The sequence below is a fragment of the Gadus chalcogrammus genome, unplaced genomic scaffold (assembly GCF_026213295.1).
Source record: "Gadus chalcogrammus isolate NIFS_2021 unplaced genomic scaffold, NIFS_Gcha_1.0 GACHA070, whole genome shotgun sequence".
In the NCBI taxonomy this organism is placed as follows: domain Eukaryota; kingdom Metazoa; phylum Chordata; class Actinopteri; order Gadiformes; family Gadidae; genus Gadus; species Gadus chalcogrammus.
Window position 1 is genome coordinate 69,071 of NW_026613505.1, and position 72,089 is coordinate 141,159.

Consider the following 72,089-nt stretch of genomic DNA (forward strand, 5'->3'; position numbering starts at 1 on the left):
AAAAAAACAACATTAGTCATAATCATTGACACATATTGTATATTAGACTAACAGAAGTCTAAATAGAGAACTGGTTTCTACCATTGATGGTAATCAAGATGACTGGTTTCCCAGCTTCCACTGTGAAGCTAGGGACCTGGCAGGTGCAGTGCTGTGCTGGCATTGTGGGTAAAATGCGATCTGTCGAAAAGAAAAGTGAACATTCTGTGTATGGCAGCAGACTGAATAAACAAGATAAGGATCAGGAAGTCTAGAAAGGTAGATTTGTCAGACCTTACCTTGCTCATGTGTGGCATATATTCCAGTCTCTCCTCTTGAGATACATGTGGATGGGGGAATGGCTTTAAAGAAGCCATCCACCATGCTGTCCCTGTTGTGGAGTGGCCGTTTGCTGTGGTTATGCATGTCGCAGGCCCCACAAAACCACTGCTCCGGAAGGCACTCTCTGCACCTAAGCAGACAAAACACTCAAGTCAAGTCACTCAATTTATATGATATACTTTTTTAGTGTACATAGATACATTCTATTATTTGATTGATAAACATCCAACCTTATAACAGCCGGCTTGTGGCAGAAGCAACACAATGGCTTGCCAACAGCCTCAGATTCCAAAAGACATCTGAGGTGGTACGGCCGTGCTTCCTCCCAACGGTCAGAGGCTTTCTGCTGCCTAACAGACCACGATGATGCTGCGCTTCTCTCAGGCTCAGCAGGACAGGGGCTTGAATCCAGTAGGGCAGAAAGCCTCTCCATGTTTTGTTCTGCAAATAAAATATAACCAAATGATCTACATTCTATATACAGTATTTGGATTTCAGAATTAAACACTGTATATTTACCAAACATCTCTTGAGGATTTTGCTGTGCTCTGGGTAAGGGCAAGGAATCCTCTGAAGGAAGTGCCAACACCTCAGTGTCCATGCCTGTTAAACAGTACATGACAGATTAATATATCTCTACGGCAGACACTCAAGTGCTTGCACTGCTGCAAGAAACTCATTTGACAGTAAGTACGTCAATCAAACGGTCGTACTGCACTCCCTCTCCCCCGCTCCCATGTACTTGTACTTGGAATGGGTAGAGTCAGCGTTGAAGGAGAGGGGGTAGGACCATTTGAGTTGTGTATTTTCAAAATCTGCTGGCGTTTCGCAAATCCCATACCCAACCTTTAACGGTCCAAATGTTACAAATCGACTTTGACCCACGGGAACGAAAAATCGAATAATAGAAAATTCTGACCCATCCCTAATTGCCATGGGTAATTGTTTGTCACCAATTAAACTAATCTGAATTTGCACATAAACAAACCTGTAGTTAGGCCACTCCATCGGTCTGCACGGCCTGTATGGCCCGCACGGCCTCCACGGCCTCCACGTCTCCCTCTGGCCTTGCCGCGTCCGCTCCGTTTGGTTGAGCTCCGTGGTGAATCCCCTCCAGATCTTGCCCGATTGACATTCTCCGCAGCCTCCTGTGTGTTTAAGTCCAACATCTTGTTAGACGGAGTTTCTGAAGTACTGAAACATTCATTTCATGTACAAGTTCAAGTTCAGTTAATGTACAAAAGGTTGTTACCATGGCTTCTGCAAGGAATTGGTCATGCATCAACCCAACGGCAAGGTGTCTTCCTTCTGTGCGGGGGTCACGGAGATCCAGGTCAAACAACTTGTCCATAGCAACACGAGAGAAAAGTTACAGCGATAGAATGAATAGAACTACTGCCGACAATCGATCTTGAGAATGCTTGTAAGATTAGCAGTCCTAGCTATATGTCGCTCGAGAGCAGCGTCATAGAGCTCGTAAGTTCGCCCCTTCCGGTAGGCCCCTCATGGGACCTCTGAGATCGAAAAATATGAATGGGTTTCAATGGAGAGAAAGTAATTATTTTCTGGTCCCCGTCTTTATATGTGCTGGATTACACATATGTATACGTAGCGGAAGAGTCGGAGCCAGGCTGAGCCAAAGTCGGCGCATTTTCCACATAGCCTGCATTAATAGAGTCATTTTTTAGTTTTTATAGTTTTTTATAGTTGCTAGGCGTAAAGAGTTCACCTTTCAAAGCGGGATGTTTATTGCGGGGGAGGAGCCACGGCGGCAGTCGTGATCGTAATTTCCGGTTAGTGCACCACGGAGTACTCGATTTGGAACAGCACTCACATCTGAAAAATTAACGTAGTAGATAGTACGGATAGTATACTTCCTTTAAGTATACTCATGGAAGTACAGGTATTGGAACACGGCAGCCTTAACAGCATAGCCTATTTGCATAATAAGGGAAATAATTACTTTTCCAAAGCCAAAACTTACTTTATTTTTCAAGTTTTACAAAGAAGAAATCTAAAAATCATTGTACAAGATACTGTGTGTGTGTGTGCGTGTGTGCGTGTGTGCGTGTGTGTGTGTGTGTGTGTGTGTGTGTGTGTGCGTGCGTGCGTGTGTGTGTGTATAACACGCTATTTTATGTTGAAATGCGACGTAATCCAGTGTTCACGAAAAGTACACTGTCAACGTATGCTTTTGGCGACTGGGTTGGCTCTCAGATATACGTGTTTCTAACAAGATGATATCATTAAAAGTTACATAAAGTAACAGTTTAATAACACAAACGCAGGAAGCACGTGAGCTGCTAGTTTAGCGAAAGCAACCTGACGTCGTTGAAACATGCGAGCGAGCCGATCAAATCCTAATAACTATAAAACTAAAGATCAGACACAATCACTGACTGAAGATTATGCAAGTAAAAAGTATATTTCTCGCTAGAAATGTTATTAGAAACACGTTTAACGGTGAATCGGTCCTAAAATATTGCATTTCCCATTCAGATAATAAAGATTAATAAAGATCATACACATTCACTGACTGAAGATTATGTAAGGAAAATGTACATTTCTCGCTAGAAAAGTCATTAGAAACGCGTTTAATGGTGTATCTGTCCTAAAATATTGCATTTCCCATTCAGATAATAAAGATTAATAAAGATCATACACATTCACTGACTGAAGATTATGTAAGGAAAATGTACATTTCTCGCTAGAAATGTCATTAGAAACGCGTTTAATGGTGTATCTGTCCTAAAATATTGCATTTCCCATTCAGATAATAAAGATTAATATAAGCTAGCCGTGTTCCGGAGCCGCGGGGGATTCTGGGAATTGGGGTTCTCAGTTGACAAATGGGGCTTTTGTTAACTTGTTTTGTTGTTAGGATTAAGTGGGGTTAATGGGTTCGGGATGCTATGTGGTTGTGTGTTGTTCTATTAACATTGTTCGTGTGTTCATTATTGTCGACACCGTCACCGAGAGTGACGTGACCATCGTTTCGTGCAGCTGTTCCGTGTTGAAGTCTCGTTCAATAAAAACCAACTCTCGTTGTCGAGCGTTCAATAAAAACCAACTCTCGTTGTCGAGCGTGCCCCCCCCCCTACAAACGTGTCTCCCCCCCTCAACAAACGTGTCCCCCCCCCCCCCCTTCAACTAACGTGTGTCCCCCCCCCCCCTACAATCGTGTGTCCCCCCCCCCCCTCAACAAACGTTTCTCCCCCCCCCCCCCCCACCCCCCTCCCCGGTCAACAACAGTCTCCCCCCCCCCCCCTAAACAATCGTGTCCCAAACCCCGAAACCCGCCTCCACAGCGGCACACGTGGATACTGTAGGTATAACACGCTATTTTTTACGTTGAAATGCTACGTATCCAGTGTTCATGGAAACGTACACCGTCAACGTTTTTTCTTGGCGACTGGGTTGCTGGGTTGGTGACACAAACCAGCACCGCAAACGTTCTCTCCCGCTTGAGATGACGTGTTTCTTTATAGTGTAACGACCTCGCCGGTGACATAATCATGTCGAGTCATTAGTTGAAGGTAGTTTTAATGGACCAAAAACCAGGTCACTGAAACCCGTAACATTGTAACAACATTGAAACCAACAGCTGAAAACCGGACCCAAACAAACCCCGGTTACCCCGGCAACACGGTCTCACTCGCGTGCAGGCCCCCACCCTCCTGTTCTTCCAAGGCCCTCCCCCAGCTGACCTAATGATTCGCCCCACACGCTGTTTGACAAGAATAACATTACAATACATGCACATAGAACAACTGGCATAACGGACAACGAAATATAATGTAACACATAACACACAAACTATTTAACTGTCCCAGGGTCGCTACAATAGATTCATGGGTCTGATTCGCCGATTTCCCATGCTGATATCCCCGAAGATTCTCGGGCATCTTCGACAATTTGGCTATAGATTGTCTCATTACACGCTAAATAATATAATTATAGCCTAATTATATATATAGGTTTTGGCATAAACATAACTAGGGTGCACTGTACTATCTGCGCACACCCTTTCTGAAGCCTCTCTCTCGCTCTCTCTCTCTCTCTCTCTGTCCCTCCCGCTCTCTCTTTCTCTCTCTCTCGTAGCGTTTTGTGGAGCACGTTAATTGTCTTAGAACACTCCCATTCAGAATGCATTGGTTTACATTTCGTTTTGTGTAACACGCAAAAAGTCGGACTATCGTGCTCGGGAACACGCTTCAATAGATTAACGTTCGTGCGCAGGAGCACGCAATGGCGTGATACCGGGTTGCGTGTTTCTCATATGTATGTGTAAGTGTTTCAGAAGAGTATGTATGTATGTGTGAGTGTTTCAGTAGTGAGTGTGTGAGCGTTTCAGTAGTGAGTGTAAGAGTGTTTCATAGGTATGTGTGTGAGAGTGTCTCAATTAGTTATGTCCTAAACGGCCACTCATACTGTTGTGGTGGTGGAGAAGACATGTCGATAACTGTTGTGCACCAGGTTGCACAAATAAACGAGGCAAAAATAGATGTACGTCGTTCTACCGCGTTCCTAAAGATGCGGAGAGGCGAGCTAAGTGGATCAGCGCCATTAAAAGAGCCAGGAGCAAGCAAAAAAAGGCTGAAAAATGGGACCCCCGGATTCCGCTTGTGCAGCGATCACTTCATATCAGGTGAGTTACAGAATACAAAGCTTAGCAGCTTAGCTTCATTATTTAATAGGCTATAATTGTGGTTTCGGATCAGTTTAATACTACATAGCTAGTTGAATTATAGCATGCAATTCGTGGGGCTAACAATGTCCTGTTTTGTAGCTGCTAAGCTAGCAAGTGCTAACGTAGTAGTAAACAAACCCAAGTTCGACACTGAAATGTTTCTATTTATTTTGTAGGGAGAAAGAGTGATAATCCCTTGAGTCCGGACTTTGTTCCATCTCTTTTCAACTACGTTCCATCTCCAGAGAAGAGGAAAAGAAAAATGAGACTGGAGGTTTTCAACAGAAAGCAAAGCTACAGAAGATAGAGCAGACAAAGCTATCTGCGAAAGCCATCCCTCCCAGGTGAATATTTAAGTTCCTTAACCTGGTCAACCCCACTTCCATGGACTTGGTAAAATTATAAACCAATTTTTTTTTGTACAATTCATTGTAGGTTTAATAACACCCAATGAGCTAAAAACCATAACATCTGTGACTGGTTTGAAATCATCACACACACCTACCGACTTGCATTTGGCAGCCAATGACTATGCATGTGATTGTCACTGTCATTGTCAATATCCCTGTCATTGTCTTTCTATTCATTTATTTTATTATATTGTTTATTTATCATATACTGACTAGGGCTGGGCGATATGGACCAAAACTCATATCTCGATATCTTCAAGCAGAATATCGATATAAGATAAATATCGATGTTTGTCGAAGGGGGTGGGGGGGGGGGGGCGGGCGCCGTGCTCCGTGCGCAGATTTGATATTACTATTTCTACCGTTCGGAATTGAATACAGTTTGATGGTTGAATAAACCGGGGACTAGACACTGCCTCCGCCTCGTATTAGAGAACATTATAATATATAACATCACGGCCAAAAGCTTTGTGCGCCTCCGAAATATTATGAACCGTAACGACTGCGTGGGGGGGGCAGACATGACATGCTATTTTATGTATTCTTTAATATAGGTATTAGTGGGCAACTAACACAGTATTCAAAGACGTTCCCGAAATTCTGCCGTGCAGCCACGGTACCATGCGCTCTGTTTACAGTGGATGTATCGCAATGGCGAGGCGCACATAGCCTTTAGCCGTGTTCTGTAAATATTCTAGAACCCACGGGACCCACATAGCAGGAGACTCCTAGGCGGATCCGCCTTCAATCCGCCAAACCCGCGTAAGCTGCCTCATCCGTTTGGGCGCCGCCCAGAGGATCAGCTCCGCCTCCGAAAGTTCTACTGTCATACAGCGGATCCTGAGCAGACCCATGTCGGATCCCTGTACGCGGATGCGCCTTTCACAGAGGATGGCTCCGCCCACTGTCAAACAGTGGATCCTGAGCGGACCGCAGACGCTTAAAGAACCGGAGAAGGTCAAGTCATCATCGGAGATTTTCTGTGCTTTTTTGACTTTGGGCTGAATCCTCTTGACTGAGTAAGTGCATTTATTAATTGAGATATTGTGACATTCACAGTAAACATTGGCCTTTCTGTTTTCATCGTGTAGGGGCTATTGTGGTAGAAATTAACCTTACATTTTATGTTAAACTATGATTATTATTAGGCCTACATATCATATAGATACTTTAATAGTGGAAAACAGCTGATCACCTTTTAGCCTAGATGTTATGTGCCGTGTGGCACCAGTGAGTGAGTCCAGTCCATTCCCATCTAATGTGTCACACCAGTAAGAGAGTCCAGTCTACTCCCATTTTGATGTACTCTCTGAAGACAATGCTTACATTCACACGTGTGCATCATCTCTGTTTGTATAAGGATAATATATGTTCTAAGGTCACATTGGGATCCGGAAGACATGAGAATATGCTGACATCCACACAGTATGACCCAGAAAAACATTCTATGCACATCAATATTTGATGAAAGTCCAACTTTGTATTGTGTAAAGGATTGGGGATATAAGGAGCTGTCCGGGATTCATTTGGCAGTGTGTATTCGCGAATACCATTCGGCTTTGTTGTCTCTCGTTTGCGGGCGGCAATAAACTCTCCATCTATACTTGACCTGGACTCTCCGATTCCTCTTTGCTTATAGCTAGTTGAAGTGAATTAGATAAGTTGTTATTATTAGTGCCACAACACTATATGCTATAATTGTATTGTAATGACTTTGCTTGATATTGAACTAGCAGTAGAACCGAGAAGTGATTGATCATGTGAGTGTATTTGATGTAAAATGCAATAGCAATTTCGGCAGACTATGTTATGTAAGGGACAATGTATAGAACGCCGGTCATTATGGGGAAAATGAGCCCTGTGTCGGTCTGGTCTGTTTTAAGGCCCATATCCATTATCTACTCCTAGCCTATCTGCCTGGCAACGGACGATCACGTCGAATGACGTGAACATTCGCGAACCTTCTATCTAGCGATCCGTTATCTGTATTGTGCTATTTCGTCCTTGACCTGCTTTAAACACTCAGTTTACTTGCTCAATTTGATTAAACAATTAAATACAATACAAATATAAAGTAAAAACAAGTGTTATCAAGCGATCCGTTAACTGTATTATGTTATTTCGTCTTAAGCAACATGAGCGCGAATGTTTTTTGAAACCTGCCCGGCAACGGACGACGTGATCATCTGCTGACAGGCAGGTTTGGAATGGATTACGTATGGATGATGCGCCCGGTAAAAATTTGGCAGCCGGTACAAATTTAGTGTGACAGTGCCCGCGTTGCCCGGGCTGCTGTCACGGGCCCGCAGTTCCAGGGCCATTCATTCATTCACGGGGCACGCGGGAGACGCGGGAGTGCCGTGGCCGCATTGCCCACGGTTCCCGGGCCATTCATTCATTCGTTCGCGGGGCACGGCGGGAGTCGGGGGAGACGCGGGAACGCCGTGGCCACGGTGTTCCAGCAGAGTTTGGTCTCATAGTGTCTATTGCCCCTTTTCCATCCTCTTTGTAATGAAAATTAAGCTTAAACATTTTTCACAGTCGTTTAGACAACGCCTGTTTGTGATTTATTATGGTAGCATTATGGAACTTGGTCCTCATCATCTTCTATTTTGTGTTCTGCAGCTTCAACTTTTCTGCCATTGCCTCCTCTGCTGGGTTTGATTGATCAAGTAAGTCAACATTTCTGTTAATGGACACCTCGTCAGGCATTATCCCTTGCATCTTGCTCATGTTACGTTTATGATACAATTGCCTTTGGAGCACAGAAGATTTCATTGCAACCTCATTACATTCCCTCCATATTGGTTTCTGCTTCCCACTTTACTCACGCAGTCACAACACATCAATGGAACTAAAGCGCCCTGATGTGGCATGAATGGTCTGCTAACAATAATGAGAATAATAATGCCTCACACATACATTTTCCAGAAGGCCATTTCATGTAGCCGAATCAAGTAGAGCAACACAAATGTTTTTTTTTGTCTAGTTTGTAGCAATGAAACAGACAACACCACTAAAGTATATTCAGCAATGTATTTATTTAAAAAACAACATTAGGAGCAATGATTAGGAACATTACATTAGGAACAATGATCAATTGATTGCAACCTGTCTTTCTCAAATGTCTCTTTTAGAACAAAAATGAATAGAAAGACTCTGCCTGTCTCCTCAAACGCCTTAAGACGAAGGGCACGTGTTGACGTCCAAAAAAGGCTTCTTGACATTAGGACAGACATGACTGACATGGACATGACGGCAATGACGGCAGATTACAGAGTTCTCTCTGAGGACACTGCTCCTACCTCTTCAGCTGCAGATGCAGATGCATTTGATTCACTTGAAGATTTAAGTGAAGAGGACATGGATTTTGATGATGGGGATGGGACAACATGTTCAGATTCTGAACCTGATGTCCCATCAGATTCTGAACCTGATGTCCCATCCCCATCCCTTTCCGATAACATTGCCAACTGGGCAGTGAGATTTGGCATTTCAATGGTTGCCCTGACTGCGCTGTTGAGCATACTCAACATAACCCATCCCAATCTGCCCAAGGATGGTAAGACCCTTCTCAAAACAAAAGTCCACTATGATATTCAAGAGAAGGCTGGGGGTAACTACCATCACTTTGGGATCCTTTCCTCCTTAAGGAACACTTTAAATAAACACGTCAAAGGTGTAATAAAGGTCTGCCTTTATTTAAAAGTTCCACTTTACAGCTGTGGCCGATCCTTGGATTGCTAGTTACCGTCCCTATGAAGGAACCAGTGGTGATTGGGGCGTACTGTGGACCTAAAAAACCAAGTTCGGCCACAGAGTTCTTATCAGATTTTGTGACTGAATTAAAGGAGCTCGAGGCTGGGTTTTGCTTTGGTGATAAGAACCTCACAATTGAGCTTCACACAGTAGTGTGTGACACCCCTGCACGGGCCTTTGTGAAAAAAACAAAGGCCCATAATGCTTACCATGGGTGCGATAAGTGCCAACACCCGGGGAAGTACCAGAATCACCGCATGTCGTTCCCTGGACCAGAGCACCCCCTTAGAACGGACATGTCATTCAACTTAAAGCTCGATGAAATTCACCACCATGAGGGACCTCATCCATTTCAGGGTATCAAGATAGGCATGGTAACACAGTTTCCATTAGATTACATGCATTTAGTCTGTTTGGGCGTTGTTAAAAAAATGCTCCAGTTCTGGCTCCGGGGTCCTTTAACTGTGAGAATGCCTGCACTGATAGTTGACAGGATTTCACATGAACTCCAGTCTGTCAGGCCGAATGTTCCAGTTGAGTTTGCCAGGAGACCACGGTCACTTAGAGAGTTAGACCGGTGGAAGGCAACCGAATTCCGGCAGTTTTTACTGTACACTGGCCCTGTGGTGCTGGCGGGATTCTTGGACCAGAATATGTATTCTAATTTCATGCTCCTGTCAACTGCCATATCGATCTTGGTAAGCCCTCAACATCACAGCCTTGTAGACTATGCTGGCCAATTGCTGAAGTCTTTTGTTGCTCATTTTGGTGAGCTGTATGGGACAGACCAAATTGTTTACAATGTTCACTGTTTGGTCCACCTAGCAGACGAGGTGAATCGACATGGCTGTTTGGATACTTTTTCAGCGTTCCCGTATGAGAACTACCTCGGGAAAATAAAAAAACTCGTAAGAAAACCGGAGTTCCCACTAGCCCAGCTTGTCCGGCGCCTTTCAGAGGTTCAAGCTAGGAAATTGGATGTTGATGCAGACATCACTCTAAAAAGGGAGCATTTTGTGGGGCCAATTGTTGTTGGGATGGGAGTGCAGGGCCAATATGGGGAAATGAGATGTGAACGATGGACAGTAAAATGATCAACAGGGGACAATATATTTCTGGTGGGGGAGAAAGTCTGCCTTGTCAAAAACATCATCCAAAATGATAATGGTGTGTTCATTGTATACACTGAATTTTCCCAGCAGTCGCCATTTTATACCTACCCCTTCAACTCCGACAGAATTAACATATTCGTTGTCAAACATGCATCTGATGAGCTGAAGTCGGTTGAGGTGTCATACATAATGAATAAAAAAAACAATCAGTTCAATCAATCAATCAATCAGTTTAAACAATCAGTTCAAGTTAAAAACTCTAATTATATAGTTGCCTACTGACTATGAATCAGTTCATTCAATCAATCAATCAGTTTAAACAATCAGTTCAAGTTAAAAACGAATTATATAGTTGACTACTGCCTATGAATCAGTTCAATAAATCAATCAGTTTAAACAATCAGTTCAAGTTAAAAACTCTTAATAATATGGTTGACTACTGACTTCTGACTATGACTTCCATTACTTCATTACTCTTGCTGTAAGTATTCCAGAAAAGGTGGTATTTTTCCAGGTATACACTACGTGTCTTGTTTTTTTTATTTTTTTATTTTATTTATGTTTATTTTTTTATTTAATTTTATTTTTTCCACAATGTCTTGTTTTTTAAACGATTTATGATGACTATATGCTCTGTAAGGTGACCTTGGGTGTCTTGAAAGGCGCCTCTAAATTAAATGTATAAAACACACACACACACACACACACACACACACACACACACACACACACACACACACACACACACACACACACACACACACACACACTTCTTTTTTTTGCATGACAAATAATTTTTCTTTCTTTCTACATTAAGGATGAGTTTTCATCTCATTAAGTTTGCCAACGGGGACATTGCTGTGGTCCCGGAAAATTGGTGTGATGACGGGATGGTGTACTGGCCAAAATATAAAAACACAGAACGTGCCAAAAGGGCAGCGGCCAACAGTGAGACACCAGAGTCAAACTGGCCAAAATATGACATCATGGTCATCAGAACTTGTGGTATGCCAATTCATAAAACTGTAGTTTAAAGAAAATGTGATGGTTTCTTCTCCTTCTGCTTGGAATAACATATTCTGTCTATGTTGTGAAAATTGTCTTGCATTGTTTAAAATGTTCCTTTAATTTGTGGTATGAGCAGCAGTGCTGAGTATGTAGGTTGCGCTCAAGAATAATGTACCAAACAGCAGTCTGCCATTGACTCTCTGACTCTGACTCTGACTCTCAGCGCTCTGCCATTGTCCCTGATTGGCATCGCCTGGGAATACCAAAAGCTCAAACTAAGAGTCAATGGCAGAATGCTGTTTGGCACATTTTTCTTGGGCGCAACCTACCCACTCAGCTCTGCTGCTCTTACCACAAATGCATGTTCCTTACAAATGTGGCATCATTTAAAAGGGGAGGTTTCAGGCTTTCCAACGATGTAAGTTTTCTTGCTAAAAAGCATTGTTATAGCAATGAAAATATCAACCAAACACAAGTTTGCTTACTTTGTGTGCCTAGTTTACGTATCTTTAGTAATAATATTGCAGCTAATTTCAACCTTATGATCATTTTAACATATTCAATTTTAGACAACTACAAAGATGCCTGTAGGCTAATGGAGAAGTACCAGACGGGCTGCAACACCACTGATCTTCAGTCTGAGGCAGAGGAGGAGTGTGGGCCGCCAGATAAACGACAAAGGAAGGCAGTGTAAGTGTGTTCTGTCTTGTTTATGTTTTTGTATTGATAGGAAGGATATTTCCCGTAGCATTCAAAAATAGACCAGAGATGTTTGTGCTATACTGTATGTATATTTGGCAATTTTGGGATTACAGTTACCCCAATAATAATATAATATGGTTATTTAACAGGCATCACTTTGGGGACTCTGATGAGAGTGAAGATGGTGGCCAATTGCACTGGCAGAGTAAGGGATAATCTCCTGCCATCAGAAATAACATAATCATAACTTTAATATTAAGATATGGTTAACATTCTTAGTGCTAAAGATAATCACCTCACCTTGTATCCATTCCTCCAGCTCCAACATCTCGCCGAGGGCCAGGCAGCAGCAGCAGAGTCTCTCCTCGACTTGAGGAAAACTGTCTAGGTAAAGACTGATCTCCGAAATAATATTGAATACAGTGGCCCCATCTATATTAACACAGCAATGGTCACTCTGTTTCAAATCAACAGATTGCAACTGCATTACCATCTTAGATTTTCTGCATACTCCACTGAAATTGTAATTTTTTTTTTTGTAAAAATATCTAAATGTCAGCCACATATTTTGTCAATTAAAAACATCTGCATTCATGCAATATTTATCATTCATCAATACCAAATTGTATTGAAATACATCGTCAATCCATTCATGGGATTTAAATAGGTAGTGCATTCCAAAATGTTGCAACATACAAATTAATGCACAACCAGAGCATGGCCAGAGATTTTTCGTTTGCAATTGTTTGGTCCTCTAGCTGACAGTCTACCATGGTTAACAAATCACAATAATTTAATAACAATTTCCTTCCCTTAGCACCTCACCATGGGGCAGGACCGCAACAACCGTTGCCAAAACAACTCTGGAGAGTTACTCAAGGTAAGGACTGATCTCTGAAATATTAGTGAATAGAACGGTCCCATGTGTATTATCAGTCATGATTAACAGATGACTGATTTAATACAATTCTTTCCCCCTCTGGGCCAGGAACGGCAGTCCCTCCTCTTCTCCCTCCACCCCCTCCACCCCCGACATCAACCCTGAGCCTGCGGCCAACAGAGGAGCCTTCTTCAATCCCCGCCATCGGACCAACATGGCGAGGGGGAAGAATGAATGAGTCCATTCCCTGCTCTGGTAAGCAATAACTGGCAAATACTGGAGGGTCATTCTATGCTACAGATTTTGGAAGAAATTATGACAACTCTCACATATTTTCTTCAAACTTTATCAATAACTAATGTCAGTATTGTGAGTAATGAGGATAAGCACTGAAACGTGATGTATTTCACACACTACATTTGAGCTATATTTCATGTTTGTCATCAGTGGCTGAAGTCCACATCCTCAACCTGCTGGAGACGATTAAACAGCAGCAAGACCAGCTTGTGGCAAAGGTCAACTACCTCTGCAGCAGGATGAACAGCACCCCGGGGCCAGAAGTTGAGATGCCTGATAATATTAATCTCCCGTTGGAACACCTGGAGGCAGTGGAGGCATTTGAGGTGTTTTTAAAAGAACCCTCAAACCACCCAGCTCGACATAGAATAGTGAGTCTTCTTAATATGAATGGTCCATGCTATAATGCTATTAGGTATATTGATTGTCCATGATTATTGCAAGTATTCTATTGAAGCAGCACTGAACAGGCCTGTCCTGAACCCCCCTTTCCCAGATTGTGTCAGTGAGCGACAGTCTACCTGGTATGACATTGTGTGTAAGGTGGCACATGTCCATGAGAGTGTGAGCCAAGTACATGTTTAGAAAAAGAAAAATTCAAGGGAACAGGATTTTTTTCTCGAGAGCAACTAGTACAAATATAGACGTTTTTGTTTTTCTACATTTCGGGATGCATAAGCTTAGAATTGTTTACCTTGCTGATATTTAAAAAAATATATATATATTTGCCTTTTAGATTGCTTCTTTGGCCACAATTGGAGGCCAGGATTTGAAGAGGGTGACTTGGAACATTCTTGGCCGGCTTTACACAGACGACGTGTCCCACCAGATCAACTGGAAAGGTGTGAACACCAAAAAGGCCTTCAGCCAGATGTCGGCAAAGAGCTTGCTTTTCAGTAAGTATATAATTCAAAGTAATATTGATTGTCTGTGGCGTTGTGTAGCATTATGTAGACAGTGGCGTGAAGTGTAGCAAGGCGGTGTCACGTTAAAATTGTACCGGGGGCGAAAATTTTCAGTTGTTTACATCTTGACAACCTGCCTGGCAACAGACGACGCGATCGTCTATTGCCGGGCAGGTTGCAAAAAACATTCGGCTCATGTTTCCAAAAGACGAAGTAACATAATATAGATAACGGATCGCTAGATAAAACTTGTTTTTACTTTATATTTGTATTGTATTTAATTGTTTCATCGAATAGCGGAAACGGGCGAACGCGTCAAATGACGTAGGAAGGTTCTCGTACATTCCTACGTCATTTGACGCGATCGCCTCGATTAAACAATTAAATACAATACAAATATAAAGTAAAAACAAGTGTTATCTAGCGATCCGTTATCTGTATTATGTTATTTCGTCTTTTGGAAACATGAGCCGAATGTTGTCGGCAGGTTGTCAAGATGTAAACAACTGATATATATAGCCTACACAGTTATCTATATCATATAATATATATTATCACGGCCAAAAGCTGTGTGAGCCGATATTATGAATCTCAAACGACCGCGTTGGGTTCTCCGACGTTCCTGGTTCTTCAACGTCCACATCAATGTGAATACACACACTGTAACGCAAGTGTTTCTTGTTGGTTCTTTGACTTGTCTTGTATTTCCACAACGAGACTGTCGTGGGGGTTATCTGAGCCATGGTTGAGAAGGAATTGTGATGGCGCATAACACGAATGAATGAATTGGGGGGAAGGAACTTTGGCTTTGACTCCCTCAAGAACATGAACCACGACATGGAGGAGAAAGGGATTGTTGGCGGCGTATGTCTCCCGCTTGAGCCCCGCTGAGGGACCACCGCCGGAGGCGAAGGTGCATAAGCGCTGCCCGGCAAAGATCCCTTTCTCCTCCTTGTCGTGGTTCATGTTCTTGAGGGAGTCAAAGCCAAAGTTCCTTCCCCCCAATTCATTCTCAACCTTGGCTGAGATAACCCCCAATACGAGTCTCGTTGTAGAAATACCAGAGACGAGAGTCCGACGTGATGCGCCATCACACCAACAGCAGAACGGTTATCCAAATAACAAGGAAGTGTACAACACTTGCGTTACAGTCCTGGAGCTCTATATCTAAATAATATCATATAATACATAGATATCTATATCATATAACATATTGTGTGCGCCTCCAGACGATATTATGAATCACAAACGACTTTGTCGGGTTCTGCGACGTCTCTGGTTCTTCCACTTTCACATCAACCTGAAGTCGACTGAACCGCGCGCTGCCTGCTGCCGGCTGCCCGCTGCCGGGTGATGGTGCCTCGCGGCAACCGGCGGCATGTCGCAGTTCATGTACTTCAGCGAGTCAAACCAAAGTTCCTTTCCCCCAATTCCTTCTCAACCATGGCTCAGATAACCCCCACGACAGTCTCGTTGTGGAAATACAAGACACGTCAAAGAACCGACAAGAAACACTTGCGTTACAGTGTGTGTATTCACACACACACATGTGGCGCTCTCACGGTCGAGTCTCATTGGCGGGCCAACGTCTCTGGGCGGGCCAGGCAGAGTAAGGGGAGGAGCTGAGATTCCTCATGACGTCATGAGCACAGATTTCCAAATCAGCGCGCTTGAGCCTCCATTTTTTCAAAGGCGAGCAGAACAGCTAGTGCTCGTTTTACACCAAACGCAAGTTTTAGCCACTGGGGGACCATAGGCAGGCTAGGGGAACTCATATTTATGTTAGAAAACCTCATAAACTGAGATTTTCATGTCATGGGACCTTTAACACTATTCATTTAATTTAAGAAATAGAATAATAATAAAAAAGAAACACATTTTTTAAACTGGGGAGTCGGGACCCATTGAATTTCTCAGGGACCCACCCAACTCGCCACCTGTGGGTCCCGGGGACTCACTACATTGAAAACCTATCAACATCACCATATATGTGCTCTGATCAGGGAAACATTTAATACAACTGATATTGTTTGAACATTTTGGATGTCCTTTTAATCATGGCACACCTTGCCCTGATCACAAATTCTTAATTTACCCAAATTCTCAAATTCTTAGTTTACCCACCTCTTATTTTGATCCCCACAACCTTCATAACTTTGCAAGTCAGGTTTTTTTGCACCTCGTAATTTTTTTAATTATTATTATTTAATCTCCTTACCTATTGTGTTGTGTTAGCCTACTTGGCTTTGAATGCTACATACCATAAACATAAACATATTTGTCTGATTTCAGGTGCTGTGAGGAAAAACTCCCTCACAAAGTCCGTCACCGATGCGGAGGTCACAAAGCACACCATCAGGTGGTTTAACCTGGCCATGGATCGGGCGACAAAGAGACGAGGAGGTGTCCGTCCCCCGACATGTCCCTCACAGCCGTAGTGAAGCCGTAATGAAGCAGTTGAGAACATAATGAATAAAAAAATTACTCAAATTATTGAACGTTTGATTCTTGTTGTTAACCAGTTTTTAATTTTCTGATATTTTAGCTGTGCATTGCACAACATTTCATTGAATTTCATTGAAGATGTAGCCTAATATATAAAATGTATGCACTATAGGCCGGTAAAGCACTAAATGAGTTTCTGACCACAAAATGAGTGTAGCCACATTCATTTAACAGGTTAGCAAAAACAGAATAGGCTATAACCGGTATCTTTCCATAAATGTCCATTTTCCATTGAGAAGTTATTACTTTTGTACAGTAAACCGATGTTTTGAATTGAACCTTTTCTGTTAGGCCTATTGTATTGTAAGGTTGAAAATATGCAATGCAGATTTAAGCTTTAGGGCTATATTGCTGTAGTAGGCCTAGTTCTAGCGATAGTTTTTAGTTTTATCAAATAGTTTAGTTTATCCTATTTTATCCTACACGAGAACAGAAGGGATTTGGAAGGACAAACGGATCCGGGCCGGATGAGCCACGATTTGTATGAGTCCGTTGTGGGTCCGTTGTGGGTCCGCGACGGATGTATGTATCAATTTACGGGTCCCGAACGTACCCGTCGCGGAGGTAAGGTTTTAGTCGTGGATGCGGAGCGGAGGCAGCGCGGAGCCACGGCGGGTCCGCGATCCACCTCCGTGGCGGATCCAACGTGGCGTGCAAGTGGACCCCGATACGGGTCCGTTTCGCGGGCCCGTTCCGGAAGCCGCGATACCTCTGCGGCGGATCCGGTGCGGAGTACTTTTGCTATGTGGGGAGCTTCTGTCATTCAAATAACTAGGACATGTTGTTTAAAACCTATAGCACCCAATTTATTAAAATATCCGGATTTAATCGGGCTCTCTCCCATAAGTACAGTTTTAGGACGGGAAGAGACAGGCTCTGTTAGCCCCGGTTAGCGCGATGCTAAAGAGCAGCTCTACCGGAGCATGCCACCTCAACAGGTGCAAGTTAGCCTCCGGTTTGATATTCGCCGGATATTCGGGTTACCACCCAATCGGATTCATCAACATAAGTGCAATACATTACGGGCTTAGTATGTTGAGGACGGTTTAGGACACCGTATCGCGAAAAAATCACAAACACATGTTGGCGCCATCGATGTCTGTGCAACAACGTCATTTACGTTCTGGCTGCTACTTGTTTTAGGGACCGTCAGCAAGTTACACTCACCGACTGGTGGCAGAGGCGTTACCATGGAATTGTTTCAGGAAATTAATCACACAAATATATTGCAATATAGTTAATCATAATGCAGTTAATAGTTTAATATTAGACAAAAATCGACTAAACTATATTTGAAATTATTAATTGCATCCCGTTTAACAATAATGCAATATATTAGCAAAGTTACCTGCAGTAAGTAGCAGCCCAGCATTGGCAACTACTACTACAATCAGGTGACAAAATGTATTTTTTAGTGATTTTTATGTTATTTTATATGATTTATTTCCAGAAACAATTCCATGGTAACGTCTCTGACACCAGTCGGTGAGTGTAACTTGTTGACGGTCCCTAAAACAGGTAGCAGCCAGAACGTAAATGACGTTGTTGCACAGACATCGATGGCGACAACATGTGTTTGTGATTTTCGCGATACGCCGTCCTAAACCGTCCTCAACATACTAAGCCCGTAATGTATTGCACTTATGTTTTTTTAACGGTCTGAAACGCAAGTGGGAAGCGCAAATCGCAAGTAGCTTTGTGGGCGGTTCTACGGCGCTATCGCTATTTTACAGGCGGATAAATGACACTTGCGTCGCGGCGCAAGTGTCAAAAGGGTTGGTCTGAAGCAGCCTAATTACCCGTAGGTGTGGTTTGGGCGTAACGTCCAACAAACCAATGAGAGTGCCAGCTCCCATCCCCTTTAAGAGCCATGAGCGCATTTGAATCGGACGAGTTGATATTTTGACAGCGCGTCTGCAGTCTCCGATGAGACAGATGCACATGAATTTCAACCTGCAAATGGCTCAGTTTAATGCCAAATAATATGGCCTAATTCACACATGGAATAAGGGGTTTTCTTCCACAACTTCAGAAATACTGAGTCTTCAAATCAATTTCGCCAAAGAAAACGTATATGATATAACATATGATATGCGGTAACTGTGGTTCTATTTAATGATATACGCAATACATTATAAACATTGTTTCTTATCAGTATTGTATGCTATCCTAATATGCATGTGTCCCCGCGGTAATAGACATTGCCATTGATTGTATTATGCGTTACGTGTTTAGTTTGTGTGTGTTTAAACCGAGCACACATGCGCGCCCGCATTCATTCATTCTTTTTAACACTCACTCGCGGTAAAACAATGTTTTTCACGATCAAATACTCATCAATCCTAAAAGTTATGGGCATGTAGGCCTACACGATGTCTGTGTCAAGAAAATATGTTTTTGCTGCACGGTGTTTGCAGATGCATTGATTTAAAAGTACAACTTATTACCGCTGCATCAGCTGTTCTTTCCCAAATAATTTACCAAGAATGTGCGGCTAGGTAGATGAGAGAAGCAAAGTGTATGCGCGAGGTGCACTAGCAATCCGTATGCATCGCATGCGCATGTATGCATCCGCCCTTAAAATAGCATCTGAACAACGCGCCACTGACTTTAAACCAGGTATTTCGATGTCAGTAGCGCAATGGTATTCAGCAACGGCAAAATAGCGTTTGCGCCAGAACACGCCTCCTCCTTCCGCCGAACCGCCCCTTGGGGCGCATGATCAATCCCTAATTTACCGGCGAGTGGCGCTGGTGGGAAAAGAACGCTCTGCGCCAGTTGTAAACTAGCAACGACACATGCGCCAGTGACTAAGTCACTTGCGCCGGATGCAAGATAGGGCCCCAAATCTCGGATATGTCGTTCTCGGGGCCCCGGGAAATGTGTGTAAACATTTTAGCATCCCTAGCTATCTCGAAAAGGCCGGAAAAGGGGCGTGACCTCCAACAGTACAGTAAATGTACGTAAGCATGCCGAGGTTAGTTTCTACTCCCCATTTTTTGTGGGATGGAGGTGTACATTTGTGGCTTAAGGTGTGTAGACACAGCTGGCCTCTGGCCACGTTTTTGAAGTCTGGGGTCAAAAGGTCAAAAGGAGCCGGCACCACGCCGCTTATGAGATAACAAAAAGTTAATCTGTATTTCTCTCATAACTTTTTGTCATTATTAAAGAGAGGACTGATTCTCAGATATGCATGTTGGATGGCTAGGGTGTAGGTCTGGGAAGAACCTCAGGCCAAAATCTTGCAAGCGAGCCGCTGGGTGCAGGTGCAACGAGATGGAGCACTTGCTGAGTCATTTTCTGTAGGACTGGAGCCACAGGTTGAAGCGTATGCGTCCTTTGAGACCCCCTTTGATATATAAGAGACCCCAAGGGACAGCTTACTTAAATTTTCTCGACTCAGTCACCTATTGCATCACTTCCTTTAGGGCTTCAGCCTCCTAATTGATCATTGTAGTATAATTGAATGCCCTCTTTCATATGATGCCTCCACCACTGGGACGTGGCAACAATTCTCTAAATCCATATGGGGAGGGGGGGGGGGGATGCTTGTGGACAGTAGGGGTGTATACTAGACATAAATAGGAAGCAAACTCAGTAGAAGGAATGACCTCTCACAAATATTTATTTAATAAATTGTTTCAAATAACCCTGCCTCGTTAAATCAATGAGCTTGCTGTTTTGCTTTAAAAAATAGGTTATAGAAGAAGTCTAAACAGCAGAAAATAAAAACATCCAAGCTGCCTTTTAAGGATACATTGGAATATCTGTCTATTTTTTTAACCATCGGACCCTAGTTTACGACAAAAACAACACAATTTACGGCAGCTTTTTTGCCGCGTGGTTTTTAGAGCCGTTTTTCTTGCTCCAAGCCATTTTTGGAGCAAGGATATTTTTATTTATTTATTTATTTTCAGTTTTTGAGGAGGTGCTTCAAAGATGCTAATTTTTCTGCAATAATCCAAAATCCAATCGAAAAACCCGTTGGCTTTTTGTCAAGGGAACCCAGGGCGACACTTCCGGGTTGGCCAACATACGTCATCCCTCCACCACGCTATACGTGTGTGCGTGCGTGTGTGTGCGTGTGCGTGCGTGTGTGTGTGTGTGTATAACACGCTATTTTATGTTGAAATGCGACGTAATCCAGTGTTCACGAAACGTACACTGTCAACGTATGCTTTTGGCGACTGGGTTGGCTCTCAGATATACGTGTTTCTAACAAGATGATATCATTAAAAGTTGCATAAAGTAACGGTTTAATAACACAAACGCAGGAAACACGTGAGCTGCTAGTTTAGCGAAAGCAGCGTCCCTAACAACCTGACGTCGTTGAAACATGCGAGCGAGCCGATCAAATCCTAATAACTATAAAACTAAAGATCAGACACAATCACTGACTGAAGATTATGCAAGTAAAAAGTATATTTCTCGCTAGAAATGTTATTAGAATAGAATAGAATAGAAAGCTTTATTGTCATTGTACAAGTACAACGAAATGCAATGAGCAGCTCCATACATGCATACATGTAAATCAAATATAAATATATAATAATTACAAAAGCAATGTATAATATAAATAAATAAATAAATAAAATAAATAAATACAAATTTAAAATACACAGTAAAGACTACCAACAGACTACTCTGCAGTAGACTACCACCAGACTCCTCACTCGACCAATCATCGTGTTTCCGTCCCCAGCTCACCATTCCCTCCTCCCCCTCCCGCAAACCATAGGAGGAGGAGGGAGGAGAGCGCGCGCCTTCCTCACGATGTGCGCGGGGGGCACCACGGGCATCTACTGCAGAACTGAGTTCAGTAAGGTGACAGCTTTAGGAAAGAAGCTGTCCCTGAGTCTATTTGTTCTGGCATATATGGACCTGAAGCGCCTGCCAGAGGGCAACAGGTTGAAAAGATGGTAGCCGGGGTGGGTGGTGTCCTTCAGGATGCCTCTGGCCCTGCTGAGACACCGGGAGCCGTAGATGGTGCTTAAGGAAGGCAGAGGGCAGCCAATGCTTTTTTGAGCAACGTTTGCCACCCTCTGCAGTCTCTTCCTGTCGGCCTCCGTGCAGCTGGAGTGCCACACTGACACAGCGTAGGTCAGCAGGCTCTCGATGGTGGAACGGTAGAAGGTCACCAGCAGCTGTGCCTTTAGATGCTCTCTCCTGAGCACCCTCAGAAAGTGTAGCCGCTGCTGGGCCTTCTTGACCAGCGCTGAAGTTTTGACCGACCAGGAGAGATCAGCAGAGATGAGGACTCCGAGGAATTTGAATGACTGCACTCGCTCCACACCTTCACCGTTGATGTACAGGGGGGCAGGGGCGGCTCTGTTCCATCGGAAGTCCAGGATGAGTTCCTTGGTCTTGGTGATGTTCAGTGCCAGGTTGTTAGAAACACACCACTCACCAAGTTTCAGGACCTCATCTCTGTAGGCTGCCTCGTTTCCCCCTGTTATAAGGCCCACCACCGTTGTGTCATCAGCAAATTTAACAAAGATGTTCTCTGGGTGGGTGGGACTGCAGTCGGATGTGTAGAGAGAGTAGAGTAGTGGGCTCAGCACACAGCCCTGGGGAGAGCCAGTGCTGAGAGTGCGGGAGGAGGAGAGGTGAGGACCCAGTTTCACCTGCTGGGGTCGGTTGACCAGAAAGTCTTTAATCCAGGAGCAGGTGGATGGTGGGAGCCCCAGGTTGATTAACTTGGGGATCAGAATGTCTGGCATTATGGTGTTAAAAGCTGAGCTGAAATCAATGAAGAGCCTCCTGACGTAGCTTCCCTCTTTCTCCAGGTGACTCAGCGCTGAGTGGAGAGCGATGGCTATTGCGTAAATAGACCAAAACCATGCGTTCCTATTAAAACAGTGGGTCAAATCAATGTACTGTCGAGGTTTGAAGAGTACATTGAAGCACTTTTAAGGAATGATGTGGTAACGTGATCGCTTGAATAAATAAGAATGGCAGGGAAGGGGGGGGCACAGGACATCAATAGAATAATTGCACAGGGTGCATTTGGAAACCATATTAAAAGTAATATTGTTTGTAAATAGGAATGTATGAAAAATAAAAAATAGGGGAACGAAGGGGGGCTGGGGCAGGGGGGCAGAATAAACACAAACACATGGTAAGAAAAATAAGAAAGGGGGATCCTTTGTGGGGGGCCGGGGGCTGGGGTGGAGGTCATGTAAGGGGGCCTTTGGGGGGTAGGGAAGGGAGAGGTTGGGGTTAGGGTCAGGGGTGGGAGAGGTTAGGTTTAGGGCCAGGGGGCGGGGTCAGGGTAAGGGCTAGGTAAGGGAGGGGGTTGGGGTTAGGGTAAGGGGTGGGAAGGGTTAGGTTTAGGACCGGGAGAGGGTCGGGGTTAGGGTTAGGGTCAGGTGAGGGAGAGGGTTAGGGTTAGGACAGTCAGCAATTAACGACGCCACGGTGGCGTCGCTGGCACGGGCCATCATCAGGCGCCTCCCCAGGGGTCCCCGACCCACCCCAACGTTCAAACCAAGGGGTTGCATGGTCCCCAGCCTGTCAATCCAAATCCTCTCCGACCTGCGCCGTTGGGCGGCAGACCAGAAGGGGTTGGCTTCTAGCACCGACGCGGATATAAAAATACGAGAGTCTAGTGACTCTGGGCTCCGACAAGGGGCGCAGTTTGGCCCTCACCAGGAGGTCTCTAATATTTTTGTTTCTCCAGTAGGCGGCGATGATGCCATAACCCGGAAGGTAAGTGGTCGTGTCGAGGAGATGTTGGAAGTTCGACCTGACCAGTCGGGTCAGGCGAGCGGACGAGGTGGAGGAGGTTGTGATAAAGGGGATGCGTTGCCCCTCGAGAGGAGGACGTGTGAGTTTAAAGGTTTTAAGGGAGAGACGGCGGGCCGATCGTGAATATCCCCTAAGGGCGAGGGCGTCGAACAGAATTTTAACTGCTTCCCAGAAGTCTGCAGTTCTGGAGCATATGCGCTCAAAGCGCAGGAGTTGCGGTTTAAGGAGCCCCGCGAACGTGTGCCTAGGGTGGAAGCTGTGTAAGAGCGCGTGTGTGTCTGTGGGCTTAAAGAAAACGTTCACGTCTAACATGAGGGACGTCATGAACTGTGGGCCTTTGAACGTGGTGGTATCGAGAAAATCAACGGAGGAAAAATGTTTGCATGATTTGAGAGTAATGGACGGATCGTGCGTGTTTAGGATGTTTAGAAATTGATCGAATTCCGATTCAGAGTGTTGCCAAACGCCCCATATGTCATCTAGATAACGCATGTATGATAGAGGTTGCAGAGGGCAGACGGCGAGCGCAGAGGCTTCCCACTGCGCCATAAAGAGGTTTGCATACGAGGGGGCGAACTTCTTCCCCATAGCCGTGCCTTAGATTTGGAGAAAGAACTGATTGTCAAAGAGGAAATCATTTCTCGTGAGGTTTATCTCCAGCAAGCAAAGAAGTTCGTCGTCAGGGCGCGTGACGTCAGGACGCAGGTTAAAAGCATCACGCACGGCGCGCATGCCCCCAGCAATGTCTATATTAGTGTACAGACTGCCAACGTCCATAGTGAATAAGAAAGCGTGCGCAGGGATCCGAAGAGCACGGACCTTGGTGACAAAATCATAAGTGTCTTTTACGTAGCTCGCGTGTGAGATAGAAAGAGGGTAAAGATAGTGATCCAGGTACTCAGCCGTATGCTAGGTTTCACTGCTACAGTCCGAAACTATCGGGCGCCCCAGGGGGATCTTAAAGGGCTCACTCCAGGCCACAGGCTCTTTATGTATTTTTGGTAACATGTAGAAGAGCCTGGGCCTGGGTTGCGCGTCACCCAAGAGGTAGTCACGCTGCCCATAGGTGATGTACTTTTTTCTCCACAGGGTGTAAATCAAATCAACAATCATCGGGACGGTCTCAGTATATATGGGAGCCTCCAGTTTGGAGTAGTAGCGCGTGTCGTGCAGCTGCCTGTGGCCCTCCCATATATACTGAGACCTGTCCATGATGACAACAGCGCTGCCTTTATCGGCGGGCTTGATTACTATATTTTTGTTTTGAATTAGTTTGCGGAGAGCCTCCGACTCCTCAGGGAGGAGGTTAGCAGGGGCCCGGTTGATCCTCAAGGATTCATGATAATAACGGAGGTCAGCATTGACCAAGCGCGCGACTTCTAACGGGATGTCATCCTCGGGTGGAACCCAGGAGGATTTGTATGTGAAGGGTAGTTTCTCAGACGGGGGGTGATCCCGGAAATAGACGGCTAGTTTAACCCTGCGGTGGTACTGTTGCATGTCCGAGCGGACCTGTTGGTACAACTCGCACGGGTCTATGTCGGTGGAGGGAATGAACGTGAGTCCTTTATCCAAAACTGAGAATTGCGCCGCCGTAAGTAGGAAAGACGTAGAAAGGTTAATAACCGAGCGGTTCCCTCGAGGCGTGTCTCGGGACGCGGGAGCGCTCAGTTTAAATACCCGACCCATTGGTTAAAGAGGAGCGCTGCCGTGTCCCGAGACCAGTGGATGTTAGCACGTTCGGTGACGAACGCCTGTCTGGGCAGCGTTGGGATCGACTCGTATCGAATGGCGCTGAAAGCATTTAACTTGGAGAGAAGCTCCAGCTCTCTGAACGGGAGCGCACGGGAATAGTTGACTTCAGGAATCTCCAGCGGTTTGGAGATTACGCACAAACGATTTCTCTAACTTGTTATTCCTTTCGTTTAAGCCGAAAGCCAGGACCAGTTTGCGGACCTTGGGGTTGATGGTGGTCTTGGCCATCACCGCGGAGGCATGACGGAACGACGCGCCAGGATAACCATCGATCTGGAGACCAGGTATGCTAAATTCAGCGAAGCGTGTGACGTTCGAGTCACCGAGAATGAGAAGCGGCTCCCTAGACTGTATGTGCCACTCTTGGCATTTCTTACCCGTGCTTGGGTGTCGGGTTGGTCGAGCGAGAGTCACAGTCGGGGTGGAGAAGGAAGAGGCGGGGCTGGCGGGGTCCCGTGCGTCAGCCGGTGCGTCGTTTCTCTCCGGGTCGGCCCGGGCTAACCCATGCGGGGGTGTCGAGCCGGAGGAGGGGGAGGAAGAGGAGAAGTCGGCTCGTCGGCGGAGGCGGCTGGACGCGAGCCTGGTCCTTTGAGCCAACGGTGTGGTGCTCTGGAGAAGACCCGGGGGTGCAGGCCGTGGAGGAGAGGGGGTAAGGGGAACGGGAGAGGAAGAGGAGGCGGGGGGGATGGGGGGGCACAGGGGCAGAGAAGAAGGAGAGGAGGAGAAGGCCAGCGAAAAGGTAGGCGACGGCAGCCTGGCCGGGGAGCGCCGTTCAGCAGGTCCTACCCCCACGTCAAGGGCCTCCGGACCGGGTCCAGGGGACCGGAGGCCGGGGGCAGGAGGCGGTGGTCCAGCAGGTAGGGTGAAGCGTGGCAGCACGGCTCCAGGGGCGGGTTGCGGGAACAGCTGGACCAGAGGGACCGGAACGTCCAGAACCTCTCTGAGGCGAGAGCGCAGCGCGCTCACCGTCTCCGGGCGCAGGCGTTGGCCGAAGTGGCGTTGAGCCCAGGCCAGGGCCACGGTGAAGTTCGGGCGCCAGATGGGGTCTGGAAGGAGGAGGAGAGCACCCACCTTCTCGTCCACCGCAGCCTTGTAGTGGTCCCGGAGCAGCAGCATGCTGGTGTACCGCCAGTTGCGCGCGTCACCGTCAATCAGCTGCGCGGTCGCGGCGTTGGGGACAGCAGGGCGAATGGAGACCCTCAGCTAGCCTGGCGACGACGGGAAGGGGCTCCGGGCCCTCGGTGTTGGCGAGGTGGTGAGAGGCCTTCAGGGCCGCCAGGAGTCCGGGTCGTCAGAGAGCTGAGCAGCCGGGGCACGCGGCGCCTGCCTGGGTGGAGGCGGACGCGCAGACCCAGTGCGCGCCGCGGTGGTGACCGGAGGTCGGGGCCGGTCGCGGGGTCGTGGGTCGGGCGTGGAGGTGGAGGTCTCACCTGCGGGGTCCGGCGGGGGGGGCTCGGAGCTCGGGCGGGATGGCGAGGAGCCCGACGCGTCTCAGGAGCGCGGCGATGGAGAGGCTCCTGCGCCTCACGGCGAGGAGGCGAGTAGGCCGGTCTGTGAGGATGTGGGTAGGCCGGTCGGCATGGAGGCGAGTAGGCCGGTCTGTGGGCCTCGGACCAACCCTCGTGGTGGTGACGGGTAGGCCCGTAGGGAGACCAGTCCCTGACGGGCCTCGCGTGTTGCTCCCAACGTCTGGGAGACGGGTGGCGTGGGGCCCAGAGACGTTCGTGTCCGTGGTCGAAGTGATGGAAGCGGGCCTCCGGAGCAGGTGCAGCCCACGCGGAGAAATCCATCAGCGGTGGGGGGTAGTGGGGGTCCCGAGGAGTCCGCCTGCGACGTCCCCGTTGGACCAGGGTCCACTCACGTCATCTTGTAGGTGGTTCGGTTGCATGTTTCTTTTCGAATAGTTCGAATTCGAATTAAAACGGAAAGTATCGAAGCTATACTGAAATAAACTAAACTGAACTGTAAGGTAATGAGACAAGTGCGATCCAGCCAATATCCGATTTATTTGGAAATTAGGCTGCTGTGGGCATAGTACTACGTTTCGTCAATACAATGACTTCATCAGGTACAAATAGATAGCATAGAAACAGACCGTATAATGGAGAATCCAGACAAGCCGTGGTTACAGAGCACAAATGAGAGACAACGAAAACAAATACTTTTATACAGACATGTAGGAGGGAGGGGGGACTTGAGGTCTGGGGCAGAGACATCCAATAGGGGGCCAGGGCATCAAAACAATTTCAAATTTAAACATGAAAAGCCAATGGGGGGGTCAGGTGAAGAGCCAATGAGAGGTCAGGAGGGTAAACAACTTTAAAGTTTGAATTTGGGCCAATCAGGGGGTCGAATTTCAAAAGTAATGCTGAAGGAATGCAACATTATATCACTTTTGCTGTGTTTCTCCAGGTCACCAGCAGATGGAGCCCGGAGGATCGTGGTGTCTGCACCAACCGGAGCCGCCAGCAGGGGCTGCTAAGTCGCCTTAAACCGGGTGGTGTTAAGGAAGCAGAGATGACGGCCGTAATAGAAATAATTAAAAACACAATAAAATAATACCGTTGCATCGAATTATTGCAGTGTGGGGGTCAAGGTGATACAATCCAAGGGTAAAAAAATATACAAAAACATAAAAGGCAAACTGTACATTAATGCGACCGTGATGCGGGTTCATACATTAAAAACATTGATTTTTACATGTATATATGCATTTGAAAAAATGTATATAAACATAAAAGAAGAGGGAGCAGCAGGTAAGTGGGGGAGAGGGGATAAGTGAGAAGGAGGCATGGAATGGGGGGCACGGGACACTGATAAAGGATAAAAATAAATAAAAATATGGGCCTGGATGGAAGAAGGAGCCGAGGGAAAGGTCAAAGGGGAGTCGGGAGGGTGAATCAAATTGTAATTACAAGTGGGGACGGTAATAAGGTCAAATTAGACCGTTATAAAACCGTTTTGATAATGTTGGATTTTTCCGTTGCAATACCATCAAACAAACAGGAGATGGAGCATGGAAAGCCGTGGCGTTGGTGTTAGTCTGGGTCACCGACAGGGGGTGCAAAGTGACGCAAAACAATAATGGAATGGGGGACACGGGACATGGATAAAGGATGAAAACTAATGAAATTAAATAAAAGCAAGGGCCTGGATGAAGGGAGGAGTCGAGGGAAAGGGCAATGGGGAGCTGGGAGGGTGAATGAAAATATAATTACAAGTGGGGCCAATAATAAGGTCGAATTAGATCGTTATAAAAACGTTTTGATGTTATTGTACTTTAACGTTGCAATACCACCAAACATCCAGGAGATGGAGCATGGAAAGCCGTGGCGCTGGCGTTAATCTGGGTCACCAACAGGGGGTGCAAAGTGACGCCGAACAATAAAGGTAAATATTGTGTTCGTTTAAACAGGGTTAATGCATTAAAGATATATTAAAGGAAGAGGGGCAGCAGGTGAGTGCGGGATGAGGAATAAGTAAATAAAAGGATGACAGGGAAGGGGGGCACGGGGCATATAACAAAAAATACCAAATAATAACAGTGGGTGCAGTGGAAGATCATATTAATATAATATTGTTATTAAAGGTTGCGTAGGTGATTCGCTTTTTTGGCCATTTTTGCAAAATTACTTGAAATCCTTATCATAACCCGCTTACAGCCACTGAGTTAGAAGTACTGACATGAAAATTAAACTTGTCAATCATCTGTGGAACGGGCAGGGCTCGAAAAACTCCAGCCAATCATTTCCATTGCCACCGAGTTTCATTGGACAGTAAGTAAGTCAATCAAACGGTCGTACTGCACTCCCCCTCCCCCCCTCCCCCGCGCGCGACCCCTTCGTGCAGTACTCGTGACCCAGAGCTCGTGACCCAGAGCAAGCTCCTGTTTGTTGTTATCCTGCGGTATCTACTGGAACTAGTTAATCCACATTTGGACCTAGCAGTAGAAGACAATTTCCATGGCAGACAAGACGCCACAATCCCCACCACCACCACCACCACCACCACCACCAGCAAAGAGAAGGAAAACTCTTTTTCAGAGAGTAATTGATAATAAAAACGCTGAAAGAGAAAAACTGAAATCAAGAATAATCCTAGGCGCTGCTTTTGAACGTTGGCGGCAACTGAAGGACGAGAAGGGTCTAAAAACCGATGCTTGTGTGGCGGTTGACCTAGTTTCAAAGTTTATACCGTTTATACTCGGTAATACCGGTGTTGAGACGAGTGTATTACTCGGTGTGAAAATGTCCACACCGCGGCAACCCTAGTGAAAACCAGGACTTCCAATACAATTATATGAAACAAACATACATTTTCTAAAGATAGTAATGATTTATGTGACCGTTTAATGTTTATAACATCTGGTGCAACCATAGCCGAGAGAACGTATTCTCAGCAGGGGGTGCTGGAAAAAAAAACCCGGCCTGCACTAGACTCGCAACTCGTCACATTGATAAAAAAGATACATAGCAGCGCAGCTCAATTACACCAGTGCATGCGCGCACAGTTGAAAATCGATCGTTGTGTTCACTTCCTTCACACCATGGTTCACATCCAGCTGCTCACAGAACAAGTTTAGCGCACCACCGCTACCCTCACACTTTTTCATATAACCTTTTTTCAGCACTAGGACATATGAGCATTAAATAAATGCTGCGTCTCAACATGCCTTGGACAGCAGCGAGGATGACTCGCTTTGCCACGGGCCGAAACAGTGCGGAGCGATCACAGCCAGAACGAACACAGCGGGGCAGAGGAGTGTCAGGAAGTCTTTGGTGTACACATCAGTACGGCCTATTTGCACTACTGTTTAGTAGCAATGCAGTGTTTAATTCTATGCCTTTTTATTTTCGTATATTATTTCAATTAATACAATTTATTTATTCATGAAATCAAGATCTGGTCTTCAAATCTTTTTTCCAAATATAGGTCGTATTACAATGGGGTTTGTGTTTATATTCGGACCAATACGGTACAGCGGACGCTCACATGACGTTAAGCATTTCCTGGTGCATAATGTGACGCTTCAGAACCTAAAATCCCGTTTCTCCCCGTTGATACGACAACACATAACCGGCGTTTTCAGAAATCTCCACTTTGGTTTTTAGAAATGATCGTTTTCTGTGATAAGACAGGGCCTCGGACAGGGGGTGTTGCAGCACCCCCAAAACCCCTACTTCCCGCGGTACTGGGTGCAATTTACAGCTGAATGTAGTGCCATGTTGTTAAACGAAAACCTACGCTAGCCTGGCTCGCTCTCGCGCATCTCTGTTCGCGCTCGTGCATGATTGCGCGTCCAGGTACTTGGAATGGGTGGAGTCAGAGTCAGTGTTGAAGGAGAGGGGGTAGGACCATTTGAGTTGTGTATTTTCAAAAACTGCTGGCGTTTCGCAAATCGCGTACCCAACCTTTAATAATAATATACATATATATATATATATGAAAAATAAAAAATAGGGGGACGAGGGGGGGCCCTGGGGCTGGGGTGGGGGGGCAGAATGAACACACATAAATGTTATGAAAAATAAAAAATGGAGGGACTGAGGGGGGCCCCTGGGGCTGGGGCGGGGCCAGAGTAAAAACACACACACATGTGGTATGAAAAAAAGAAAATGGGGGATCCTTTGTGGGGGGGCGGGGGCTGGGATGGAGATCAGATGGGGGAGGGGGGTTAGGGTCAGGGGTGGGAGGGGTTATGTTTAGGGTCAGGGGGGGACCCGGGTTAGGGTTAGGGTCAGGTGAGGGAGGAGGTTAGGGTTAGGATAAGGGGTGGGAGAGGTTATGTTTAGGGCCAGAGGGGGTGGGGTTAGGGTGAGGGCTAGGTAAGGGAGGGGGTTGGGGTTAGGGTGGGGGGTGGGAGAGGTTATGTTTAGGGCCAGGGGGGGCGGGGTTAGGGTAAGGGCCAGGTGAGGGAGGGGGTTGGGGTTAGGGTGGGGGGTGGGAGAGGTTATGTTTAGGACCAGGGGGGGCGGGGTTAAGGTCAGGGTCAGGTGAGGGAGAGGTTAGGATGGGGGCTAGGGGAAGAGGATAAAAACCATGATGAGGGCCCGGTCTGTGGTGGAGGCAGAAGGGGGACGGGGCCAGGTAGGCTGAGGTAAGGGCCAGGGCGAGGGGCACAGCTCTAAGGGAGGGGGCATTGAGGGAGGGGGGCACACACACTAACATGAAACATAAAACATCAAACATAAAGAACCAACGGCAGGTAGGTAATCTAAACGGGATCACACTTAATAAATGAACAATCCAATGCATGAACCTTACATCATGTAGAGGATAAAAGGTAAGTATGTACATAATAAAGCACAAGCAACACATAAGGTCATAGCACATAGATAGTCATAGAACAAGTATCAAACAGTGATGACCCTGAGGCGGTGCAGTCCATGTAACAGAGATCCCAGTGGGGTTCAAGGGAGAGCAGGCAATGGTGGCAGGGAGGGAAGGAGGTCCGAGGAGACTGTAGGAGGCACTGGCGGGTCAGGACAGTGTTAGGGTTGGGGTTGGGGTTAGGGTTAGGTTTAGGATTAGGGCGCTCCCTCATGCGCCATGCAGCAGTACATGAGACTATCATGTAGTCTCCCATGCACTACTACCATGTAACAGGAGGAGTGCACGGGCACAAGCAATTAAAATACGTTAACAACTTTTGCTTCAATAAAATCAATAAAATCAATAAAATATGGGAGAAAGGTTATGTTTAGGAGGGGGGGAGGGAAGAGGTTATGGTACGGAACTGATGGAGTGGCTATGTTTTAGGACCGGGACGGATGGAGGGGCGAGACGGATCATCATTTAGGCCAAACGGGGCTGTGGAGGAAAGCCTAAAGATCCACCTTCTCTCAGCAGCTCTCCACTGGACCAGGGACCAACCGACATTGGTCTCTAGACCGGACAATGAAAAGTTGTTGATATGATGTGAGATGAAGTGAGTATACAGCCGTTTATCATTTGTTCCTTTCTGAATGTGATAAATGTGTTGGTATAACCTCTGTTTGATAGTAGCTCCCGTTTCGCCCACATAGATGATCCTGCATAGTTTGCACTGGATGGCGTAGACGACGTTGCAGGAGAGTAGTGTGAAGGTCTGCGAGATGGGGGCACCGGCTCGACAGTTGAAGATGTACTTCAGGTTAGTAAAATAGGGGTCGAAGGTTGTGCGTATTGCCTTGTTGAGTGCTGTATGGACTAGCATGTCCTGCACATTTTTATTACGGCGGTGTGACATAAAATTTTTAAAAGAAGCGAGTGGGGCGGTTTGAGGTTTGGCAGAATTAAAATGTTGCTTTATAGCTTGCTTGAGGGGGGCCTAGTTGTCGCGAGAATGTTGTAATGAATGGAATTAACCTATGTTCCGTGTTCTTTTTTCCAGGGAGAACGGGCCGGCCTGGCTGGAAGAGGGCGGTCACTACCCCTTTAATAGTCAGAAGAAAACGTTTGGAATAGCCGCGGGGTCTCAGGGCCTTGAAAAGGGTCCTGGTGGCCTGCTCTACGTGGTGGGGTAGAGAGCAGATGCGGTGGAAACTGATTAGTTGGGACTTGATGATGGAGCTGAAAGTATGCCGGGGATGGTAGCTGGTGTTAAATAATAAGGAATGCCTGTCCGTGTCTTTAAAATAAACCTTGGTGGCTAATGTTTTGTGTCCATCCTTCGTGTCTGTGAAGAAAACTATTGTGTCAAGGAAGGGGACCTGCTGGAGATGGAGAGTGTGTTTGAGTTTGATACGGGGGTGGTGTGAGTTGAGGATATGCATAAAGTGGTTGAATTCCGTTTCGGTTTTGTCCCAGAGGCCAAAGATATCATCTAGATAACGGAAATAAATTAAGGGGCGTGACGGGCATTTAAGAAATGCAGATTCCTCCCAGTCGGCCAAATAAATGTCCGCGTAGGCCGGTGAATATTTCCTCCCCATGGCGCAGCCGCATATTTGTAAAAAGAACGATTTGTCGAATAAAAAGTCGTTACGGGTAAGAGTGATTTCTAAGAACTTTAAAATAAATGTATCAGGACGAGATGGTTCACCGCCTCAAGGCCCAGGACAGTGTCAATGTTCGTGTATAAGGAATCTACATCGATTGAAAAGATAAACGTGTTATCGGGGACGGTGAGACTTTTTAACTTGTTAACAAATGTATATGTGTCCTTGAGGTAGCTCGGGTGAGTATGGGATAGGGGGTTAATATATAAATCTATAAACTCCGCCAAATGGTACGATTCACAGCCACAGTCACTTACTATGGGGCGTCCCGGAGGGACCACGAATGGAACAGTCCAATTCTCTGGGGGTTTGTGTATTTTGGGGAGAAGGTAGAATAATTAAGACCCTAACCATCGCCTGACGCTCCAGGTACATGGGCTGCGTGAGAGGGCCATAGTAGATGGGGTCATTAAGTTGAAGTGTCGCCTCCAGAATGTAATTAGTTCGATCATGTATTACAATTTGCCCTCCCTTATCCGCCGGTTTGATAATAATCATGGCGAGATTTTAATTTGTTGAGGGTTAGGGTTAGGGCTCCCTAACCTGATCCCCAAGCCCCCCCGCGCACGTTAAGGCCCCCCGGTTGTACGGTACCAGTGTTGGGCGTAACGCGTTACAAAAGTAACGCGTTACCGTAATATATTACATTTAGTCAGTAACGGAGTAATATAACGCGTTACTAACTATATTTCGGTAATATTATTACAGTTACTGAGTCCGGTAACGTAGGGTGACCAGATTTGAGTTTGTGAAAAAGAGGACACTTCGTCGCGGGGGGGGGGGGGGGGGGGGGGGGGGGCGAAAACATGGGTATTTTTTCTTTAGTTCGTCCGTGAACTTACATTTACGTTTAGGCATGGCTGCAGACAGTGGCGATCCTAGGTCCAATTGCGCCCCGGGCAAGATTGTTAACCTACTAATAACTAGTAGGTTATGTGAAAGACCCAGAAACACAAATATGCGACGAGGCAAAAAAAAATAAAAAGATAATAATAACAATAATATATATATATTTTTTTTTTTGCGACGAGGCAAAATACCGGACGTTTTTGGAATCCCTGCCGGACGCATTTTTTAGGTCTCGAAAAGAGGACATGTCCGGGAAAAAGAGGACGTCTGGTCACCCTAGGTAACGCATTACAATCATGGACATAATAAAGATGGACCACGGACTGGAAAGTGGCCGCCCATTCATTCCTATACAAACTGCTCAGTGGCGCAGGGTAACATACAGGAGCGATTTGCTTCCGCGTTATGGGGCCAAGACACGTGGCCTAGTCCGTGACGTACCGGATGCAGAAATATAGAACGCATGCCTGCCCACCCCCCCACTCCGGTCCAACAACAATATAAAATGATACCGTAATGCACCTGTTCTTTGTCTTTGGATCTTTTGAATAAATGGATCAATACATGACAAATCACAATGATCGCAAGCAGAGGACCGTGAGAGTTATTGAGCAGCAGATGAACCAGTTCAAAAATCGGACACGTTAACGGAGCACTGAACTAGGCCCTCTCGGATGCCATTTCTTTCACTACGACTCCTTTCAACTGCACACCCCTCTTCCCCCGCGAGATAAGGGCTAATAAAACGCTTGAGGTGGCGTTTTGAGGACATGGCATGAAGGTAATTATTAGCCTTTGATTGATATCCAGACATTTTTTGCGGAGACACATTCCTGTTCCCCACTTGTATTGGAGTGAACGGAGATATCTACTTCTGGGTCCCATGATTTGAGGGACCCGTCCACAGCCCGCTTAAACAGCTGCAATACCAGGCTTGGCCGCTGAGCACTGGTGGATTGCGGAAGTATGTGTTCCTGGGGGCTTGGTTACAATCCGAGCCACACAGACTCCAGCCCTTGTTTGGCTGTATATTTAGTCTATTAAGACTTTGTTGTTTGGTCCTAACCAAAACATTAAGAGGCTCTAAGCATAAGTTCCTTGTAAAGTCTCTGTGGGACTGAAATGTTGAATGTGTTTCATTATTTATGCTGTTCTCATGCTCTTTTTTATTACTGCTATTTCAGGGCAGGATGCTCAGGTTCTAAAATACTTAATTACAAAACATGCCCTGTCTGGTGGCTGTTAGACGTCATTCTTGAAGTGCACTTTTATTTTATTATTGAAATAGTATAAACTATTAACATGTTTGATTTCATGGAAATGCAACTTTTTTTGTTAAATGTTTGTGTGGCTGCACTTTGCAACTAAGGAGCTAATAAATGAGGCATAGAAAAAGAGTTTGCGTCATGTCGTGTAAAGGTTTTGGTTGTTTAATTATTCTATATCATAACATTATTGTAATTCAGCCATTCATGGAACACACTACATGCAGATGCAATATAGACCTCATTAGACTTTAATGTTTGCCCCCCCCCCCTCCGCCTTGTCCTGAATGTTTATTTTGGTGAAAGTAATAAGTAACTTATTACTTATTACTCTACACAGAAGGTAATATTGTAAAGAAACTTATTACTTTCAAATGCAAGTAACTAGTAATATGAAATATATTACATTTTGGAAGTAACTTGCCCAACACTGTACGGTACCCAAACGTCGAATCCAGAGGCGTTCGACTTGACGTCTGCTAGCGGTAGACCACCTAAGGTTGCTATGTAACGACGTGGCGTACAGTGAGAGCAAGCCGTGCATAGTAAAGTGTTGCACTAGAGGGAGGTGTGTGTCCTTCTCTCGCAGAATGTTGAACCTGTGCTGGGCGAACCTAGTGAGCAAAGTGTTTTGGGTTTCTCCCACATATTGAGCGCCGCAGACGTCGCACCAGATTAGATAGACACAGTTCTTGGAGAGGGGGCTCGGTATCGGAAAAATTGGCCCTGCGCATTCGGTCTAGGGCGAGACGACAAATGGAGTTTAGCCTGGACAAGGATGTCCCGGAGGTTCTTGTTCTTCCTAAACGCTGCGATGATGCTAAAGTTATTAAGGAGGGTGGTTGAACTAACCATGTGTGAAAAATTGTTTTTAATTTCCCTCACTAGACGAACCGCCGACGGGGAGTAGGTGGTAACGAAGGGGAGATGAGGGCCAACAGCAACCGCTTTGGTTTCTCTGAACGTTCCGAGGGCCTTTCTCAGAAACGATCTGCAGTACCCTCTGGTGGACAACGCAGAGAATAGTACCTTGGTGGCTGACTGAAAGTCCCCAGGCCTAGAGCAGATCCTATGGAACCTAAGCAATTGTGATTTTACAAGCCCGGCATATGTGTGTCTGTGGTGAAAGCTGGACTTGTGCAGCAGAGCGTGTGTGTCAGTGTCTTTAAAGTAGACCTTGATGTCCAGCCGGGATGTGGATGGGAACTCTGGGCCCTTAAATGTGGTTGTGTCTAGAAAGTCAACAGAGGAGGGGCTAAAGGTAGATTTAATAGTGATGGACGGGTTGTGAGTGTTTAGAATGGTTAAAAAGCCGTCAAAATCCTCCCTAGAGTGTGGCCACACCCCCCAAATATCATCCAGGAATCTAAAATAGTGTAACGTTTTTTTGGGACAGGACGCCAGGGCTGCCACCTCCCATTCGGCCATGAATATGTTTGCGTAGGGTTAGGGTTGGGTTGAGCAAGTGGCACATGGGAGAGAGCGGAGGGCACAGGCACAAGCAAATATATTAAAATAATAACTTTGGCTAATAAGATAATAAGATAATGATAATAAAAAGGATAAAGAAAATAATAAAATAATAATAATAATAATAATAATAATAATAATAATAAAGGGTTGGGGTAAAGGGAAGAGCTATAATATAGACAAGAAAGGTTATGGTTAGGAAGGAGGTGGAGAAGGTTATGGTTAGGAGAGGAGATGGAGGGGGTTATGGTTAGGAGAGGAGATGGAGGAGGTTATGGTTAGGAGAGGAGATGGAGGAGGTTATGGGTAGGAGAGGAGATGGAGGAGGTTATGGTTAGGAGAGGAGATGGAGGGGGTTATGGGTAGGAGAGGAGATGGAGGAGGTTATGGTTAGGAGAGGAGATGGAGGGGGTTATGGTTAGGAGAGGAGATGGAGGGGGTTATGGTTAGGAGAGGAGATGGAGGAGGTTATGGTTAGGAGAGGAGATGGAGGAGGTTATGGTTAGGAGAGGAGATGGAGAGGGTTATGGTTAGGAGAGGAGATGGAGGGGGTTATGGTTAGGAGAGGAGATGGAGGAGGTTATGGTTAGGAGAGGATATGGAGGAGGTTATGGTTAGGAGAGGAAAAGGAGGAGGTTATGGTTAAGTTATAGTAAGGGCTGGATGTTGACTGGAACTAAAAGGAAGGAATAAATAATAAACAGATGAGTTACGAAGGGGGGCGAGGACCACCCTCATTTAAGCCCAACGGAGCAGTAGAATCAAGCCTGAAAATCCACCTTCTCTCCGCTGACCTTCTCTGGACCAGGGTCCAACCTAGATTGGTCTCCAGGCCAGAGAGGGAAAAGTTGGAAATATCATGTTTGGCAAAATGGGTGTACAATAGGGATGGGCAAAATGATTTTTTTCCGGGAACTAGTTCTTTCAGTTCAGTTCACTATAAGGATTCGTTTATTTGATTTGTTCGTTACGTCAGATTACGTCATTTGGTGTCTGCCGCCGCCCCCCCCGCGCGAGAAGGCCGTGAGCATAATTTAAACCACTTCGAGGCTTCAAACCCTGTGGAAATCGAGACGATACACTATATAGTATAACCAAACGTCCCACCAATATTTATACCACTTGCTTACTCTCTATATTTCATTCATGGTTTTACATTTATAATTTTATTTTACTTTACATTTAATTCTTCATTGTTCAGGCATTACAGAACTTTCATGGTCATAAATAAAAAATACGAACTGCAGTTTAATTTCTTTGTTTGTTCTTAAATTGACGTAGAATGGAGCAAAGACTCCTGGGATTGGGAAATGCGTTTATCCAATAAACAGATGGAGGTCAAGTCTATTTTCGAAAAAATGTAGGGGGATATATGAGTGGCCCCACGTCGAATGGTATTACCCAAGATACGTCAGACAGAAAGCGCGCATATTCGACGGTACCGCCTTGTCATTGGTTTACCCAGGTGCCACTGCAGCACATTGCTACCTCTCATTGGCTGAATCTTTGAGAACGTTGTAGACTCAATCAATATAGGTCGCGGGGAGACGAAGCTCTGTTCGTTTGTATATTTTATTTACGTGACCATATTTTTGGTTTATGTTTAGAAAAAAGAATCAAAGAACCAGTTCTTCTTGTTTTGGGGAACCAGTTCTTGTCGTTCACGTTTGGGATTCGTTCGTTGTAACGAATCAGTCGCGACCGACACATCCCTAGTGTACAATAACTTTGAAACCGTCCCCCTCTGAATATGATAAATATGTTGGTAAAGTCTCTGTTTTATAGTGGCACCTGTTTCGCCCACATAGATGGTTCTACATTGTCTGCATTGGATGGCATAAACAACATTGGTGGAAAGCAGCGAGAAGGTCTGCCAGATGGGAGTTTGCCAAGTTGAAGATGTATTTGAGGTGAGTGAAGTAGGGATCCAGGGTTGTGCGTATCGTCTTATTTAGTGCCGTATGAACCAGCATATCTTTTAAATTTTTATTGCGGCGATATGCCATGATGACTTTAAAGGTTGCGAGTGGAGTGGTTCGAAGTTTAACAGCGTTGAAATGCTGTTTGATGGCTTGGTGAAGGGGGCCTAGTGAGCGAGAGAATGTTGTGACGAGTGGGATTAATTGCTGATCTATGTTTTTGTTTTTTCCAGAGAAGTTGGCCCGGTCGGATGGAAAGAGAGCGGCTACTTCATGCTTGATAGTACGGAGAAAGCGTTTGGAGTAACCGCGGGGCCTAAGGGCCTCAAAAAGGGTCCTAGTAGCCTCCACTACATGGTGAGGGAGGGAACAAATACGATGGAAGCGGATAAATTGGGATTTGATAATAGAACTACAAGTGTGTCGGGGATGGTAGCTGCTGCTAAATAATAAAGAATGTCTGTCAGTGTCTTTGAAATATACTTTAGTGCCTAATGTTTTGTAACCATCCTTTACCTCAGTAAAGAAGACTATGGTGTCCAAAAAGGGGACCTGCTGGAGATGAAGAGCATGTTTAAGTGTGATACGGGGGTGGTGTGAACTAAGAATGTGAATAAAGTGATTTAATTCTGTCTCGGATTTATCCCATAAGCCAAAAATGTCATCAAGGTGCCGATAATATAGGAGCGGGCGTGACGGGCATTTGAGAAGAGCTGATTCTTCCCAGTCAGCCAAATAGATGTCTGCATAGGCCGGTGAATATTTTCTACCCATAGCGCAACCGCTTATTTGGAGGAAAAAAGATTTATCAAACAGAAAATCGTTCTGGGTAAGGGTAAGCTGTAAAAATTGTAAAATAAAATAATCAGGACGAGATAAAACGGGTGATGATTCCAAGGCTTTTTTTTTAACAGCCTCCAAGCCAAGAGAAGTATCGATATTGGTATAGAGAGAAAATAAACATTTAACCGTCCCCATTTAACCGTCGGGGACGGTTAAATGTTTCAGTTTATTTACAAATGTATACGTATCTTTGACGTAACTCGGGTGTGAATGGGACAGGGGATTTATGTAATAATCAAAAAATTCTGCCAGGCGATAAGAATCCGAACCACAGTCGCTCACAATGGGACGACCCGGAGGGACCAGATATGGTACAGTCCAGCTCTCTGGGGCCTTATGTTTATGATAAAATGATCTGGCACGAGGGAGATCCGGGCCGTAGAGGTAGTTGGCTTGTTTCGCAGTACTAAGGTGATCCTTTTTCATTTGATCAATTAAAGTTCTGACCATCGTTTGTGTCTCCAAGTACATCAGCTGTGTGAGAGGGCGATAATATGTAGTGTCGTGAAGTTGACGTGTCGCCTCCAAAACGTAATTGGTCCGATCCTGTAGGACTATTTGACCACCTTTATCTGCCGGTTTAATAATAATCTCCTGCCGAGATTTTAGATCTTTAAGAGCCTGCTGTTGTTGGGTGTTGATATTACCCTCCCCTTTATGACGTCGGGGTCGGAGGTCACGAAAGGACCGGAGGTCGGGGTCAATCAGTTTGCGTATGGGTGTCGAGACGGACTCCATGGCTGGCTCCCACATAGACGGTATGGTAAACGGTAGATGGGAAAAATCGATCAAAATCAGAATAATCCAGAATTTTAAGACGCCGGTGATATGTGTGCATGTCTCGCCTCAACAGGTCGCGGTCTGGAAGTGACAGTGTCGGGATGAAGGCGAGGCCACGTTCGAGGACCTCGCGTTCTAGCGGGGACAGCTGGACGGTGGAGAGGTTAGTGACGTTGGAAAGGGAGACCGGGGGGGCGGCGCTGCGCCTGGCGACCCAACTGTAAACCCAGTTGGTCCAGCCAGTCCCTCATCATCGATCTCGCCGTCTCCGGAGTCCAGTGGATGTTATCATGAGTGGTCTGAAATTTGAGTAAAGATAATCGGTTGAGGTAGCTAGAGCGGGAGTCCACATCCTCTATGTGATCTCTTACAAAGGTGTTAAATGCTTTAACACAGAGAAGTTGGCAGGCGGATAACCTGATGGAAACGGTTAGCAGAGGGATAACAATACGGGCCTGTGGGAACTTCTCTCTGGCTAATCTGACCAATCGACGGGTGTCTTTGATGATGGTGAGTGCTGTCTGTACCCTAAGGCAGTTGTCAATTTTGTGTCCGGTCTAGGGGACGTAAGCCCAAGCAGGATGGCCGTGAGATGTCTAAGCGTCGCTCCTGGATAGCTGTCTGCCTGGATACAGTCCAATATAAATGTAGGTATGCGGGCAATATTAGAATCCCCCATAATAATGACCGGTTGTCTAATGGGGAGGGACCAAATGGAGGCCTTCCGGTTGGTGTAAGGGTGTAAACGGGGCTGGTAGCAAGAAGGGGACCCGGATTGGTCATCTACGATGATTCAGATGGAGAGGGGAGGAGTAATGGGGGAGAGGAGGGGGAGGAGGAAGAGGTAGGAAGAGGAGATGGAGCCTGGTGAGACGATGTGATGTTCGGTTCTTCCCCTGTTGTGGTAGATCCATCTGCAGGAGGGATCAAAGGAGGTGAAGGAGAACAAGGGTGGATCTCGGCAATGAAGGTGAGCAGGTTGGGTTGTTTTTTTGCATTCTGGTTTGTGTTATTTTGTTTGACGACTGTTAAAGTGGTCTCCTCCGTCAGAGAAGGCGGTGAGGAGGTCAACATCAGTGGAGAGGTCAAAGGGCAAAGCTGCCCCTGAGTCGGGTTTCTCCTGCGGGAGAGACGACTGGGTCTGGGGGTTGAACAGGTAAGAGATGTAATTGGGGGTTCAAGGTCTGGTGTGGAAGACTTAAGGAGGGTCACTGAGGTGTGATCTATAGGAGTTGGAGGAATGGTGTCAGTTAAGGTAGTCTGTGCTGGTAAGATGACAGGAGGTGGACGTGGTCTGACCACCGGGAGGCGTTGTGGTAGGGGAGGGTGGTTTTGCCGTGGTGGTTGAGGGGCTGGTGTAGCTGTAGAGGTGGGAGGAAAGCGTCGGGCCAAACCAAGGGAAAATGGTGGGAGGGAGAGAAGAGAAGGGATAGGTAAGGGCCTGGAAGGTAAGATGAGTGTGTTGCGGTGTTTGAAGGGAAATGAAGCAGTTAGTGGTCGTGTAGGGAGCGGTGGGAAGGCTGCGTTGTCTGAGATAAGCAGTGGAGTAGCAGGTGGTGGCAGATCGGCAGTAAGACTGGTTAACAATGAGCGAAGTGTAGTGATAGATGAGGGAGTCAGGCCTCTGCCGTACCTTTGGCGGGCCCACCTAAGAGCTCTATCAAGGGCCTCCTCACTAAATGGGCTCAGGGTCAAGGGGAAATCCTTTCGGATTCTTCCATAATGTTTCTGTAGGATCCGTAAATTATTATTCAACCAGTCAATTGTGTTATTCTTAATTTCAGTTAAAACAATGTCGTCCGGAGCCGCCGGTTTGATGAAGGCTGTGAGGTAAGCTACCTTTCTAGCCATCCCCAGTGGGGGGACCCCTGTAATGAGGGCTTCCGACAGAATCTCTGTGTGGTGGATCGATTGGAGAAGTTTAAAATATGTTTTGCTTAATAAAAACTCTGAATTGCTTGATGTGTCTGTCCCAACAGGAGTAACCTTGGAAGGAGGAGGCTTCTGTGGTACTGTGTTGTAGGTACCCAATAGGCTACCTCTGTGGTAACACTTTAGTTTGATAGTCCACTGTTGACACTCAACAAGCCATCAGTAGATATGCAGTTGCATGTCAACAGTGAATGAGTTGACATTCAACCGAACTATCTCAACTGATAAGCAACATGTATTCAACTAACTGTAAGTTAACTATAACTTGCACTATTAGTAGATGGTTAGTTGATATTTGACAGTGCTTGTTCAACAGATAAGAAACATGGATTCAACTAACTAAGCAACATGTATTCAACTAACTGTAAGTTAACTATAACTTGCACTATTAGTAGATGGTTAGTTGATATTTGACAGAGCTTGTTCAACAGATAAGAAACATGGATTCAACTAACTGTCTGTTAACTATAAGTTGCGCTATTAGTAGATGTTGTTTTGTACACGTAGCATGCATTCAACTAACTGTCAGTTAACTATTAGTTGCATTATTAGTAGATGGTTAGTTGATAATCAACAAAGCTTTCAACAGATAAGAAACAAGCATTCAACTAACTAATTTAACTACACGTTGCACTATTAGCTGGTGTTTAGTTGATATTCTACAGAGCTTGTCAACAAATATGTAACATGCATTCAACTAAGTGTTAGTTAACTATAGTATATTTTTATTTCGTTCATTTTTTTTTACAAAAACAGTCTGCAACAGACATTGTGCTTTTTACTACATGTTCTTTACAAATATTCAACTATCAGTTGAGTGTCAACTTCTAGTAAGTTGACTATCAACTGCTGTTATTAACCAATTCTCAACTTACGTTTCATATGGATCAACTTACCCTCCACTCACAAGGAACACATCTAATGAATGAACATTCAACCCTCTGTTGATCATATATGTTCATTGTAAAATAAAGATGAGAATATTTTATCAATCAATAGGCACCCTGTGTAGGTGACAACCTGTTGATTGTCATATGACTGTCGACAAACTATCAGTCAATATTCAACTAAGCATTAGTAGAGAGGTCTTAGGACTGTCAAATTAAAGTGAAAACAGTTTAGTGTCTACACACTATTAACAGAGCAAAACAGAGAAAATAGTTGACTATCAGTTGATTCTCAACAAACTATCAGTCGATATTCAATTAAGCATTAGTAGACAGGTCTTCGGACTGTCAAATTAAAGTGAAAACAGTTTAGTGTGTGCAAACTATTAACAGAGCAAAACAGAGAAAATAGTTGATTCTCAACTAACTATCAGTCGATATTCAATTAAGCATTAGTAGACAGGTCTTAGGACTGTCAAATTAAAGTGAAAACAGTTTAGTGTCTGCACACTATTAACAGAGCAAAACAGAGAAAATAGTTGACTATCAGTTGATTCTCAACAAACTATCAGTCGATATTCAATTAAGCATTAGTAGACAGGTCTTAGGACTGTCAAATTAAAGTGAAAACAGTTTGGTGTGTGCAAACTATTAACAGAGCAAAACAGAGAAAATAGTTGATTCTCAACAAACTATCAGTCGATATTCAACCAAGTATTAGTAGAGAGGTCTTAGGACTGTCAAATTAAAGTGAAAACAGATGAGAACAGTAGACAAACTACAAACTAGTAACTGTACAAAATAGAGACAAGTTTTGCTCAACTGATCAGTAACACTGGATGACCGCAAAGTGAAATAAACAACTTTATTATTAAAAAAAAACTAATCTTTAACAGAACTCTTTTTACAAAGGAAGAGTTTGAAGAGTCAAAAGAACCAAGAATACTATAAACCGTTTGAACATATATAACAAAAACTTTTCTTTTAAAAATAAATTAAAACACTCCCCTTTCTCCTCTGTCCATTTCAGCTTATTTTGATCAATGCCAAGCTCTGCTTCCTATTTCTGATAGGAGCACCTTATGTCCTTGACAAGCCTGCCAAGGACACCTTCTGAATTTTTCCTCGCTAACCAGTAGGTCCACTCAATAAAGCAGAGCTGCTCTTTCAAGGCCTTCTCCGACCGATTCCCCCGCATTCTCCAAATTTCCTTTTTATAGGTCTGCCACGCTCTCTCGAGGTTCTGAGTATGGAGTCCTGTCTGAGGGTCATAGGCAGGGCCGGCGCTGGACGTTTCGGAGCCCTAGGCGACTCGAAATCAACTTGCGCCCTGGACAGGTCTTGCGAGCGGGGGGGGGGGGGGTGCTACGCTGACGGTTTCGGGCCGCCCTGACAATTGCTCACGCGCCCCCTCGCTTCTCCGTTCGCGTCGTATATTTTAATTGATATATTTTTTAATTAAGGGCGCCACCAGAGGGCGCCCCCAACGCATTTGTCGCCCTAGGCAGTCGCCTAGCTCGCCTATGCCGATCGCCGGCCCTGGTCATAGGCGTCGATTACGGGGGGGACGGGGGGGACATGTCCCCCCCACTATTTGAAAAACGAATTTTGTCCCCACCACTTTTAAAAAAGGGAAAAAAATAAATAAAAATCCCCACATACTCAACCGAAATCGTTGAGTCTAAAATCATGTGATAGGCGCACTCGAAGACATCATTTATTAGATAGGCCTACCTAATAAACCGTTGGAACACACAAGACCGGAACCCATGGCAACGCCGGTAAACAAACCCCGACTCCCGAGAAGCCCAATCACTATGAGCTCCCTGCGCTACGGCCATCCGGAGGCACACAGAGCTTTTGGCCGTGATATTATAGATACAATTATATTATATACTATTATATATAGAGCTCCGAGAGTCGCAAACGGCAACAATCACTTTCTCCTCCATGCTGCAGTACACCCCGGACTGCACTGCGCTGAGTTTGACGGTTGAACGCTGATTGGCTGTTACGTTACACATGTCACTCAGTGGCCACGCTGTTGAACGCTGATTGGCTGTCATCACGCGAAATTCGTGTCAAAGTTGAAAGTTTTCGCGCCACAAATCCTCGTGAACGCACTTGCCTGTGCACGGCGAAAGTGTGGCGCGACAAATCAAAAATATTCGCCCGATACGCGTTTATACGTTCACTTTGTATGGGATCTTGTCGTCCCGTTGCATTTTGGGGTGAACGCACTGGAGAAGTTTCAAGACAGCCAAAATTGACATTTTTATTCAGAAAATAGCCGGTCCTTTTGCTTCCTATAAAAAGCATGTTTGTGACACTGGATATCGATATGGATACGTCATCTAGCCTGCATGTGGAGGGCCACATAAGGTAAGAAATTGGTTTACGTAAACTTTGCTGCTGGTTCTGTTTGCTCGTGAATCGTGATGACCTGGCCAAAGGTTACCAACGGTCCCAAGCGATTTTGATCTGATTCTGGTTGGTGCTCCAGTTAGTATGCGTTGTATATATAGATTGCAGCTAGTAGCAGCTACACACGGTGCGATTGCTATGCCAATGTGGTTATAGTTGGTTTTGTCTGATTGAGATATGTGACGACTTGGAGCCTGGTAGGCCTATCCTGACATAAATATGTTCTCGCATAACCTGTGTGATTATCCTAAACTGAAGGGGATTTTATTTGCGGACAATTTTCTTATGATGTTGTAACGGGTGAAGTCTACATTGGTCCTTCGCAAGTGTTTACTGGTGGTCAGGATTTGGCAGATGCAATTCTACTCTGGGTGCTTGTATTTTTCTTTTTTTAATGCAGCATAACATATGCTACCAGCAGCCCTTGCGCGTCTTCAAAAGGCTGATGCTCAGTACCTCGTTTCATTTCGTACCCCCTTTACAGTCTGGCATTGTTTGTCTGGTAAACTCTGTCGATATCAAGATAAGTGTTAAATTGCCAACACTGTTCTTTGTCCTGTGTGTATTCAGTATTAGGCCTACATATCCCGAGCCAATACCTTGGTGTTTCCAACGCTGTTTTGCAAAACAAGCCAAAACACAAACTGTGGTTTTCAACTTTTATTGTTCGAATAGGATCTTCATAGGGCTGGCCCGAATGCCATTTTTCAGGCTTCGAATACATGTTGGTTTTTCCGAGCGAATATTCGAATACTCGTTCCAGAAAAAAACACCATCAAAAACAACATTAATAATCCTTATATACTCCCTGGAATCGATTTTGACAGTATCTGCATATTTTGTTGAAGATTTAATAGCTTTTTGAACGTTAATTAGTAGGCCTAAGTAGGTTGAAGTTCCTTAGTTTTTCCCCGTGAAAGCGAACAGCTGTTGCTCCGTTCCAAATCAGCTGTTCTCTGTCATCTCAGCCCTTACGGGAGCTTTTCAATTCATCCTGGAACGTGCATCTTTTCAGGGAATTTGTACAATAAATCCATAACAAATACCGAATATTGATTGTCTTATGTGTCCATATTATATCCATTATATTGACCGGGTATTCCCAAGACGCTCACGCTCTGCAGCAAGCCAGTCACAGTTGATTGGCGCGGCGCTGTACAGCGAACGTAAACAAACAACTAAGCTAAGGTTTTAAGTATTACTTTTCCTCCAGAGATCCCGCTAATTAGGTATGGGAATCGAGAACCGGTTCTTGTTCAGAACCGGTTCCGAGTCAACCGATTCCTTGGAATCGTTTGCAAGCCTGCTTAACGATTCCGCTTATCGGTTCCGGTCGTGGTAAATGCGTCGTGACGTCACACACACGCTGCTTTGATTTGGTTCAGAACGCAGCAAACATGTCGCCGCCGAGGAAGAATCGCATTGTGCGTTCACACCAAACGCGAAGGGGCGACAAGATCCCATACAAAGTGAACGTAGAGACGCGTATAAGGGCGAGTTTTTCGCGGGAGAAAACCGATGACAAGTTTTTGTCGTGATGACAGCCAATCAGCGTTCAACAGCGTGATAACTGAGTGACATGTGTAACGTAACAGCCAATCCGCGTTCAGCCGTCAAACTCAGTGCAGCAGTCCGGGTGAACCGCGGAATGGAGGAGAAAGTGATTGTTGCAGTTTGCGACTCCCGGAGCTCTATATATAATAGTATATAATATATTATATACTATATTATAATTGTATATATAATATCACGGCCAACAGCTCTGTCGCCTCCGGATGGCCATAGCGTGGGGAGCTCTCATAGGGATTGGGCTTCTCGGGGTTTGTTTACCGGCATTGCTATGGTTTCCGGTCTTATGTGTTCCAACGGTTTATTAGGTAGGCCCATCTAATAAATCTCTGTCTAATCAATGCTTCATTTTGTTTATGTCAGTTTAATTTTGTTACAAGTTGAATGCAAATGAGCACTGTTAGAATTCCAAAAGGCACAAGCTCTTACTTGGCTGTTTTCAGACTGTGTTTTTAGTTGTATGGCACATAATGATGACATTTGGGCTTAAAAAGCGAAACATATATTTTTTCTTCTAGACCAATTGATTTGAAAATGTACAATTTCCTAATACTAGAAGCACTTCTGATCAGATATTAAAGAGATGTAATGCAAACAAACATTTATACTTATTTTCTCACCCAATGAGAATCGATAAGAGAATCGATAAGGAATCGGATCGATAAGCAGAATCGGAATCGGAATCGGAATCGTGAAATTCTTATCAATTCCCATCCCTACCGCTAATGTTGTGTTATAAAGTAAAGCGAAGCAAGATATCTATTCTTCCTCCACCTCTCTCGCTTCTCTGCTTGGTGTCGCTGACGCTTATAGTTTGCCTCGCTCGCTCTGATAAAGTCACCTACGTGGAAAAAAAAAATAACGAAGCTCCGAATACTGATTTAAGCTTCAAATACTAATTTTACGAACCAGTATTCGAATATTCGAATAATTTCAACACCTGACAATACACTGTAGAGCAGGGATGGGCAACTTTCATGATAAAGAGGGCCACATTTTTTATCATAACCATCGGAGGGCCACATGACTGCACACTTCAACTAAACGTGAGCTGAGAGAAGCTACATAATTTTGAATTTGGTAGATGATTTCCTGTATTCTGGTGCATTTTGGCGATGGCCACTACCTAAAAAATCGTCCAGAATCATAACCTATGTACGGTATGTTAATTGAACCAACATACATTAATTTCATGTTTTCCATGCTCAAACAGCCACATGAATGGTCAGTATTTTTATCAGTGCAAAGGGCTCACATACATCATCATTCAAAGAAGTCAAAAAACTGAAAAACAGTGGCCCAACATTAAGTGCAACAACTCAATGAACTCAAACCCAACAAACAGTTGTAGTAGTTGTAGTGGCGACTTAAGTGGATCTTTAATGACTGATATCGCTTCTAAGCAAACTAGACGCGTGGGTTTGCCTTTGAATTCTATGAATTCTTCTCATCTTTCTTGAACGAGTTTTCTGTAACTCGATCAATTAGTATTATTATTATAATATTTTTTTTTTTTTTTTTTTTTTTTTTTTTACATTATGTGCGGGCTGAGTGGGCATGCGGCCCGCGGGCCGCCAGTTGCCCATCCCTGCTGTAGAGCATATTGTAATGCAGCGTTGAATGGATGAATAGCTTACATAAGGGTACCCAGCACTTTTCAGACCACACTCAAGCTTATGGTTATTGTCCCCACCACTTCTAAAAACAAACTGACGCCCTTGCTGAGGGTCAACATAATGTTGGCTGTGGTTCACCCTGACATGCCTGTAGCCCTCTGTGGCGAGACCGGCATACGCTCTCCACTCATCACTTACGACGAGACTGTGATGCTTCACATGCTTTTTGATGATAGGAACAAGGGTCTCCTTATTTCGTCTCTGCACGAGGCGAAGAATAGGACGCCTGTCAGACCGTTTGATTTGGAGCATTCCAAAGACCCATGTCCTTTTTCTCCTCCAGCTGTTCCCGAAGCGCCCTCTTCCGTACTGCCAAAACACAATATTAATGTTATAAAATAAATAATACCCTACAGTCAAACATATACATAATCAATGTTATATTACTGCCAGTGAGAAGTAGGATGATTATGCTAATTTCCAAATGATATAAATAATGGAGTAATATAAAAACTTTTGTTTTTTTAAGTTTGGAATGCATATTATTATTAGTATGTGTTGTTACATGTCAACAGTGAATGAGTTGATAACTCTTTCATGCATTGAACTACCTGACAGTTACCTAGAAGTTGCATGATTACCTTGATATGATATAGCATACGGTCTAATTTTATTTCTTATTTCAACTTGCTCTACCTGAAAAAACTATAATGTAGCCCATGTTTTCTTAAGGCATAGATTGGTTATAGCAAATAGTATCAAAACACTCCGAGGCGTCTTCCATACTTCTTGAAAGATGCATACAGCACACAAGTCATGACCTTGTAACTTTTCATCGGCCCCTTCAATATGCCGATTTGCATGTGAATACAGTACATAGTGCTATTTATTTGATTGCATTAACATCATCAAGTACTTAAATTAATATTTTTTTTCAAGTGTGGTTAAAACCATTCCAGGGAAAATATTTTGAATGGTGAGGCTTTAAATACAAATTCCGAAAATTCAGAAATTATGTTCATAGAGCCAAACTTCCACAATAATTAATCTAAAAGTAAAGCTTAAAGATTTCTCTTGAAGACAATTGATATTTCAACATTAAGTTTATAATAAAATCCAAAACAAGAACTGAGGAAAGATCAGGTTTTTGATGAGTTGAAATTGAATGACCCCATATTTAGTGAATTATATTACAAATATACCTTGCGCTTATGGCAGAACTTGCTCTCGTCAATGTGGACGATAGCGTTTACTCCACCGATTTTCTGGCCTTTTTCTTTCCTGTGCCTTTTAAGGCTTTTTAGGCAAATTCTTCGCAGTTTTTTAGACATCATTGAGAGTGTAGCAGTGCTTTTAGTGATGCCATCCTGAAGCATGTCTACCTGCCGTAGCTGCAAACCCTGTGCAAATCTACAAAGAAAACAAAGATTTAATCAGAACTGTTTACATAAACAAAGAAAATATGTGCTTGTTTGATCAATCCGTAAGTCTACTTTTGTCACAAAGCTTTTTCTACTGAAAAACTACTGTTGCAACTTGCAACTATAGTTTCAGCTTAAATTGTACAAACATTTCACACTCTGAACCTAGAGCTGTAATCTGTGAAATACTGGAGTTGGAGAAAACCTAAAATGATTACCTGTGAATGTACTTCATCCATGTGAAGAGACTACAGTGTGAGTTTGAGAAAAGAGACTTGGTCCTTACACTTCTCCTCAAACGTCCACATCTTTTACGACGGCACAGGAAATTTAAATGATGTCTATAAGTTTGACATATACATACATACATTGTCTACAAACTGCTCAGCCTAATACATTGTGGCGATGTAAATAACCCTTATTGACGATCATGTCATAAATTATAACTTGATCAAATAGATATCTTAAAACTTAAACTAGCTTGATACTACATATCAAGCTACATGCTTCCGGCTATTCGCTGTGTACAAGCTTATTCATCATTTCAATCATGCATTACAAAGGGGTAGGATTAAGTGTATAGTTCTTCCTACTTGTTTCAGGCATATCAATTAAATATATCTAATTTCTTTTATTTTTTTATTTTTGTGAATTGATTTGAACATAATTTTTGTCTATTGTATTTTCATGCTTTTCATTTCATTTTGTTTTTTTGATATGTCTGAAATAATAACATTGAATCAATCAAACCATTCATTAGAATTTGATTCATTACTTACATATATTACATTCAAATGGGAATTGTTAATAAGGGCTACCATACAAATATTTCAATATTAGCATTTGTTTTTTTGGGGCGGTGTCACGTTAAAATTGTACCGGGGGCGAAAATTGTACCGGCCTACGTCTTCACAACAGATTACGTAAGGGGTTGTTCGTTGCCAGGCAGGTTTCAATTGCGCTCATGTTGCCGAAGACGAAATAATATAATACAGATAACGGATCGCGCTAGATAACACTTGTTTTTACTTTATATTTGTATTGCATTTAATTGTTTAATCGAATTTAGCTAGTAAACTGAGTGTTTAACGTGTTCATAGTCTAGCTAGCTTGTGTTAATTTAATTTCCTTAATTAAATTTAGAGAATAGATTATAGGTAATAGATAGATAGATAGATAGATAGATAGATAGATAGATAGATAGATAGATAGATAGATAGATAGATAGATAGATAGATAGATAGATAGATAGATAGATAGATAGATAGATAGATAGATAGATAGATAGATAGATAGATAGATAGATAGGTAGATAGGTGAGCAGGCATTTACTAACTGGTAAATGTTTTTTATTATTATTATTCACGTTATCCCCATAACATTTAGCTATTACTGTGTAGGGAAATAGATAAATACAATGCAATACAATACAAATATAAAGTTAGGAACGCTAATAAATGTAATTTGTAAAATAAGTGTTATCTGTCTTGTCGCTCTCAATGAACGAGTTCGCGAATGTTCAAGAACCTTCCACGTCATTCGACGCGATCGATCGTTGCCAGGCAGGTTTGGAATGGATTACTATGGATGACGTAGGCCGGTACAATTTTCGCCGCCGGTACAATTTTTAACGTGACAGCACCAAATCCTATGGCCCAAAATCAGTGTATCTTCCGTTCAATCCATATCCGTTTGGAAATCAAAACACGAAAAGCGAAAAGTGACTTTTTAAAAAATCATCCTCGTTGGGACAGCTTGACCAGAAATTCATCACATGTATTGCTCTTTTAAAACATGTATACCGGTGTAATAGTCTCTGTATGAGCTTTTACCAATAATAAAGTCGAGAGAACAGTTTGGGAAAGCTGAGCGGTAGGGCAACCGCCTCCCCTCTGCCGCGTTCCCTCTTAGAAATGAAGGGAGGCGACCAGCTGCTGCGCGGTGGAGGCGCGGAAACTCGCAATAATATCATATTCCAACCTAAATGGTTGTGCCGATTGCCAAACAACTGATGGGCCCATGAGTTAACAATAATTAATAACATTAGCACACTTACCAGATGTGGAGATCTGTGGACTGTGTGTAGTAGACCATCTTCATTTTGTGTCTGCAGTTTTTGCATTTCACTTTTCTTTGCAGCAACCTTTTCTTTTTCAACCATGTTATCAACTTGAATGATGTTTTTTTTGTCTCCTTGACATTCACTTTTCTCAAAAGTGTTCCCGCAAGCGAAGCCATAGCACCGGTGGGCAGAGGAAATAACTGATGTTACTGGCCCTGATTTGAAAATCTGGCGCACTTTTCTGTTATTAGTTCAATATGTGGAGGTACGCTTGATTTATACATCGAAACACCTCCCACCGCAAAGGTTGGGCTGATTCCCTGGTTGATGCCTGACTCAATCATAATAATCAAGCGCTTCTACCGTCCGATTGGCTAAGCCGCACCGCCAACTCGGTGCCGTTGAAAGAAGCTATTAGTCCGCGCAAAATAAATTGGATCTTGTCGCTATGGTAAGTATCAACCCTCTCTCAACAGTTATTGTTTTATTTCGAAAGCAGGCGCCATTACTTGTATGTGTGAACCACTTATGTTAGGCCTATCTCTTGTTTCAGTACCAGCATATGATTTTTCACCAGTTAAGATCTGCCACGCCTGGAAATATGAATCTGCCTATGGTGGAAAGGCCTGAGCGCTCTACCCGGGCAAAAGGACAGCGGGGGAATGAAGGAGAAAGCTCCGATATGCCCTACTGCTGGTAAGTTGGGTTGACACATTTGTAAAGTTATTGTAATACTCAAACTGTTTCTGGCCGGGCTCGGCAAGAGCTAGTAACGTTAGCTTTGCTTAGCTGGGGGGTGACGACGTTAATAGCTGCTTGGCGACATCGTAGACTTTTCTTCCCGTCTCGATATTCACATACTTTGGCGCATGTAGCAGTGTTGCGGGTGGTCATTGGCAACTGAATAATAGAGGATTGTCTGGATATCAACCAAAGGCTCATAATTAGCTTTAGACCATGAACCATAAAATTGTGGGACTTTTTATTAACGCCACCACAAGTGTTTAATTGCGAGACGGTGGCTAGACTACTTTTCAAAGTAATAATTCAGCTGCAAATAAGCAACTGTATTTCACCAAAAACAGAAGCCCTTACCAGTGATATTTATCTACATAATTTTTGCAGGTTTTTGTCTCGTGTGACCTGTGCGCCTATGAGCGCCTATCAAGGCGCATTTTAGTGTCATCAGATGGTATTACTCATGCATTTAGTGGTGTGACTTAAGGTGTATTCACACATGGAAAGTCCGTTGGTTCACTTGCTTTGGTCCAGACCAAATAGAATTTAGATTTTTTTTGTTTGGTGTGGTCCACTTTCATACTGCCCCTTTTGCAAGTGAACCAGCATTACGAAGCAAAACCACACGTGATCTGAGGTCATTCATTCATTGGACAGACATTCTGGGGTGGAGAGAAGCAGGAAGATCGAAATAAAAACTGTGAAATATATCATTGATATAATATGGGGTTAAAAATAATAAAAATGCCTACATCTAGCCTATAAATAAAGAAGAAAAACATCTAATTATTGTTGTTTCATATGTTTATAATATGTAGCCCTATGTCAATGCCACGTTATGTGGTTTGTAGCCTACGATGTGAAACATAATGTATAGCCTACTGTATTTTTGCTGCTGGACGCGCGGCTCGCGAGAAGAATAGGCTCAAGCTGAAACACAGCTGATTTAGCTGTGTATCAGCTGGGTGTCAGTTCGGCGCAGTTCAGCTCCAAACTGACACTGGGACAGTATTGACGGTCCCGTTGGGAAGAAAAATAAAAACACACACACTTCAGGCAAAGCGCAGCGTGAACCTGTTGGCACTGTAGGCTACGGGAGACGCTCCTCTCCATCTGATCGCTGAACATATCAGCATGTGTATTATGGCAAAAATCATAATCATAATCACGATTATTTTGATTGACAGTGTAATCACGATTATTAAAGACAATATCCACAGTATTCAGGTGCCTAAAACAGGCGTACTCTGGAACCACGCTATGTAAAACACATCCAGAGAGAGGAGGATTGTGCAGAAAAACACACCAACACATATTATGGTGGGGAAGAATTGATCCTTGTGTGGGATTATTTTTGTTGGACTCCGAGTTGCCTGACAGTGGCAGGTGCAGATTCATGTGCTTCATGAGGAGATTTGAATTTCTTCTATGCTTGTCAGTGTGTCCAGTCGAGACTTCAGTAGTATGTTTTATAGATCAACATTTTACTTTTCCTACAAGTTTGCCTCATATACTCTACTAACATGAATTTGTTATCTATCATGTCATGTGTTGCAGTTGTTAATATGGAAAATATAATTTTTCAACTAGGTAAAGTCCAATGGAAGAAGCGGTCAGAAGAGCTGCAGACCCGGATAGAGTTGCTGGAGGAGGAGAATGCTTTACTGAAGCAACAGCTTGAGCAAAGGCCTTCAGCAGAGCAAGGTTTGTAAAGCTAGAGTATAGTATTACCTGAGGACTTCAATACAGTTTTTTATGATCGCTTAACCACAGTGGGCACACCTGGAGCGACACGTGCAAAACTCAGCATGCAGTTCCTGTGGACCAACCACTAGCTAATTTTTCATTGCTTAAACACAATTTTCAGAACTCTACACACTTATCTCATGGCTTATATCACAACCTGCACAACACTGTGGATTTTCAGCACTTTGATCAAATGCTAACACACTGCTGTCACAACTGTAAACCACACATTCAAAACAGAATGGACTTCATCCTGGTGCATTTTAAACACTGTGGATTAGGGCTTTGACTTCGAACTTCGTAATTCGAATATAATTCGAATATCAAAAAATAAATCAACGAATATTAGGCAGCCCTTAATATTCAAACCTGTTATCGGCAGGCCAAGAGGAGAGACGTCGGAGAACCCGACGCAGTCTATTCATAATATTGTAATGACCACGGAAGAGGCAGTGAATGAAGTATTGATTAGACAGCGATTTATCAGAAACCCAATAAACCGTTGGAACACACAAGACCGGTAACCATAGCAACGCCAGGTAAACAAACCTTGCAAAACCCAATCCAGGGCTGAATCCGAATACTCATACTTATAGTATGCATTTTGTAGTACGCCACAAATATAGCGCGTCCGAATGCTCAGTACGCATTGTGTAGTACAGAAACGTTAAAGAATGCGTACTACCCATTGGTACTACCGCCACAGTATGCAACGGTAGGTCACTACGCTATCCCACAATGCAACCGGAGTCTGGTAACGAACGAAGAAGTGATGGCTGACCCGACACCACCAACAGCGGCTTAGAAAGACGTCGTAGAAAGCGGCGAAAAAAGAGTCATTAAAAAGAGTAAAAAAGTAAAGTAAGTCATCAAGTAAAAAGAGACATTTTTAATTTTATAGCAACGATAACAAGACGGAAAACAGGTAACTTATCAAGGTAGTTTTGCCGGCATCTGAGGGGAGATACGTCATCTCCAAACATCCGGTGGAGTTTCGGCGGTGTTCGGAAGCTTTCAGAAGCGTTCTACACATAGCTGTAGACCGTACTACACTTGACAGTGTAGTATGGTCTTCAGCTATGCGTAGAACGCTTCTGTCCAGTAGACACTGAACAGAAATAGTATGTACTAAGTATTTGGATTCAGCCCAGGTCTTACTGAAGGCATTAAATGGTCAAAATACTATTAATAAATATTCGAATATATTCGAATATTAATATTAATAAACAAACAAACTTCGAATATGATTTTTGGGCAAAAGTCAAAGCCCTACTGTGGACTGCTATTTCAACTGAAACACAAGGTGTCTTGTTTTAGACTTGTGAGTGAACATATACAGTATATAGGGAAAGTGCAAAAATACTTTATTTTGGAAATGGACCAAGGAAGAAAGGTTGGTGGAGGGAGAAGAGTGGCAGTGAGAGTGTGGATGTGTTCTGAGTGACATTATGTGTCATCGCGATGAGGCTGGTTCATAGTGTTTACTGCTCTGAGCCTATTTTGCAGGTAATGTGAACTGTTCAGCTCCAGTGACTGTTGGTAGTGCAGACTGTAGTTAGATTTTTGCACATTGAGCTCCAGTTGTGCCCACAACTGGAGCTCAATGTGGGTTTTTTTCAGGTTAGCGATCGAAAAAAAACTGTAATGTATGTGGCTTCACTACAACAACCACAATATTGGAGTTCACCCATTGTATGAGGGTCACTCTACGTCACAACATCTGATAGACATCAGCATATCAGGTGGGCACTATTCACACCTGCGCCTTACAGGTGAACGCTGCAAAGCCAGCCAGCTGCGCTCTTTTAAAAATTACACACCTGTTACGGTAACACCCTTAACTCTACCGGCAGTGGTTCGGAATGAGGAGGACACCGATTCTTGACAGGCTTACTTTATTCCCGTTGCACTCACTTTACATTTGGTTGCATTAGCTTATGCTGCTTTCTCTCGCTTGCATTCACACACCCAGACACATGCTACCGCTCGCTCTCCTCGCTCGTCCATTCACTCACTGAAATCCCTCAAACTACAACACACTGCCATTCTCGCTCACTCACTCAGGCTACTCTGTCTCATAACACTACTATCAAGATACATCATCTACTTCCGAATTGCCCTCCAACAATTTAAAATCAGAAAAATCCTCCACCTCAAACAACACATCTGTGTGACATATGAGCTCACATCGTGTAGCGATAGCGCCCTTAGACTCTCTGTCACTCTGCTTTTCAAGGAAGTTATATCATTTAGATCTTCCTGAGTGACAGCTAGATTAACCCAGTGTCCTTTACAGCCACCTCCTTCCTAACTGAGCCGTCAGAACCTTGGTCAGAACGCATTTTTCAAAATTGTGCAGTGTGACAAGTTATGCTGAGACTGGGGGTAAAGTTACCCTTAAAAGTTGTTTTAAGTGCTTTTTTCTGCTTTTCGTCATTTCCTAGGTGACACAGTGGACAACACTGACACCGAACCAGAGTCAAACACTGACGCAAGTAGCAGCTCCAGCACAGACTCAGATTCCAGCAGCAGCAGCTCTTCCTCCTCTGATGGTCGAAAGAAAAAGAGGAAGCACAAGAAAAAAGCAAAAAAAAGGAGCAAAAAGTCGAAGAAGTCGAAGAAGTCAAAGGCCAAAGGATATCGTGGTAAAGTAAATTATATAATTGTCCTGTATTTCTTTAGGTTCAGAAATTACATATACAGTGCTGCTTGAAAGTTTGTGAACCCCTTGACCATTTTGGAATTGTATTATGTTTAACCATTATTAACTCATTTTTTATCAATACCAGTACTTTTTTTTGAAATAACAGAATTGTTTATCAATTCAACATTTTTCTTTTCCGGAAATCAATTGTTAAAACAGATCAAACAAATGATTTGCCAACTGTTGAGCAGTATCGAGCAGGTAAACACAATCAGGTGGGCCAAATTGAGTGATGACATGGATTTTTTTTCCATTTTCAGTGACAACCATATCGGATGTGGTGAAGCGGTACCGCCAGGTCCTTCGAATAATTGAAAGGGGATTCGTAAAGGCAGGCGTCTCAAGAAATGCTGTGAAGGACACCGCCGCAATCGCGGAACTGTACATAGCTGACAGAAGTGTCCTGGAGGAGATAAAGAGCAAAAAGACGCTCCTCCATTTAGCAAAGGTCTGCGACTCAAAAATAGTTGGAGAGCTTTCTTTGAAGATTGATGAACTTAAAAAGAAAAAGAAACTGATACCATTCACCAAAAGAGGCTGAGGCTGAAATGGACAGAGGAGAAAGGGGAGAGTGTTTTCATATATTTAAAAAAAAAAAAATGTTTTTGTTTTATTTGTTCAAACGGTTTATAGTATTCTAAAAGAAAAAAGTTTTTGTTTTATTTGTTCAAACGGTTTATAGTATTCTTGTTTCTTTTGACTCTTAGTTTATTTAAAAAAAAAAAAATGTTTTTGTTTTATTTGTTCAAACGGTATATAGTATTCTTGTTTCTTTTGACTCTTAGTTTTTTTTAAATAATAAAGTTGCTTTCTTCTCTGATATGCTGCTTATGTGTTGTTTATTTCACTTTGCGGTCATCCAGTTTTACTGATCAGTTGAGCAAAACTTGTCTCTATTTTGTTCTGTTACTAGTTTGTAGACCGCTACTGTTCTCAACTGTTTTCACTTTAATTTGACAGTCCTAAGACCTCTACTAATGCTTAGTTGAACATCGACTGATAGTTTGTTGAGAATCAAGTATTTTCTCTGTTTTGCTCTGTTAATAGTGTGTAGACACTAAACTGTTTTCACTTTAATTTGACAGTCCGAAGACCTGTCTACTAATGCTTAATTGAATATCGACTGATAGTTTTTTGAGAATCAACTGATAGTCAACTATTTTCTCTGTTTTGCTCTGTTAATAGTGTGTAGACACTAAACTGTTTTCACTTTAATTTGACAGTCCTAAGACCTCTCTACTAATGCTTTGTTGAATATTGACTGATAGTTTGTCGACAGTCATATGACAATCAACAGGTTGTCACCTACACAGGGTGCCTTATTGATTGATAAAATATTCTCATCTTTATTTTACAATGAACATATATGATCAACAGAGGGTTGAATGTTCATTCATTAGATGTGTTCCTTGTGACTGGAGGAAAGTTGAACCATATGAAACGTAAGTTGAGAATTGGTTAATAACAGCAGTTGATAGTCAACTTACTAGAAGTTAACTGATAGTTGAATATTTGTAAAGAACATGTAGTAAAAAGCACAATGTCTGTTGCAGACTGTTTTTGTAAAAATAAATGAACAAAATAAAAATATCCTATAGTTAACTAACACTTAGTTGAATGCATGTTACATATTTGTTGACAAGCTCTGTAGAGTATCAACTAACTCACTGTTGAATATCAACTAAACACCAGCTAATAGTGCAACGTGTAGTTAACTTAGTTAGTTGAATGCTTGTTTCTTATCTGTTGAAAGCTTTGTTGATTATCAACTAACCATCTACTAATAATGCAACTAATAGTTAACTGACAGTTAGTTGAATGCATGCTACGTGTACAAAACAACATCTACTAATAGCGCAACTTATAGTTAACAGACAGTTAGTTGAATCCATGTTTCTTATCTGTTGAACAAGCTCTGTCAAATATCAACTAACCATCTACTAATAGTGCAACTTATAGTTAACTTACAGTTAGTTGAATACATGTTGCTTATCAGTTGAGATAGTTCGGTTAAATGTCAACTCAATTAACTGTTGACATGCAACTGCATATCTACTGATGGCTTGTTGAGTGTCAACAGTGGACTATCAAACTAAAGTGTTACCAAAAACTTTTCCCCTGATATAAAAAATGGTATAGAATATCTATATTTTTCCAGGAATAGTGTTGAAGTTAGAAAATCCAGTATCGTGACTGACAACCCTACTAGAAACGCGATTGTGATTATTCAGTTAGAGCTACAAGAAACTTGAAAGTTAAAAAGACATATCTTTGCTACTACCTCTGACATTTAGTTATGTACATTTGCATAAAATCATGCAGGTCTACATATAACTTGGTGATAGCTTTAATAGGTTGGAACGGTGGACTGAAATCGGGGCCCCCGTGTTTTTTTTTGCATGTTTTGGACACTCGGGTAAAGAGAGGGGCGGTACTGTCAACCGACCACCATCTGGTTGTGAGTTGGATCAGGGAATGGGGGAAATTTCCGGATAGACCTGGTAAGCCCAAACGGGTAGTGCGGGTGAACTGGGAACGTCTGGAGGAGGCCCCCGTCCTAGGTATCTTCAACTCACACCTCCGGCGGAGCTTTTCTGGCATTCCTGTGGAGGTTGGGGGCATTGAACCGGAGTGGGCGGTGTTCAAAGCCTCCATTGCTGAAGCTGCGGTGGCTAGCTGTGGCCTCAGGGTCTTAGGCTCCTCAAGGGGCGGTAACCCTCGGACACCGTGGTGGACACCGGTGGTCAGGGAAGCCGTCCGACTGAAGAAGGAGGCCTTCCGGGATATGATATCCTGGAGGACTCCTGACTCGGTTGCAGGGTACCGACAGGCTCGAAGGGCTGCAGCGGCTGCCGTGTCGGAGGCTAAGCAGCGGGTGTGGGAGAAGTTCGGAGAGGCCATGGAGAAGGACTTTCGGTCGGCACCAAAGTGTTTCTGGAAGACTATCCGGCACCTCAGGAGGGGGAAACGGGGAACCATCCAAGCTGTGTACAGTAAGGATGGGACTCTGTTGACCTCAACTGAGGAGGTCGTCGGACGTTGGAAGGAACACTTTGAGGAACTCCTGAATCCGAATAACACGCCCTCTATGTTGGAGGCAGAGCTCGAGGTTGATGGTGTTTCGTCGTCAATTTCCCTGGTGGAGGTCACTGAGGTAGTCAAACATCTCCGCAGTGGCAAAGCCCCAGGGATTGATGAGATCCAGCCAGAAATGCGAAAGGCTCTGGGTGTTGAGGGGCTGTCATGGTTGACACGCCTATTCAACATCGCGTGGGAGTCGGGTACAGTGCCAAAGGAGTGGCAAACCGGGGTGGTGGTTCCCCTGTTCAAAAAGGGGGACCAGAGAGTGTGTGCCAATTACCGGGGTATCACACTTCTCAGCCTCCCTGGTAAAGTCTACTCCAAGGTGCTGGAAAGGAGGGTTCGGCCGATCGTCGAACCTCAGATTGAAGAGGAACAATGCGGTTTTCGCCCCGGACGTGGAACTACGGACCAGCTCTTCACTCTCGCAAGGATCCTGGAGGGGGCCTGGGAGTATGCCCATCCGGTCTACATGTGTTTTGTGGATCTGGAGAAGGCGTATGACCCTTTCCCCCGGGAGAAACTGTGGGAGGTGCTGCGGGAGTATGGGGTAAGGGGGTCTATCCTCAGGGCCATCCAATCTTTGTACTCCCAAAGCGAGAGCTGTGTTCGTGTTCTCGGCAGCCAGTCAGTTTCGTTCTCAGTGGGTGCTGGTCTCCGCCAGGGCTGCGCCTTGTCACCAATCCTGTTTGTGATATACATGGACAGGATATCGAGGCGTAGTCGTGGTGGGGAGGGGTTGCAGTTCGGTGGTCTGAGGATCTCGTCACTGCTTTTTGCAGATGATGTGGTCCTCATTGGATCATCGGCCTGTGACCTTCAGCACTCACTGGATCGGCTGGCGGCCGAGTGTGAAGCGGCTGGGATGAGGATCAGCACCGCTAAATCTGAGGCCATGACTCTTAGCAGGAAACCGGTGGATTGCTTACTCCGGGTAGGAAATGAGTCCTTAGCCCAGGTGAAGGAGTTCAAGTACCTCAGGGTCTTGTTCGCGAGTGAGGGTACTATGGAGCGTGAGATTGGCCGGAGAATCGGAGCAGCGGGGGCGGTATTGCGTTCGCTTTACCGCACCGTTGTAACGAAAAGAGAGCTGAGCCGCAAGGCAAAGCTCTCGATCTACCGGTCGATCTTCGTTCCTATCCTCACCTATGGTCATGAGGGCTGGGTGATGACCGAAAGGACGAGATCGCGGGTACAAGCGGCCCGAGATGAGTTTTCTCAGAAGGGTGGCTGGCGTCTCCCTTAGGGATAGGGTGAGAAGCTCAGCCATCCGTGAGGAACTCGGATTAGAGCCGCTGCTCCTTTACTTAGAAAGGAGTCAGCTGAGGTGGTTCGGGCATCTGGTAAGGATGCCCACTGGGCGCCTTCCTTGGGAGGTGTTTCAGGCACGTCCAGTGGGGAGGAGACCTCGGGGAAGACCCAGGACTAGGTGGAGAGATTATATCTCAACACTGGCCTGGGAACGCCTCGGGATCCCCCCGTCAGAGCTGGTCAATGTGGCCCGGGAAAGGGAAGTCTGGGGCCCCCTGCTTGAGCTGCTCCCCCCGCGACCCGACCCCGGATAAGCGGATGAGGATGAGGATGAGGATGAGGGTCAACAAATCACACGCGGGGAAAAACACATGATCATTAGCATGAGCATCGACAAACTGAGGATTTGACCCATGAGGGCGGGGTGTCAATCAGCAACCGTACAGCGATCTGATTGGATGACGGATCCGTCGCTGCCAAAAAGTTTAAAATTTTTCAACTTTCTGACGGAGCCGAAGGCTCCAACGGAACGTACGGATCCACAATGCATTGCGCGTCCGTCCCCATTAAAGTCAATGGGGATCACGCAACGGACGCATGTAGTGGGCACGGGGCGTAACGCGGTTGGTGTGGCCGCACCATTATGTAGCGTATTTTGCCTACTGTAGCCTACGTCCGATACCAAAGGGTGTTTAGGACCCAGCGGAATGCATTCTCTCCAGTGCTGCCCGAGCCAATGAGACTTTTCCTGCCCCTCCCTTCAGCCTGTCAGCGTTAAAAACAAACTGGGCTTTAAACGATTCCTAAATTTAAAGAAAGTAATTGATACAATTATATTCTAAATATACGGGAGATAAATACAAACGGGTGATAAGCGGGATAACGGCCTTCGAGGTCGACCGGTTCGATGGAAATAATGGACAGGTAGAGGCAACTCTGGCTTCATGCTGCGCTCGTCGCCAGAGTTCTAAGCCTCGTCGGCCGTTATCCCTTACATGTTACACTCAGTGCACCATGTTTTCAAATGCATTTAGGGGAACATTTATTGCACAAAAAAGCCTTGCAAGTTGTCTGATTGCAGTCAATTAACACATTGCAAATAGCCTGTGGGTCTCATTCATTTTTGTGTTACTCCCCCAAACCCTCCGTCAAAAAAAAGTCTGCCTTTTTACTATCACGGACATGATCCTAATCCGAACCGTATCCGAAACCGAGGCCCAAAACGGTTATCTGAACCGAACCGTGGACACACTGATCCGTTTCACCACTAGTGTGTGTGTGTGTGTGTGTGTGTCAGGCCTGTCCTTTGTGGCTCCAGCCTTCATGAGGAGAAAGAAGCCCGGCCAGGTGAGAGTCTGCTCACCTGAAGAGACAGACTCTGAGGAGGAGCAGCTCTGGACCTCTGGATTGACCGGTACAAAGACATTTACAAGACATTTCTGGAAGGAGTAATGTGCAGTGAACATTATCCCTTTCAAAGCCCTGAAGATACATTAGCCCGCATCATTTGACCAAAGATATAGCAACAAAAAGGGTTTTTATTGATTTAAAGGGATTTTATTGCATCTGAAAAAAGGAAAACCTCTGATAAACATTTTTAATAATAGGTTGTACCTCATAGTAAATTAGCAGGTTATATTACCCATTTTAGTCAGTTAGTTGAAGTGAGTCGTTTATATACTACTTTATTAGATTAGATTAGATTAGATTAGGCTTTATTGATCCTTTTGGGATGACTCCCTCAAGGAAATTGATTGTCCAGTAGCTTACAGAAAGAAACACAACACAATATTAAATTATATACAATATAAGATAAACAATACACTCTTAGATAACTATAAAAAGTAAAATAAAAAGTAAACAGTAAACAATAATTATAATATAATATAAGATAAACAATAAACTTGACTAACTAACTATAAAAAGTAAACAAAAAACAGTAAACAGTAAACAATAAACTCTTAGCTAATATAGAAAGTAGATAATAATAGAAGTAAAACAGGATTCAAGTAAAATAAAAGATAAATGTAGAGAACTGTATAGAGGATTAATATAAATAAATAAATGTAAACATAAATAAACATATATATATATACATATACACATGCACACACATATACATATACACACATACACATATATACATATACATACACATACATACTAGGGCTGGTAACATTCCCCAGAAATTAAATTCGAATATTGGTCTTAAAAAATGGTCTGAATATCGAATATATTCGAATATTAGAAGTGAGAAGTGATAGGGTTAGAAGAGAAATGGACGGGCTGTAAAACGCTGTTAGCTTGGGTTGTTTGGGAAGCGGGCCGTCTGCTTCGTCTTCACCAACTTTGTTCCATTCGGTCGGGTGATCAACTATTAAATGCATCCTCAAATTTGTGGTAGTCGAGTGATATGCCAGTTCCGCATCGCATAACTTGCAAACAGCCTTGGATTTGTCGACAACTTTACCTCCAACTGACCAGAATCCAAAAAAGCGCCAAACAGTACTTCTTAAATTATCTGGCTTAACAATCACTTTGTCCGTGGTGGTGTTGTTGACTTCACCGGATTCCATTTCCCCGGTTTGTTTTTCGGGCTCGCTGGTTTGTGTTTCATACATTTTCATACATTTATCGGTGTCTACAGTGAGGTGGGGAGGTGGAGGTGGTGGAACGCAGTCCATGCTTCCTTGTTGTGACACGTGACTGCAGCTACACACAGGCCAGTAAGCGACGCACCATGGGACACAACGGAGGAGAATCAATGCGCGCGCTGCCCTGAGCAATAAAATATATATTTTGTAAATTATTTGAATATTCATTTTCACGTTCGAATATACATATTTTTCCCATATTCGAGGAATATCCGAAATTCGAATATTAATTTACCAGCCCTAATACATACACACATACACATACGGCATTGTGGATAAATATCATATCATATATGAAATGACGGTGAGCAAGGGGTGGCTGACAGTTAAATAAAATAAAATAAATTAGCAGTTCAAATTAAGTAGTGGAATAGGTTATATCTCTCCTCTTTACTCTATTACTTCTATTACTTCTATTTTATTTCCTCCTACTTCCCTCCGAGTGAGGAGTTGTATAGTGTGATGGCATGAGGGACAAAGGAGTTCTTTAGTCTGTTGGTCCTAACTTTGGGAAGGAGCAGCCTTCCACTGAACAGGCTCCTCTGGTTGTTGATGACAGTGTGCAAGGGGTGGCTGGCATTGTCAATAATGTCCAGCAGTTTGTCCAGTGTCCTCCTCTCTGCCACCGTCACCAGTGGTTCCAGCTTCATGCCGACCACAGAGCCAGCCCGCCTGATCAATTTATCCAGTCTGGAGGTGTCCCTCTTGTTTATGCTGCCTCCCCAGCACACCACAGTGTAGAAGAGGACGCTGGCAACCACAGACTGATAAAACATCCACAGCAATTTGCTGCAGATGTTGAATGACCGCAATCTCCTCAGGAAGTACAACCTGCTTTGTGTCTTCCCATACAGGTAGCTGGGTGTGTGTTTTCCAGTCCAGTTTGTTATCCAGCCAGACCCCGAGGTAATGGTAGGAATTCACAGCCTCCACCTCAGCTCCGTCTAGCAGGACTGGTCTCGGACTTGGTCTGGATCTTCCAAAGTCAATGACCAGCTCTTTTGTCTTAGAGGTGTTGAGCCGTAGCCGGTTAGTGTGGCACCAGAGAGCAAAGTCCCCCACCAGACTCCGATACTCCTCCTCTCTGTCACCCCTAATACACCCAACGATGGCTGTGTCATCGGCGTACTTCTGTAGATGACATAGCTCAGAGTTGTAGCAAAAGTCTGAGGTGTACAGAGTGAAGAGAAGAGGGGCCAGCACTGTACCCTGGGGGGCTCCAGTGCTGCTGACCACAGTGTCAGACGTGATGTCCTTCAGCCTGACATACTGTGGTCAGTGAGGTAATCATCAATCCAGTCCACCAGATAGGGTTCCACTCCCATCCTGTTCAGTTTGTCGTGAAGCATAGGGGGCTGGATGGTGTTAAAGGCACTGGAGAAGTCCAAGAAGAGAATCCTCACTGTGCCGCTTCCCTTATCCAGATGGGAGTGGACTCGGTGTAGCATGTAGAGGATGGCATCCTCCACACCAACATCTGGCTGGTACGCGAACTGCAGGCGGTCCTGGGCGTGTTGTACCTGGGGTCTGAGGAGGTTGAGGAAGAGCCGCTCCAACGTCTTCATCAGGTGTGAAGTGAGTGCCACCGGTCGGAAGTCATTCAGCTCGCTGGTCCTGTTCTTCTTCGGAACCGGAACGATGCAGGATGTCTTCCAGATCGTGGGCACTCTCCCTAGCCGCAGGCTAAGGTTGAAGATCCGTTGTAGCGGCTCTCCCAGTTCTGCAGCGCAGGTCTTCAGCAGTCTCGGACACACTTTGTCTGGGCCTGCTGCTTTCCTGGGCTGGAGCTTCCTCAGCTGTCCTCTGACCTGGTCTATGGTGATGTGAGGCGGGGATTGTGTTGAGGTGGGGGGGGAGGAGGGGGATGTTGTGGTGTCTGGGGGGAGGTGTGTAGAGGGAAGAAGAAGGAGAGATGGCTGTGGTGAGGGTGGGGGTGGTGGTGGTGGTGGTGGTGGGGGGGACGAGGGCTGGTTGAACCTGTTGAAGAAGTCATTCAGCTCGTTCGCCCTCTCCGTTGTCTGCATTGTCCCCCCTGTAGCTCTGGTCTTTGTGTTGTGACCTGTGATGGTCCTCACACCTTCCCAGACCTCCCTCATGTTGTTCTCCCTCAGCTTCTGCTCCACCTTTCTCCTATAGCTGTCCTTAGCTTCCCTCACACAGTGTTTCACCTCCTTCTGTGCTGCCTTCATGGCCTCCCTGTCCCTGCTCCTGCCGGCAGCCTTCTTCTTGTTGAGGACAGCCTTGACTTCCTGCGTTACCCATGGCTTGTTATTAGGGTAGCAGCGGACAGTCCTGACAGGGGAGACCACGTCTGCGCAGAAGTTGAGGTACTCCGTCAGACAGTGTGTCATCCCCTCTATGTCCTCACCATGCGGGTCGATCAACACATCCCATACTGTGGTGTCGAAACAGTCTCTCAGGGCACTTTCCATCTCAGGGGACCACCTCCTGATGGTGCGAGTTGTCACCGGCTGTCTTTGGACCAGGGGGATGTACAGTGGCTGTAGGTGAACCAGGTTGTGATCAGACTTCCCCAGTGGGGGGAGGGGAGTCGCTCTATATGCATCCCTCACATTAGCATAGAGGAGATCAATTGTCCTGTTGTTTCTGGTAGTACAGTCTACAACCTGGTGAAAAACTGCCAAAGTAGAATCCAAAGTTACGTGATTAAAGTCCCCAGAGATGATCATAAATGCCTCAGGGTGCTGTGTCTGCAGCCTTGCTGTGACGGAGTGGAGCTTCTCACAGGCAGTGGCTGCGTCCGCTCTCGGAGGAATGTAAACACAGACGGTGATCACATGACTAAAATCCCTCGGCAGATAATATGGCCGCAGGCTAACAGCTAGCAGCTCGAGGTCCCGGCAACATGAGACTGTCTTTATGGAGATATGTCCTGGGTTACACCAGCGGTTGTTGACATACATGATGAGACCCCCACCTTTGCTTTTTCCGCTCGCTTTAGTGTCTCTGTCGGCTCTCACGGCAGTGAATCCCAGCAGGTCCACGTTAGCATCCGGTACAAGGTGGTTTAGCCATGTCTCCGTAAAGATGAACAAGCTGCTGTCACGGTAGATCCGTTGGTTGTTCAGCGCGGACAGCTCGTCGATCTTGTTCGGCAGCGAGTTCACATTCCCCATGATTACGGAGGGAATAGATGGTTTGTAGCGCCTACGATTATCCGCAAGCTCAGCCTTTATCTTAGCTCCAGCCTTGCAGCCCCTGGGTCTCCTCCTCAGCTCCGCTGGGATTGGGTGTCGTATCCCAGCCCGTCCGTTTGTTTGTTTGTTTGTTGTTTGTTTTGTCCGTTTGTCCGTTTGTTTGCAAAGCCAGTAGTTCCTCTCTTGAGTGAGAGAGCTGGCTCTTGGTTGCATTTTTAGAAAAAATAAATAGAATAGAAGTATCTATAGTATATTGTATATAGTTTAGTATAGTACAGTATATATATTAAACACACACTAAGTAGAAAGAAGTTAAAAAACGGGAGAGCTACTGGAGAGGCAGCCGTCTCCCACAGCGCCATGGCAACAAGAAGTGTCCCTTTTATTGTCAGTTAGTAGGAGTTAGTAGCATACATCCTTACTTATAGTTAGTCAGATATAGTATGTAAGTTAGGTTTTATACTTCATTGGTTGTTAGTAGCTTATACTACCTTTTTAGTCAGTTAGTAGTCAGTAGGATACTTCCTTACTTAGATTCAGTAAGTAGTTATTTGGTTAAATATTAATTCATCGTAAGTCAGAAAGTTAAATACTAACTTATAGTAAGTTAATAGTAATAGGTTTTACACTGCCTTGGTTGTTAATAGCTTCTAAGCTACCTTTAAGTCAGTTAGTCATAGTTAATATAGTACATCCTTACATATGGTCTGTTTGTTGTAGTAATAGGTCACATCCTAACTCATATAGTCAGTTGGTAATAGTTAGCAGGTTACATCCTAACCTAAAGCCAGTTATGTCCGCAGGTGCTCGAGTGTGGAAGCCACCAACAGTCAGACAGTGGTCTCTACAACAGCCCAGTACGTCAGATGCAGTTTCTTTACGGGTATAAAACAGCACACATCACCTTCAGCAGCCTTACCATGTCCTGTCCTCTATGGTACGAGACCTGCTTCATGTCCGTGTGACAGCAGACTCATGGATTAAGGGTATTAATTACACCAGCACGATGTATAACCTTAGACGTATTGTTGCTAGGAGGTAAGGTACCTACTAGGGGTGTACGGTATAAACGGTGCTGAAGGTATACCGGTGTGAATTTGTGCTACGGTATAGATTTTGACGTTATTGTGAGACCGGAGTGACTGGTAGACAATGTTGTGTGTAACGCGTAACAAAGTAAGTAATGCGTTAATACAGTTCCCTAACTACTTTTTCATGTAAAAAGTAAAGTTACGAGCAACTACTGAAAATATGGTAACGAAACATAGTTCCTTTTTCAATTCGGCACCACGTTACTTTTCCCAGGGACAGATTGACAGCGATACTGCCTTCTTAGGCAGTATGCTATTGCATACTCCCTGAGAAGGCAGTATGCAAGCACGCAGCAAGCGCTCCTGCGTGCTCGCGCAATAGTCCCTTCACGAGCTCTCATTCCACAACGTACGAGACAGACGCTGGAAGCGTGAAGCCGTCGCTGCAATCAGACATTGCTTCCGCAGGCATTTTGAATGCCAGTGGTGGAACGAGCTGACAAACTTTGTCACTGTTTACCTGTCTAAGGACATGGTTCCCTTTCAAAATGTCGATAGAAAGGGCTTTAAAGAGATGGTCAAAACACTCGATCCCAGGTACGCGTTTCCTGCCGACACACACTTCAGCCAAATTGAGATGCCAAAACTATACGGCAAGGTCCGCAAGCAAGTGGAGAAACAAATCCATACTATTAAACATTAGTGTTTTTCAGAGATGGAAGTAACTTCAGAAAATAATTTAATTTTTTTGATGTGGTTTTGCTGCCTTTCCAGTATTTTTCCCCCTTCAGAGGCATTTATATCGAAATTAGAAGATAAAATTAACATACCGTGATATAATACCGTTACCGTCTATTCCTCAAATCATACCGTGATATACATTTTAGTCCATACCGTACAGCCCTAGTACCTGCCCACATTAATAAAACAGTGAGTACTCCTAACTAGTCGTTCTGTCTGTCAGAGTCTCTCAGGGCGGGGCTGGAGTGACCAGGAGGTCTCTGGAGGGCCCACTCCTTCTCATCCAGAGATTGACCCCTCCGGAGGAGTAGAGAGGGGCTCTGCAGTCCAGGAGGAGGTCTCCTTGGGTAAGCTCTGATCCCACCACTGCTTCCCTGCAATAACTCCTTTTTGTGCACGTATAGTCTGTAACTGTGTGTGTGTGTGTGTGTGTGTGTGTGTGTGTGTGTGTGTGTGTGTGTGTGTGTGTGTGTGTGTGTGTGTGTGTGTGTGTGTGTGTGTGTGTGTGTGTTAGAGTCCGGCAAATATATCGGCGGTCCGATATTATCGGCTGATATTAGGCATTTTCCAAACTATCGGTATCGGCCGATTAATAAATATTAAAAAAATTAAAAATATATATATTGTTTTAAGTTATTGTGGTTTGTTCAAAGGACATTGATTTTCGTATCTTAAGTTTGTATTTTTATACATTTTATTTATGAGAAATTAAATGAATTTTGAGCTTGACTTTTCTGTTTTGAAAATAAAATAAGATTAATCAATATTAAAAAAAATAAAATATGTATATATTTTTGTAGTTATTGTGTTTTTGTTCAAAGGACATTGATTTTCATATCTTAAGTTTGTAATACATTTTAATGATGAGAAATTTAATACATTTTGATTTTGACTTTTCTATTGTGACGATAAAATAATAAAATAAAGTTTATTTTTAAACTGCATTACCTCATTATTTTAGTAAGGACTCATAAATAACTACAAATAACCAATGTTAGGGAAATCCGTTTATGTTTTGTTACGCGTTTCTGGAATTCCTTTTTTTAATAAATATCTGCCGATATATCGGCCGATATATATTTATACCTTTATTGGTCGGGCTCTAGTGTGTGTGTGTGTGTGCGCGCGTACGTGCGTGCTGTATTGTATGCATTTATCTTTTGAGTTTGATGTGTCAGCATAATCACGAAACATTGACTGAGCAACTCACTGTCTCCGACAGCAGACAAGGCCCACAGAAAGGACCTGTCCCAGGTCACGGGGAACACGAGGACCCGGTTGAGGGGACTCAGGGAGCTCTGGGCTGAGACCCTTACCATCGCCCTGCTGAATCAGGAGGAGGAGACGCCTTTGGGCCGCCCTTCAGGCCTGAACCCCGTCCCTGGCCAGACCGCCCCGGACCACGGCCAGACCGCCCAGGACCGAGGCCGGAGCGCCCCGGACCGAGGCCAGACCGCCCCGGACCGAGGCCAGACCGCCCCGGACCACGGCCAGACCCCCGATGAACCTGGTGAGTTCGCTGCAGTTTTTTTAATCTGTTTGTGTACCTGGGTGCGTGCGTGCGTGTGTGTGTGTGTGTGTGTGTGTGTGTGTGTGTGTGTGTGTGTGTGTGTGTGTGTGTGTGTGTGTGTTAGAGCCAGACTAATATATCGGCGGTCCGATATAACCGGTCGATATTAGGCATTTTCCAAATTATCGTATCGGCCGATTAATCAATATTAAAAAAATAAAATATATATATTGTTTTTAGTTATTGTGTTTTTGTTCAAAGGAGATTGATTTTCATATCTTAACTTTGTATTTAGATACATTTTATTTACCAGAAATTTAATGAATTTTGATTTTTCTGTTATAAATATAAAACAATAAAATAAAGTTTATTTTTCAAACTGCATTACCTTATTATTTTAGTGAGGACTCATAAATGACTACAAATAACCAATGTTAGGGAAATCTGTTTATGTTTTGTTACGCGTTCCTGGGATTTCTTTTTTTAATATATATCGGCCGATATATCGGAATATCGGATTTTTAAATCACCAAATATTTGTATCCGAATCGGCCTTAAAAATCCTTTATCGGTCGGGCTAAAGTGTGTGTCTGCGTGTGTGTGTGTGTGTGCACACGCACGTTTGCGTACGGTATGGTTTGCATTTATCTTTTGAGTTTTATGTGTCTGCATAATAACGAAACATTGACTGAGCGACTCACTGTCTCCGACAGCAGACAGGGCCCTCAGAAAGGTCCTGTCCCAGGTCACGGGGAACACGAGGACCCGGTTGAGGGGACTCAGGGAGCTCTGGGCTGAGACCCTTACCATCGCCCTGCTGGATCAGGAGGAGGAGAAGCCTTTGGGCCGCCCTTCAGGCCTGAACCCCTTCCCTGGCCAGACCGCCCCGGACCGAGGCCAGACCGCCCCGGACCACGGCCAAACCGCCCCGGACCGAGTCCAGACCGCCCCGGACCGAGTCCAGAACGCCCCGGACCAAGTCCAGACCGCCCCGGACCGAGGCCAGACCGCCCCGGACCGAGGCCAGACCGCCCCGGACCGAGGCCAGACCGCCCCGGACCAAGGCCAGACCCCCGATGAACCTGGTGAGTTCGCTGCAGTTTTTAGAGCCAGACAAATATATCGGCGATCCGACATTATCGGCCAATATTAGACATTCTCCAAACTATCGGTATCGGCCGATTAATTAATAAAATTTTTTAGTTATTGTGGTTTTGTTCAAAGGACATTGATTTTCATACCTTAAGTTTGTATTTGTATACATTTTATATATGAGAAATTTAATAAATTTAGATTTTGACTTTTCTATTGTGACAATAAAATAACAAAATAAAGTTTATTTTTGAACTGCATAACCTTATTATTTTA

The 72,089-nt window shown here is 44.5% G+C and overlaps 1 protein-coding gene and 3 long non-coding RNA genes across 6 annotated transcripts in view; 3 read left to right on the forward strand and 1 right to left on the reverse strand.

Moving 5' to 3' along the window:
• The window catches only part of LOC130378206 (uncharacterized), a 2,071-nt gene extending 123 nt beyond the window's left edge, over window positions 1–1,948 (reverse strand). The window contains exons 1-5 of one of the 2 annotated variants that reach the window (XR_008894552.1): window positions 1,574–1,948; window positions 1,310–1,469; window positions 841–924; window positions 279–451; window positions 82–180 (exon numbers count right to left, since the gene is read on the reverse strand). This is a non-coding gene — a long non-coding RNA (uncharacterized LOC130378206). Of the gene's footprint in view, window positions 1–81; window positions 181–278; window positions 452–628; window positions 763–840; window positions 925–1,309; window positions 1,470–1,573 lie in introns of those variants that run through there. The other variant, XR_008894553.1, reaches the window with a different exon arrangement.
• Window positions 1,949–5,065: 3,117 nt separating this feature from the next.
• On the forward strand, window positions 5,066–13,747 carry LOC130378196 (uncharacterized). Its single transcript, XM_056585085.1, has 10 exons — window positions 5,066–5,355; window positions 8,047–8,093; window positions 11,110–11,297; window positions 11,870–11,990; window positions 12,152–12,207; window positions 12,322–12,390; window positions 12,820–12,882; window positions 12,991–13,137; window positions 13,330–13,550; window positions 13,676–13,747. Exons 3-10 carry the CDS (start codon window positions 11,111–11,113, stop codon window positions 13,745–13,747), a joined length of 936 nt encoding a protein of 311 aa, XP_056441060.1. The 5' UTR covers window positions 5,066–5,355; window positions 8,047–8,093; window position 11,110.
• Window positions 13,748–23,373: 9,626 nt separating this feature from the next.
• LOC130378200 (uncharacterized) lies at window positions 23,374–27,852 on the forward strand. Its single transcript, XR_008894549.1, has 3 exons — window positions 23,374–23,415; window positions 25,267–25,375; window positions 27,504–27,852. It is a non-coding gene; the product is annotated as an uncharacterized LOC130378200 (long non-coding RNA).
• A 6,756-nt stretch (window positions 27,853–34,608) lies between these two features.
• Window positions 34,609–39,629, forward strand: LOC130378199 (uncharacterized). 2 transcript variants are annotated; one of them, XR_008894548.1, is made up of 5 exons: window positions 34,615–34,700; window positions 36,073–36,272; window positions 38,463–38,564; window positions 38,807–38,930; window positions 39,095–39,629. It is a non-coding gene; the product is annotated as an uncharacterized LOC130378199 (long non-coding RNA). The 2 variants fall into 2 exon arrangements; XR_008894547.1 differs by lacking the exon at window positions 36,073–36,272 and having other exon boundaries at window positions 34,609–34,700.
• The last annotated feature ends 32,460 nt before the right edge of the window (window positions 39,630–72,089 follow it).

Coding starts and splice junctions, on each gene's coding strand:
- LOC130378196 (XM_056585085.1), top strand. CDS start 11,111: ATGAGTTTTCATCTCATTAAGTTTGCCAACGGGGACATTGCTGTGGTC. Junction 11,298..11,869: donor CATGGTCATCAGAACTTGTG/GTATGCCAATTC, acceptor ATTCAATTTTAG/ACAACTACAAAGATGCCTGT. Junction 13,138..13,329: donor TGAGTCCATTCCCTGCTCTG/GTAAGCAATAAC, acceptor GTTTGTCATCAG/TGGCTGAAGTCCACATCCTC.